This window comes from Musca autumnalis, unplaced genomic scaffold (genome assembly GCF_047663935.1).
Source record: "Musca autumnalis isolate F117 unplaced genomic scaffold, ASM4766393v1 scaffold_4, whole genome shotgun sequence".
In the NCBI taxonomy this organism is placed as follows: Eukaryota; Metazoa; Arthropoda; class Insecta; order Diptera; family Muscidae; genus Musca; species Musca autumnalis.
The window spans coordinates 146,816,070-146,872,784 of NW_027411977.1; the positions used below are offsets into that span (position 1 = coordinate 146,816,070).

At 36.2% G+C, this 56,715-nt stretch overlaps 1 protein-coding gene across 1 annotated transcript; it reads right to left on the bottom strand.

Annotated features, from left to right (window-relative positions):
- Positions 1-15,421: 15,421 nt before the first annotated feature.
- Positions 15,422-18,671, bottom strand: Fadd (fas-associated death domain protein). The gene is made up of 2 exons (XM_073981709.1): positions 18,575-18,671; positions 15,422-18,503 (listed from the first exon to the last, which is right to left on the bottom strand). Exon 2 carries the CDS (start codon positions 18,466-18,468, stop codon positions 17,716-17,718), a length of 753 nt encoding a protein of 250 aa, XP_073837810.1. The 5' UTR covers positions 18,469-18,503; positions 18,575-18,671; the 3' UTR covers positions 15,422-17,715.
- Between the last annotated feature and the right edge of the window lie 38,044 nt (positions 18,672-56,715).

Genomic DNA, 56,715 nt, shown 5'->3' on the forward strand with positions numbered 1-56,715 from the left:
ACGGAATTTGAGCATAAATCCTAACAATTAAAATTATGTATAAATACAATTTTGAACCGGGAAAAGAATTAAAAGGACTACTCAATTAAATTCATAAAATAGAAATATTAATTTAAAAGTTATTAATGTACAAAATAGAAAAAAAAAATAAAATAAATAAAACATAGTATAAAAATACACTGACAGAATGGAAGACTACTAAGGAAACTGCAACAGGCAGAATCACAATCATGTAAATAGGGAGATGAATAAGTAATTACATTATAGGTGGGGCTGTTTCAAAATACACACAGAGCTTACGTTTGTATGTACTTGGCAATAAATGAAAGTATCTCAACCCGATAGGCAATGAATTGAACGTTCTTGCAACTCTTACTAGAAAAGACCTCTCAAGCAACGAGTTTAATTTTGGTATTCTTATTTGTCTACCAAAAACAGTGGAGTTTGACATTTCTGGGTCTATCTTGCATTGCCACTTAACTTGAGTTGAGTTGTCAGTTGTCTGCGCGACTGAGATGAAATGTTGTACCATTAATGGCAACTCAACTGGGTGGTCGATAAACATGTTATCGATCAGTGTTTTTTCAAACTTGTGACCTCTATTCGCCAAAAAAAAAAACTATTTAAAAAATAATTTGCGCTTTGGATAACTCTTTTGTGTATTCTGGACAATATTTTGGCTGAGTTTTGAGCAAATTTGGAAAACAACCCAAGATTGGAATATAACCTGGCCATTGAATCTTCGGATCGTCAAGTTTTATTTGCAAAAACTGATAAGTTCGGTGGAATTATTTTTTGATGATGAAGAAAATGTACAGGACATTGCATCTATTAGAAGAAATTTGAGGGACAAGTCGAATCCATTGGAATTGCCATCTGCACTGTAAGTTGATGTCCATGTGGAAAGATCTGTATAATCAGTAAATGATTTCAGGTTTAAGGCGTATGTGGAACCGTTAAAGGACCAACAACAATACCCCCACTTTTAAAAGTGTGCGCTGCGTTGAGATTTTTTGCGGAGGGAAGTTTCCAAAAGTCCCATGACAATGATTACAACAATTGCATTGCTCAATCGATATTGTCGAACGTATTGAAGGAAGTTGTCCACTTGATAGAGAACAAATTGTGCCAAAATTGGATCGTTTCGAAATTGTCAGAGGAGGAAGAAAACAAAACAAAAACCATTTTTATTCAATAACGAAATTCCCTGGTGTTGTCGTCTGTTTAGGTGGAACCCATGTGCACAAAGGATTTGCACTCAATTTATCAATTAATATTTCAAACTGTTGTTTTATTGTTATTTTCACCATATTTTTGATACACAAAATTAATTAATCATGCAAATAATCAACAATTGTTAAAAAAAATGTTTTTTTCCTTTCATTTTTACTTCTTGTTTCTTCGAAAATATTCACTGCAACTGAAAAAAACTGGTTGCTGAAAAATAGCCAGTTCGTCAACTGAGATTCACAACTTCAGTTGAAGGTTGCCATACATAAAGTAATTTTGACAACTGACAACTCCACTCAACGATAATTGCTATCGATGATCGACCCCTTCATTACTTTATAAAAGTGAAGCATACAACGCAAAGATACGAAATCTAAAAACTTGCAACCAATAAAATCACAAATATAGGGCGTTACATGCTGACGAACATTCAAAGCATAAACGAAACGAATCACACGATTAAACACCAACGGAATTTTCCTGAATACACATGCTAATGTTCCTGAATAGACCTCAACACCATACAAAATGACAGGCATGACCAAAGCATGTGCCAACTTCTTCTTAACCTCTAAAGACAGGGAAAGCTCTACATTATAAAGTTTTCTTAAGAGAAAATTTACTTTAGACACAATTGAATTAATATGCTGAGAAAATTTTAAACTTCTATCAACTATAACCCCCAAACACTTAACATGATCAACAAACTCAATGTCTATATTGCTTATCCGAATAGAAACAGGCATATCAGGGCTAAATTTAATCGCTTTGGTCTTAGCTGTGCTAAGGGTCAGATTATTCAATACCATCCAATCATGTAAAACTGAAGTTGAATGAGTAATAACCGATTGGAGAACATCAGGAAAAATCGAACTACATTTGAACAATAGTTGTATATCGTCTGCAAACGCATATGGTTCCCAAGACGGAACCTTGAGGAACACCACTTGTGACAGACAACATACTAGAAGTAACGCCATTTGAAGACACATATTGAAACCTAGAATGCAAATAGGATGCGACAAGACCACAGGCAGAACTAGAGAAACCATAGAAGGAATTGAGCTTTCTTACCAGCAGCGAGTGATTTAGCCGGTCAAAAGCTTTCTCAACATCTAGGGATAGAAGCACACATAAATCACCATTACTAACTGCAGTTCTTATAGAGTCTGTTAGTCCTGCCAACAAAGATGTAGCACTGCGATTTCGTCGAAATCCTGTTTGGCAGTCATGAAGTAAATTAGAAGCAGTAATGTGTTCCATCATCTGAACCTTTAGGAGTCGTTCCACCATTTTTGACAAAATAGGCATTATGGAAATTGGCCTATAACTACCTGTAGCGTCATTTTTTTGTATGGGTATAATTTTCCCAATTTTCCACAGGGCCGGGAAGGCTGAGGTCATAATTATTGTATTAACAAGACGCAAAATATGCACGCCAACAAAGGGAAAGACAAGACGAAGAAATCGCAAAGATAAACCATCAGATCCCACAGCCTTAGATTTTATTGCAGAAAATGCATCAAACATTTCACTCAGCGTGACGGATCGAAAACTGAAACTGCCATAATCCATCCTAGATGAAGTATCAGAAGCTGGGGCTTGATACGACGAAAACATATTATTTAACTCATTAACATCCGCATCAACCACGGTCTTACTCTTGCCTAAGCCATATTCATTTAACACCGTCCATAATTCTTTGCCAGTTTTATCTTTAAACAAGGTAGCATGAGTCTTAGCTTTGATTTTCCTTGGCGCTTGGTTTTGTTTCTATGCCTACAAAAAGTCTTCCAGTTTTCAGGGGATGGCACTTCTAAGTAAGCTCGCCAAGCCAAATCACGCAGAGATAAAGCGTATTTAATCTCTGGCGAACTAAACCAATTATCTTTACGATTTGTCAAAACCTTACGCCTACGTATAGGACATATTCCCTGTATGTCAGCCAAATTGCTGTATATGACTGACAATTGGACATCCACATTATTTGTACTGTACATATTAAAAAATTCACACAATGCGAACGCATATTCCAGTGTTTCGTGATCCAAGACGCTATAGTCAACAAACTCATAATATTGTGGAGCTAATACCTTTTCAACGTTTAATGAAATAAAGATAAAAGAATGGTGCGAAACATTCGGGCACTGAAACTGGCTGGAGAATTGAACTAGTTCAGGGCATGACAGCAAAAAATAATCTATAAGCGAGGTAGATCCGTGACTAATGTCATAATGGGTCGGTAAAGAATTATGGTTTATTGAAAGATTCATATTATAGCAACTGTTTCTAACCGCAACAGACTTTCTAATATCAAATAAATTGTTATTATAATCACCCATTAGAATCACCGTAGGGTACCTAACAACTAAATCAGAAATGGTAAGATTTTGGATACTCCTATAGTAATTTCAACAAAAATAACTTCTACTTCCCCATAAAGAGAATTCACATGAATTAACTTATGTTTGAGACCCATCTTCAAATAAAACGCCACACCTCCACCTCTCCCATCAGGCCGATCATTCCTCAGACAAACATATCCTGGAATATCCACTACATCCAATGCCATATAAGGTTTGAGCCACGTTTCACTAACACCAACGACGTCTAACAACCCCCCCTCTAAAATGTGTCTAATTTCATTCATTTTGGCTGATAACCGATTCACACAAAAACTTTGGCAATTAAAATGCCCAATATTCAAATTTTCCCTATAATTACATAATTGCGATGTTAAGAAACTGTTGTCATTAACAATGGTTGGAATATTGCTCATTATTAAATTTGATCAAAAACAAAACTAGCAGAAAAACTGAAAAATTGCAGTCATACATATAAGTAAATACAGCTAACTACTATCCACATTAGGCATAAACGACGCAGCATTAGACTCATCAAGGAGCTGAACACATTGGTTAATATCTTGAACATCCGATTTTTTTCCATTTTCCGATTTAAAGCCTTTACCTAATTAACTGCGTGTTGTGTGTGCGTTCAAAAATACAAAAACAAAATGCATGTATTTCAAATTGAAAACAAAAACAAATACATGTATTTTGTTTTTTTGAACGCACATGCAACACGCAGTTAATTAGGCAAAGGCTTAAAATTTTGACCGAAAAAATTTTGAATTTCGCATCAAACATCCGAAAGGTTTCCGACTTTCGGACTTAACAAGTGATATTTTTCCGAAAATCATCCTATTTTTTGCCGATTTTTGAATGTTCCCTCAGAGTTTTTTCCGAAATTGTGCAGATAATCGAAAATCCCCTTTTTTCATACGAGTGTTTTTACGAATTCGTTTAGAATTCGGAAAGAAACTCTAAGGGGTCGATTATCGATAGCAATTATCGTTGAGTGGAGTTGTCAGAATTACTTTATCTGGTATGTTCTGTCACACACTTCACCTCTCACTTCACGCCTCAAACATTTTGTTCACCCCATTTACGGTTATTTTTCGAGTATTTTATGGACGTAGTAGGGTGTATTCTTATTTTTAAATACCCTAGTGAATCTTAGCCCTAAGAAATTCGCAAAAACAGGAGTAAATGGTCTCAACAAAATTCGGCTTAAGATGAGTTTAAGCATTAAGCTCGGATCGATACCAAATTTTTTCCACAGATAGGTCTCGTTACCCGGATCACAAATATATATAAAATTTTTTGCGGAAGTCCATACTTCTCGAGATATGGGCCCTCGAAGTTCCGAAAATTCCCTTGTTAAATGTCGGCTACTTAGAGAAAAATTTTAATTTAAAAGAAAATGTTCCTCCCGTTCACTAGATTGGCTCCTGTCCATAGCAGAAAGTCTTAAATCCCCGGCCGAAGGCCGGCTATATAAAAAAAAATTATAATTTTTTCCGAGCTTAATGCTTAAACTCAACTTGCTCCCAAAATTCTTGAGGGGTAAAGTGAGAGGTGAACACTATGTTTACATTTACGAAATCCACTCGATTTCAACTGTCAATTCCATTGCTCAAACGTCAAATGAAATCCAGTCGATTTCATATGAGTTTTCATTTGACGTATAGGAATTGATAGTTGAAATCGAGTGGATTTCGTAAATATAAACATAGTAGAAGTGTGTCTCAGAACATACCCGCGTGTATGGCAACCTTCAACTGAAGTTGCGAATCTCAGTTGACGAACCGGGTATTTTCAGCAACTAGTTATTTTCATATGCAGTGAATATTTTCGAAGACACAAGAAGTAAAATTGAAAAGAAAAAAAAAAACATTTTCTTAACAATTGTTGATTATTTGCATGATTAATTAATTTTGTGTATCAAAAATATGGTGAAAATAACAACAAAACAACAGTTTGAAATATTAATTGATAAATTGAATGCAAATCCAATGTGCACATGGGTTCTATCTATACCATCTATCATGGTAGAACAAATACAAGGTAAAGTTAATACTACAACAAATACAACTCGAACAACAACCACAAAGGAATTTGTTTTTGTTTGTAACGTTACTGCCAGTTGTATTTGTAAACAAAACAAGGAAATGTCTATAAATTATTGGAATTTAAAAACTAATAATTTTTTCACATTTGGTTGAATATTTTGAAAAACATGAATGAAAATTCGTTACATTTTCAATTTGTATGTTTCCACATCATTCCACTAAATGCATAAATTCTCGCAGAAAGTAGAATTCTTGCAGACAAGTTTGGGGTCGCTGGAAATTCATAGAAAAGGGAGAAGCTGTTTCAATGTTTTGTTCTAGAAATCAAAGAAGCACATGTTTATTAGGGCTTTATTTCTTTAAATTTTAACAAAATACCTCACATATTAACAAACGTTGTATCGCCTCTACAAGCGGGGATTTACTGCGCGGCTTATCGTTCGAACTTGGAGGAGGTTACATATCATTGATATGAAGAAGTCTTTCTGGGAAATGGTTTTTTCCGAATGATATATTTTTTTTCTCAAAAAATATATGTCCCAAATGTACATCGAAATAGAAATAAACGTATAAAATGTCATATGAAATTTGACACTAACGTTACAACCCAGTTCAGTCAGCTGTGTATTGCTGCTACCTTTTCTTATTCTACCATGACCATCTATATAGCCGACTACACCAGGGAATTTCGTTTTTGAATAAAAATGATTTTTGTTTTGCCTTTTTTCCTCCTCCGTCAACTTCGAAACGATCCAATATGTCCTCTATCATGTGGACAACTTCTTTCAATACGTTCGACAATGTAGATTGAGTCATGCAATTGTTGTAATCATTGCAATGGGACTTTTGGAAACTACCCTTCTCAAAAAATCTCAACACAGCGCACACTTTTAAAAGTGGGGCTTCTGTTGTTGATCTGTAACTTATTTTAAACTCATCCTTTAACGTTTCCACAATGTAAACTACGGCATCCTTTGGCAATCGAAAATACGCCTTAAACCTAAAATAATTTACTGATTTTACAGATCTTTCCAACATGCGCTTCAACTTAAAATTTCAATGGATTCGACTTGTCCCTCAAATTTCTTCTAATAGATGTCAGGTGCTGTACATTTTCTTAATCATCAAATAATAATTCCCCTGAACTTTTCATTTTAAAATAGTTTTTTTTGGCGAATTGTGCCTTTTTGACTTCATAGAGTTCACAAGTATGAAAAAACACTGATCGATAATACCTTTATCGACAATGCAGTTGGGTTGACACCAATAATACAACATTTCATCTCAGTTGTGCTGACAATTGACAACGCAACTCAAGTTTATTGGCAATGCATAATTGACCCCTAATATTCCTTCCGATTTTTTACGACAAATCTTTCTGAATTCGTGGGCACCTTCACACAATTTTGTTCCGATTTCGGAACGAATTCGGCATCAGAATCGTAAACGGCTGACCTTTTTTAGGACATTTCCCTAGAAGCATAAACAAATTGTGATTATATGTAATCATCAGGTATGTGATGAAAATCAATTTCGAGCTCAAAACGAGTCAAAAACGACTGTAGGTGTGATGCATGTACATTTTCCGACATCGAATTGTTTTCGATATCGGTTTCATATTCCATTTTGTTCTATAGAAAAATTGATCAAAAAGACGTGTGATGCAATCCGATAATCGTTTATTTTTCTAGTTTTGAAAACGGTCATACAGGTATGTGATGAATTTCGAATCGATTTGGTATTAAAACGATTTGTCCAAAACGAGTGAATTGTATTTAGATGTGATGGAAACCGCATCGAATTTCAATTCCACGTTGTTTCAATTTCATTAAATTCCCCCATACAAAAAACGAACTAGTGATCTCCAGCTGAAAGCGACAAAAAAAACTTTTTGGCAAAAGCCGAAATAAAATTTAATGGAAAATAAAATAAATGTGTGTTGTTATTTAAATTGGCCTATATGAGAGCTTAGTGAGGAAAATTTTGTGCTATTACATGATAAGAACTTGGGTGCCACCGTGGTGCAATGGTATGCACGCCCGCCTTGCACGCAGAAGGTCGGGGGTTTGATTCCTCGGCCAAGCAACATCAAACATTTTTCAACGGTGGCAAAATACCCCTCAGTAATGTTGGCGACATTTCCTGAGTATTTCAGCCTTGAAAAACTTCTCCACAAGTGGTGTCTTAAGACACGCCGTTCGGACTCGGCGATAAACAGTAGGTCCCATATCATTGAGCTAAATATGAATCGGGGTGCACTCATTGATATGAGAGAAGTCTCCCTTGTCCCGTATGGGATGTTGTGGAACAAAGTTTTTTTTTTGTTTACATGATAAGAACTACAAACAGCGCATAACAACATATTAAGCGGGTGTCTTCACCAATTTGGAGATTATCAAAATATCAACTATTTTGTTAACAAAATAGTCATAAGACGAGCTGGCCAACTATGCTCGGATCGAAATTTTATCACAGGTAGATCTCGTCACCCTGATCACAAATATATACAACATTTGTTGCGGAAGTCCATACTTTCCGAGATATGGGCCTTTGAAGTTCCAAAAATTCCTTTGTTAAAGGCCAGCTGATAAGAGAAAAATTTTAAATTAAAATAAAAAACTGTTCCCGTGCCCTAGTTTTGCACCTGTCCATAGGAGAAAGTCTTAAATCTACTTAAAAAAAGTACAAGTTTAAAAAAAAAATTTTTTTGAGCATAGTGCGTCAACTCAACTTGTTCCACAAAATATTCCAAAAATAAGGAAAATAAATGTTAGTCCCAATTTACATTAGGCGAGTTTACTTGCGGCAATTGCCAGTTTGTAGGTGAGAGAGGGTGCTGAGAGGCAAAGGGTTACCATATGCCTCACCTCTCTCTCCTACAAAATGACAATTGCCGCAAGTAAACTCGCCCAATGTAAATTGGGACTTAATTTATCTTTTTATTAGAGTTGTACTTTTTAGCTCTTTTAGCTGATCGCTCTTTTTAGTTCAGCTCTTTTCAACGAACTAGGTCGCTCTTTTAGTTCAGTAGTTCAATCGTTCGTCGAAAAGCTCTGTCAGTCAGCTGTCTTTTCGTTCTATAGTTCACCGGCTCTGACTCGTTCGCTTGCAAGTTCGTTCATTTGTATACAAAAACATGTATACATACATATGTATGCCGAAAAGGAATAAACATCAGAAGAATATTTTAAAGAACTCAGCAACGAAAATAGGTTTGGTTGATTAAACAGCAAATTTGGAATTTTTAAAACCTTCAATTTGTAATTATTTAGGTTTAAAAATAATTGAAAATATTAAAATTACAAAAATTACGATGAATAAAGTTGCGTGTTCATATGTGTGTAAAATACAAAATGTAAACAAATCTATTACCTTTACAAAGTCATCAGTTAACTCTGACGACGACGTCACATTATGAAAAACGTGCGGGATCGTTCGTTCTGTAATCGTTCCTTTGTTGATTGTTCTTTTATCTTTCGGTCGGTGCTCAGTGAACTACTGAACTATAATGAACTATATCAACTGATCTAGTTCGTACGCTCTTTTCAATGAATCGTTCGATTGAACTAGTTCGTTCGTGAGCTATACAACTCTACTTTTTATTCCAGTTCTTACATTTCAAACTCTTTCTCATAAAAAATCTAACCAAATGTATTACATCGTTTTTCAATCGACCACAAAAATATGACCGTTTTCAAAACGAGAAAAATAAACGATTATCGGATTGCATCACACGTCTTTTTGATCAATTTTTCCATAGAACGAAATGGAATATGAAACCGATATCGAAAACAATTCGATGTTGGAAAATGTACATGCATCACACCTACAGTCGTTTTTGACTCGTTTTGAGATCGAAATCGATTTCCATCACATACCTGATATTTTTGTGGTCGATTGAAAAACGGTTTTTTATGAGAAAAAGTTTGAAATGTAAGGACGGTGTAAATAAGGATCTATACCGTGGAAAGAACAAGGCGTCTTTCCCAGTTGAATGTTTAATATGCACTGTTTATTAAAAATAAAATTATTCTTAAGAACTAAATAGTAAAATATTACTTAACCTACTTAACTAATGTGTGTAGAAAAGAGAAAGAGAGAGTGTACATATGTATACGAACGCATCTGCCATACAATCTGATGGAGAGGTCGTAAAATACTCTTATCTTACATGCGCATACATGTAGCAAGCAACCACATGGTGATTAGACTGCTCATAGATTGCCTGCACCAATCTATTTCAGACATACCACACGTGGGAATGGAAATTCTTATCTCCTTTCTTCTAACGACCTCCCACGATAAGGAGGTCTGCTTGCCACATGTTTACCCTTCTCAAGTGGACTGTATTTAAACTAGATCCCTATTTAACAAAATGATATCTCTAATCTACACACGCAACCCTCACCAAGACATTAACTATTTTTATTACAAACAAATACATATGTTCACGTGAACATCTTGGGGGCCCAAAAATAGATATGAAATATGAAAATTATTTTAAAATACATCAAAATTAGAAGTATCAACTAAAATTCTACATCCAATCAATATTATTGTAGCAGCAATATAAGTAACAGCACCCAGGAAGCTACTCCATCGCTTCAGCCACTCCTTCTTGCTCGTACCACCTTTGTCTGGCGGCTTCATCTTCCAGGCAGAGTCGTCTTCATCTGGCGGCTTCTTCACTCTAGCAGTAAAAACGTCATCCTTCTGAGGTGGCTTCTTCTTACTGGCTTTAAACATCTTCTTACCACATTGAAGAAAGTCATCCTTCTCTGCCGACATCACCTTTTTGGCCCTAGGTATCTTCTCCTTCCAACGTCGAAGAAAGTCATCCTTCTTTAACGGCGTAACATTTCCGGCCTCGGGCATCTTTTTCTTCTGGCGTTGAAGAAAGTCTTCCTTCGTAGGTTCTCTGAAGGGATAGTACTGCTTTAATTTTTTCTCAACGTAAGAGAACAAGATCTTCTCTTCCTTCTTTGTACAATTGGCTTTGTTGACTCCAGCATACTTAATGCCTTCCATGGCAACCGTATGTTCTGATTGTTCCTTTGGGCTGTCCATCTTTTCCCTCTTCATAGGCTCCACTTTTATTAACAGATTTCCTGTATCTGCCTGGTTTTTGGTCAGTGCCGAGCTGTTGACTGATTCGTCTTCCTGGGAATATGGCCCCATAGCCTCATCCCTTCGGTCTGCAGCATCTTTGCTCAGATTTGAAGCCCCCTCGCCTTTGTTGCTCGCCGTCACCACCATTTTGCATGCCGCAGTCTCCTTCTGACTCAGCACTCCAGAGATCTGCAATTGATTACCCTTTGTAATCGATGCTTCCATTTCTTTTATAGTTTGGAAAAGATTATCAGCCTCCTTAATACTTTCCACCACCAGTTGACAATCAGCATCATTTTTCGCCGATAGTTGTGCCGCCAACTCATCACGTTTGCATTCAGCTGCATGTCGCGCTCTCTCTGCGCTAGCCAATTCTTTATTCAATTTTCTCACTTCTGTCTTTACAGCCGTCACCTCACGATTTCCCTCTTGAATAGCCGCTATTAATTCTTCCTTGGCTACTTCAGCATCACGCAGAGCATCTTCCTTCTCCGATTGGCATGCGGTCATAGCAACTTCCATTGCCATGATCTCCCCTTTCATCATCTTCATAGCCTCTACCGCGGCCCTGCGTTGCATCCGCTCGTTGTCCAATTTTTCCTGCAGGCCACGGACTTCCATTTTGGCCTCTTCATCCCTCATGTGTAGGTCTCTTATCACCTCACACTGAGAGCTCACTCTGGTTTCAAGGCTTGCTTTAGCCTCTTCAGCTTTCTTTAGATCAATTTCAAGAACCCTATTCATGGCTCTCGATTTCGCCGTTTTACGCTCCAATTCCCATATCACCTGGTACATGGTGTCTATTTTCTGTTTTTTCCTTTGTCCTTCTTCCTCCAATGACAGAGGTGTCATGGGAAATTTCAGCCTTTCGACCATCTCTTTTACAGCCTGTCTCATCAGCTCATCCTTCTTGGTAAACAGTTGGAGCATTTTCTCCTTTACCAATTTGTTTTCAACTGCCAGGTTCGATGCTGCAGCCCGTTGAGTTTCGACGTACTCACAAATCTCTTCGTGGTAGTCTTCAGACTGAGTTTCATTGATCTCCTCAATAGCCCAGATGAGGAGACCAAGAAGCCTCTCCACTTCATCCTTTGCCTTCGTTTCCATTTGAAGCAGCATGGTGAATGTCCCTTCCCCTATGGACAATATCCCCAATTGGATATTAAGACTTCACCAACCAGCTGACCCAATTTCCTCCCTGTGAGGCAAATTATCAGCTTCCCAGCTCTTTTTGGAATCGGCCACTGATCCGGCTCGAAGGACCAATGTAAATAAGGATCTATACCGTGGAAAGAACAAGGCGTCTTTCCCAGTTGAATGTTTAATATGCACTGTTTATTAAAAATAAAATTATTCTTAAGAACTAAATAGTAAAATATTACTTAACCTACTTAACTAATGTGTGTAGAAAAGAGAAAGAGAGAGTGTACATATGTATACGAACGCATCTGCCATACAATCTGATGGAGAGGTCGTAAAATACTCTTATCTTACATGCGCATACATGTAGCAAGCAACCACATGGTGATTAGACTGCTCATAGATTGCCTGCACCAATCTATTTCAGACATACCACACGTGGGAATGGAAATTCTTATCTCCTTTCTTCTAACGACCTCCCACGATAAGGAGGTCTGCTTGCCACATGTTTACCCTTCTCAAGTGGACTGTATTTAAACTAGATCCCTATTTAACAAAATGATATCTCTAATCTACACACGCAACCCTCACCAAGACATTAACTATTTTTATTACAAACAAATACATATGTTCACGTGAACATCTTGGGGGCCCAAAAATAGATATGAAATATGAAAATTATTTTAAAATACATCAAAATTAGAAGTATCAACTAAAATTCTACATCCAATCAATATTATTGTAGCAGCAATATAAGTAACAGCACCCAGGAAGCTACTCCATCGCTTCAGCCACTCCTTCTTGCTCGTACCACCTTTGTCTGGCGGCTTCATCTTCCAGGCAGAGTCGTCTTCATCTGGCGGCTTCTTCACTCTAGCAGTAAAAACGTCATCCTTCTGAGGTGGCTTCTTCTTACTGGCTTTAAACATCTTCTTACCACATTGAAGAAAGTCATCCTTCTCTGCCGACATCACCTTTTTGGCCCTAGGTATCTTCTCCTTCCAACGTCGAAGAAAGTCATCCTTCTTTAACGGCGTAACATTTCCGGCCTCGGGCATCTTTTTCTTCTGGCGTTGAAGAAAGTCTTCCTTCGTAGGTTCTCTGAAGGGATAGTACTGCTTTAATTTTTTCTCAACGTAAGAGAACAAGATCTTCTCTTCCTTCTTTGTACAATTGGCTTTGTTGACTCCAGCATACTTAATGCCTTCCATGGCAACCGTATGTTCTGATTGTTCCTTTGGGCTGTCCATCTTTTCCCTCTTCATAGGCTCCACTTTTATTAACAGATTTCCTGTATCTGCCTGGTTTTTGGTCAGTGCCGAGCTGTTGACTGATTCGTCTTCCTGGGAATATGGCCCCATAGCCTCATCCCTTCGGTCTGCAGCATCTTTGCTCAGATTTGAAGCCCCCTCGCCTTTGTTGCTCGCCGTCACCACCATTTTGCATGCCGCAGTCTCCTTCTGACTCAGCACTCCAGAGATCTGCAATTGATTACCCTTTGTAATCGATGCTTCCATTTCTTTTATAGTTTGGAAAAGATTATCAGCCTCCTTAATACTTTCCACCACCAGTTGACAATCAGCATCATTTTTCGCCGATAGTTGTGCCGCCAACTCATCACGTTTGCATTCAGCTGCATGTCGCGCTCTCTCTGCGCTAGCCAATTCTTTATTCAATTTTCTCACTTCTGTCTTTACAGCCGTCACCTCACGATTTCCCTCTTGAATAGCCGCTATTAATTCTTCCTTGGCTACTTCAGCATCACGCAGAGCATCTTCCTTCTCCGATTGGCATGCGGTCATAGCAACTTCCATTGCCATGATCTCCCCTTTCATCATCTTCATAGCCTCTACCGCGGCCCTGCGTTGCATCCGCTCGTTGTCCAATTTTTCCTGCAGGCCACGGACTTCCATTTTGGCCTCTTCATCCCTCATGTGTAGGTCTCTTATCACCTCACACTGAGAGCTCACTCTGGTTTCAAGGCTTGCTTTAGCCTCTTCAGCTTTCTTTAGATCAATTTCAAGAACCCTATTCATGGCTCTCGATTTCGCCGTTTTACGCTCCAATTCCCATATCACCTGGTACATGGTGTCTATTTTCTGTTTTTTCCTTTGTCCTTCTTCCTCCAATGACAGAGGTGTCATGGGAAATTTCAGCCTTTCGACCATCTCTTTTACAGCCTGTCTCATCAGCTCATCCTTCTTGGTAAACAGTTGGAGCATTTTCTCCTTTACCAATTTGTTTTCAACTGCCAGGTTCGATGCTGCAGCCCGTTGAGTTTCGACGTACTCACAAATCTCTTCGTGGTAGTCTTCAGACTGAGTTTCATTGATCTCCTCAATAGCCCAGATGAGGAGACCAAGAAGCCTCTCCACTTCATCCTTTGCCTTCGTTTCCATTTGAAGCAGCATGGTGAATGTCCCTTCCCCTATGGACAATATCCCCAATTGGATATTAAGACTTCACCAACCAGCTGACCCAATTTCCTCCCTGTGAGGCAAATTATCAGCTTCCCAGCTCTTTTTGGAATCGGCCACTGATCCGGCTCGAAGGACCAATGTAAATAAGGATCTATACCGTGGAAAGAACAAGGCGTCTTTCCCAGTTGAATGTTTAATATGCACTGTTTATTAAAAATAAAATTATTCTTAAGAACTAAATAGTAAAATATTACTTAACCTACTTAACTAATGTGTGTAGAAAAGAGAAAGAGAGAGTGTACATATGTATACGAACGCATCTGCCATACAATCTGATGGAGAGGTCGTAAAATACTCTTATCTTACATGCGCATACATGTAGCAAGCAACCACATGGTGATTAGACTGCTCATAGATTGCCTGCACCAATCTATTTCAGACATACCACACGTGGGAATGGAAATTCTTATCTCCTTTCTTCTAACGACCTCCCACGATAAGGAGGTCTGCTTGCCACATGTTTACCCTTCTCAAGTGGACTGTATTTAAACTAGATCCCTATTTAACAAAATGATATCTCTAATCTACACACGCAACCCTCACCAAGACATTAACTATTTTTATTACAAACAAATACATATGTTCACGTGAACAGACGGAAATAAAAAGATAAAATAACATTTATTTTCCTTATTTTTGTCATATTTTGTTAACAAAATATTTGATATTTTGATAAAAAAGCACAGAACAAAAAATCAACTTTTATCATCTGTGTTTTCTCCAAATTGGTGAAGACACCCGCTTAATATGTTGTTATGCGCTGTTTGTAGTTCTCATCATGTAATAACACAAGAGTTTCCTCTCTAAGCTCTCAAGGCATGCGTACATAAGCTGCTTTGCCTGATTGCCTTGCTTACCTGCTTCATTTCTGACGTAATAAAAATAATAGAATAAAGACGAAATTTCGAACTGGGTTGCCATCAGTTGGAAATTGGGTCGGCCTTCTTTGTTCTTTTATTTTTTTATTGAAGCAGCAAAGCAAGGCAGTCAGGCAAAGCAGCTTATGTACACAGGCCTTCATACAGGCCAATTTAAATAAGAACACACATTTATTTTATTTTCCATTAAATTTTATTTCGGATTTTGCCTTCGCCACAACAAAAAGTCTTTTATGTCGCTTTCAGCTGGAGATTCGGGATCACTAGTCCGTTTTTTGTATGTGGGAATTTAATGAAATTGAAATAACGTGGAATTGAAATTCGATGCGGTTCCCATCACATCTAAATACAATTCACTCGTTTTGGACAAATCGGTTCGAAATTCATCACATACCTGCATGTTTCGTTTCCTTTGCGTTTGCTATTTTCTTAGCGCAAGATATTTGCGCTTAACCCACGAGTTTGTCACACGCTTTTTTATTACAGAGTACGGTGATGTTAGATTTGCGAAAGTAGATATGAAAACGAATTAGAGAGTACCAATTACTAAATCTAGTACAATTTTTCTTACGCATCGCCTTCAGTAGCTATACCAACCTGCCAACTTTCCAGACTTCCGGTACAATATGAGGTGACCAACGTAGCTAGCGGCATTTACAATTGAAATTCCGTGTGGGCCCAACAAATCGGGGTTCTTAGATCGAGATCCATACTAAAGTAATTTTAAGAAATTGCAGTTGTGGCGAACTCGATCTAAAAATCCCTAGTTTAATGCACGAATACAAAGCAACTGACGTTTCTGAAGTCAGCAGGGCTCTCATACGGCGTAGCATGCTCCATATGCTCATATGTTCGGATCTATCACTGTTACGCAGTTAAAAGTCATACTTCTTTTACAGTTTTGAAAGTGATTTGGCCCAAAATTTTCTCAATCCAATGTTTCATTCTTCAAGAGTAGATTCCCTAACTTTTGGGTCTCCGAGGTTAGTACGACGAACGTCATCACGATCATTTGTTAGTCCCGTCTCCTATGCTGGCGGTTACAGATTCCCGAGAGCTTCCTCTGGGTCAGAAAAATACGCCGGTCCGAAGTTACGAAGTCAATCTGTGTCTTCGTTGAACGTGCAAAATGTGATGGTATCAAATTTCTCGATTGGTAACTACGTAGGACGCATTGCCAAATCTTATGAGGAGCTGCGAAATCCAATACTAGACGATTGATTATTGCTCTCCAAAAGCGAATTAATGTCAGGCATATATTGTACAGATATTCCTCGGCGATACGTACTTCTACATCTGCAGTCCTATACTTTTGGACTGCCCAGCTATCGTGTAGTACGGATTTTCATCCTGATTACATCTTTAGGGGTAAATCCATATTTCCCGAGATAGTCGAACAATTAGATGTTTAAGTAGTTTCACACGTGAAGTGATTGTTAGGGGAGGAACGAGACTTGATGGAGGTAATCCTCTCACATATCATCACTGCAGTTGAGCTTGGAAGAGTATTGATGCTACATTGTGTCGTTCATGTGAGTGTCGTGCCAGCTAAACGTAAGGGTAGTTCTGTTAATGGTTTGTATTTTTATTGTCGTGGTCCACGCGGGCCCTTTGTGCTGTCCTGAGGACTGTATGCGAATTGTTGTCGTCCTATCTTGCAAGTTGATTTTGCTGTTTGGAGTCCAACTTAATATACCTTCCAGAGGCCTGACTGGAAGCTGTATTCTGGTACCATGTGGAAGCATGGCGGTGGATGTAGTTTATACGCTTTTGGCTCGAATCTGGATTTGCATTATAAACCGTACAACCATACAAATGCAGGAGTGTAAGATGGGCTCCGCTATTAACCAAGAAGACGATCACGGCCAAATACAATACAAATTTAAATTTATCATTGTGAGAACAACCACATAACTGTTGATGTAATGGCCGCTAGTAAAAGATTCCCAAGATTCCCCCAGGTCAATCTGCATTATTACATGCAGTAATAACAATTTCAATATGCCCAATTTAATATTACGCACTTTTCTTATCTTAAAAACAATAATTTCATGTATAAAATTATAATTTTATATTATGCATATTGAGTTAAACATTATTTCTATATGCTAAGTATACGCTTGTTATTGCATATTACCACTTCTATTGATAAGATTTTTTAAACAAATTTCTAATTATACGATTATTCTAAACTAAAAATGATACATTTAAAAGATCACCACATCTTAATATTTAAATACTAAATAAATTTTAAAGCTTCCCAATTCGTTTGTCTTTTTAATCAAATCAATAGCAAAGACAACTTGCAATAACAAGCGCAGCACTTGATTGTGCCGATGAATTGTTTCCGATTCAAATTGTCATTGGTATGTATACAGTATTACATAGATATCACATTGCATTTTACAAATGCCGTGCAGCATGCCAGTAAAAGTTATAAAAATTGACAAAGCAGTCTTTTCGCTTAGTGCGACATTATGTCTTCCACCTTGCGACGTAAATCTTTTCTTCGGCAATTTTCCAAAGCTCTACACAGCAGGAGAACATTTTGCCTAGGATCGTGACATTCATCCTCTTCAAACATCTGTAACAACTTATGGACACGGGAAACAAGATCTCGAGGAAATTCCATTTCTACAGAATCCAATTGACCCTGCGAAAGTTCCAATTCTCTTCCCAAAGCTCTCCAAAACTTTCCAATATCCTGCGCTATTAACTTATGAATCGCTGCACGTTTTCTCTCCGTCAATTCTTGAGGATAAACACTTGGCGGTGGTGGTGGTGGTGGAGGGTTGTTGGGCCGCCTTTGTTCGCCATGAAAGCCAAAATTGCCATTAATTGTCCCTCCAATCGATTGCGACCCACCATTTATGTTCAAGTGACTTCTTACATCATCGGCCAATCTCTGCTCCTTGTATTGATTATAAGGTTCTTTGTATGTCATCGAGTCTGGCAGAAAATAATTGGAAACAGCTTCTTCCAATTCATTGTTTTTGAATTGATCCGCAATTTCACGTAATGGCTCAATATTGTATTCCGACAATGCATCGTGCCTTTCTAAACAATCAATAAGATCTGATATATCCTTTATACGGGACATTTTTCTAGCCGATCCAATATCATCTTGCAGAATAGATTTTAAATCTTCCAAATTCTCTTGGGCATCTTTGTCATTGATGGCAATATGCTTGAGTATATCATACGTCCAGTGAGTCATATTTATAGTTTTTCAGCTTGGAAATTTGTATCGAGCTACAAAATATAATATATGTTTTTAATTTCAGTTTTTATTACTCGGTATATAATTGTAAAAAATCACTCACTGATAAATGTGGGCCCCCAATTGAAAGAGAGACAAAAAACACTCACCAAAAACGGTGTTTAAATATTAGGGCAAAACCTATAACTTTGCGTGTTGCGTGTGCGTTTTGAAAAACAAAATACATGTATTTCAATTTGAAATACATGTTTGTTTTTTTGTACGCACACGCAACAGGAAAGTTAAGGCCTGGCTACATAAGCGGCTTCGCCTGGTTGCCTTGCTTTCCTGCTTCATTTCTGACATAATAAAAATAAAAGAATAAAGAAGGCCGAGCAAATTTCGAACTGGGTTGCCCTTTTCTTTTTTATTCTTTTATCAGAAGTAAGCAAGGTAAGCAGGCAAGGCAGCTTACACTTCCGTTACACATGCCAGTAAATTGGTGCCAATTGAGTACATGTATTATACTCGAAAATGCCGAAAAAGTGTTCGACTGGCATGCAGTTTTCTTGTGTGTTTACACATGCCAGTGCAAGTTCAATTTCAAAATTATTTTAAGTCGCATTAACACACAAAAGTGCATTATATTTCAGATTTAAAACACAATTCACAACATATTTTATTACTTTTTATTTTATTTCGTTTTAAAAAGATTGTTTTCAATCATAAACATAATGAATCTGGTATTGCCGCCTTTTCAATATTGTATAATCCCAGAGGGAAATTATTTGTCAACATATATTTTCATGAAAAACATCAAAATTATGTCTTTATTTACCACTAATATATTGCAGCTACCGAGATGTATTATTTGTGTTTCCTAATCTTTTTGAAAATATGCATTAAATCTTTGCATTCTTAAAAGAAACAAAAATGTACATGGATTTGAAAATAGTCTCGGCAACTCTTTTTTCATTTTCGACATATCATTGGCAGCCAACTCAAAATTTTGCTGGCATGAAAAATCTAGTGCCAGTGGAGTCAACAATTCAAAAAAAGTAATTGTGGTAGTAAAATATTGTGTATGTATTGAATTTTTCGAACTGTCACTGGCATGTGTAAAGGTTGGGTTATGTACGCAGCCCTATAAGCTGCCTCGCCTGCTTACCTTGCTTGCTTCTGATAAAAGAATAAAAAAGAAAATGGTAACGCAGTTGGAAATTTGCTAGGGCTTCTTTATTCTTTTATTTTTAATATGTCAGAAATGAAGCAGAAAGGCAAGGCAACCAGGCAAGGCAGCTTATGTACGCAGACCTTTATAGCTGAGCTGTGTTCCTTTACTTAACTGAGGTTACCGTCCTTGAAAAACAAGGAAAAAAATTGTTGTCACGGCGTTTTAGTGTTCAGAGCCATAACACATAACTTTCAAAGACTACGCTAAGCACATGGTAGAATGATAAAAGGTAGTCTCATCTGTCAAATTTAGAAAAATACAACCCTGTACGTCTGTACGGCAGCGTGTCAAATACAGGATAACAATAATACGGCATGACATTTCATAACAAAAACAAAACAGGTTTGTTTATTTCTTGAAGTGAATACATATACATATGTACATTTTTTCTGAAAATTAAAAAAAGCAATACTAATATAATTTAATAATGCTCTCGATATTTTATTTATATAACTTCCTGATCATACACCTCGCGTGCGCAACGTGTAGAAATTCTTTACTAACAACAACGAATGATGCTGTATCATTATTTTTCGAAAAATTAAACAGGAATCAATAGAATTATGAAAATATATTGACAATTTGCAACGAATTATAGACCTCCACAGCGTAGCAACAATTGCCGGTGAACAATACGCAGCAGAAGTAGCAACAAATACATTCAGAGCCATTCGCACATCTGGCTGGTCCCAAGTTCGTTATTTCACCATCAGGTATCCCACTTCTCCATTGACACAAACAGTCCTACTGTTTTTTTTTTGTTAATCTAACTACGCTATTGTATCTACAGGGGAACAGAATGAATGCAGACAAGAACATCACCATCACAACAGCTAGATGAACAAAATCCTGTTTTCATCAGTTCAAATCTTGACATCCAAAATATCTAACAACCATTGATATCCGAACAAATGATTAAATACGGCCCAATGGATACCGCTGAACAACACGTCAATCCTGGACTGCTGATAACGAATCATTTATGGTCCATGTATATTGAACTTGTTTATTCCTATGGCGGAATAATTTCATCCAACGAAAGCCATATCGAAATGAACTGTTATTTTTAGAATACACTGAATTGAAAAATGCAATTCCCATGCCGCCTTAAAGATGAAAAAGGTCTTAATTTTTATGTTTTTTTATAACTTTTATTAATAAATGCTTCTTGAGACATTAAAAATGTTACTCTTTTAAATCTATTATACTTATTTATGTTTTGGTTACGTTTGTTGTTGCAAATATGTATTGTTACGGAATTAGATTTAACTAATGTCCGTGTAGACGTTGTTTTATTCCCCGATACGATTTGTACCAAATAAAACAGGGTTCGTTTTAGATTACGTTTCTACAATGCTTTATTTACTTTATTACACTTATTCAGAACCGACTTTAATTACAAAGCATACAGCAAGTCTCTAGTTAGCACGCAGCTCTTATTTAACCGATCTGTTCAGTTTAACGCTTAAAACACAACTCAACTCAATGTTGCCATTCGTAACTCTATTTATACCCAAAATCTCCTTGGTCTAGAAATATCTAGAAATATGGCAACAACTCGAATCTGTGCAGTGAACACACAGACTCACATTCGCACTAAGCGAACATCCATACTCACATACATACAAGCACAGTAATGACGTAACTACAACAACAAACAACTACACGAAATACAAGAAGTAGGAACTAAACGATAATTACATTATTGTTGCAAAACAAAACAAACAAAAGAACATTAACAAAAGGTAATGTAACGACTAGAATGATGAAGAGAGTTCTACATGGTAGTTGTTGTTGCTTAAATAAAGTAACTGCGTAATAAAAACTTTACGTTACAATTCAAATTTTTAAATTAACGGAAATTAAACTAAACTAACTTAAACCTATCAGTTACATTCGTAACATTGCCTCCCGCTTAAGCCTGTTCGTCCCGAATAGGCACAGTTCCCTCTCGGTGGTATGGGCATTGGTAACACTGCCTCCCGCTTAAGCCTGTTCCTCTTGACTAGATGCAGTTCTCGTTCTGTAGTGGTGGCAACTGATTTAGATGTACCCTCTACTGCGTCAGCTTTGGACTCTTGCTCTTCTGGACGACGTTGCTTTCTCTCCAGGAATCTTGACGTTATACCTTCTTTCTTTGTGGTCACCTTCCTAAGTGCCACCTGGTCTTCATCGGACTTATCCTTCCTTGTTGTACGGCCGCTTTTCGATGGACCTTTCCTCGACGTACATCTTCGCTTTTTCCTCCTCGTTGCGAGATTTTTCCGCTTTCGTACTGGCCATTTTTCGGCGGCTTCCACCTTCAGCGTACGGACATCTACAGCGATTTCGTCAGATTCTGCGCTAGGGCGACACATGCTTTTCTTCTCTTTGTAGCCCACATTAATCGGTATTTCCACATTGGACCAAGTCATCACACGGTGCTTTATGTCCAGGTTTATATCGAAGGCAATCGTGAAGTCTACACCAAGTATAACTTCGTCCATAATATCGGCCACTACAAAATCGAAATTTACAGATTTTCTACCCATGCTCAGCCTTTGGTAGGCCTTTCCATGCACCGTTGTAGTCTCGCCTGTGGCCGTCCGCAATTTGACTCCATTTAACGGCAATACATTCCCTTCTACCAAATCCGGTCTAATAATGGACTTTGTTGCACCGGTGTCCAATGTCAAGGTACGCAATACACCATTGACGAAGCCTTTCACCGTTAAGTTGTGGTTCTTCTGCTGGACTATGGCTATAGAAATTGTGGGACCATCGTTTTCATCCTCTGCCAGCGGCGCCTCGTGATCGACGGAATTCATTTTATTTGATTCACCTGATATGTCTCTTTCCAGATTCTTGGCCACCGGTTGGTCGTCGCTTTTTGAAGGCGGTGAGGTGGATCTGGGCCTTGGTCGTTCCAATATGCATTCTCGTGCAATGTGTCCAGCTTTACGACAGTTATAACAAGTCTTTTTCGTTCTAGCAGCCCCTCGTTTCACACGCATCAGTGCATCTTTCAGCAGGTCGACAACGGTCTGGGAATTGTTGTCCTCAACTTGCAGCCTCCGCACGTTGTAAGCTTTAGGTTTCACCAGCATCTTCGCGGTTTCTTGGGCCAGGGCAAATGACACGGTTTCTGCAAATGTTCCTATCGGTGCCGCATACGTCGCAAATTTTATCTCTGGATCGCGAATACCACTTGCAAATGTCTCAATCTTTATGCGGTCCACCAATGGATGTGTCTCTCCTGGATATGCCAACTGCGCCAACCGCTCTATATCAGCCGCAAAGTCTTGTAAAGTCTCATTTGGCTTCTGGACTCTTCCCCTCAGTTCCATTCGGTAGATCTCTTGCTTGTGTTCACTACCGTACCTACGTTCAAGAGCAGCCATTATATCTCCATAGTTGTTCCTAGAAGCGGCGGGAATACTCTGTAATACGTCAGCAGCATCACCCTTCAATGACATCAGGAGTGATACCGCTTTGTCGTTGTCGTTCCAAGAATCTCTAGCAGCCATTGTCTCGAACTGTAATTTGAACACATTGAAAGATGTAGAGCCGTCGAACACTGGAGGCTTAATTTTTAACGCGTTATGGATAACTCTCACTGGACCGCCTTTAATTTCCAGTTCCGACATTTTCTTTTCTATGCCCAGAATCTTCTCATCTTGAGCCAGAAATTTCTCGTCAACAGACAAAATCTTTTTATCCAACTCTTTCATTTGTACCTCCACGTTTTCTACTCTCTTTTCAATCACTATCGTGATATTCTCGAGTTTCTCGTTAATTTTTCTAGAATTCTCTTCCAACTCCTCTTTTAAGTTTCTTGAATTTTCTTCAAACATCCTAGAATTCTCTGCCATTAAGTTTTCGGTGATTTTTCTAGAGTTCTCTTCTAACTTTTCCTCCAATTTTCTGGAATATTCTTCACTCTTTCTGGAATTTTCTGCTTTCATTTCGTCCATTTTAGCATCTAATTTCTGTTGTAATACAAGTTACAATCAACAATGATGTGTACATAATCGAAGTAAGCATATGCACATCGAAGCAAGCCATTAGATATGTATATATAATTTAGTATTTGAAAAACATGTCATTCTGAAAAAAAACATACTTCGAATAAAACCTATTTTTCCTTTGCCTAAAAATATTTCCTTCATAAATCCGTGTGTGTTTTCAATTACAAGAGGTTATGGGCGATACAAAGGAAACACATGGAATTCCTCAATTTAACTAGACGTTTACACCAGACAGTTTGTCTTCAAATACAACTCTGATTTACTAACACATGCATACATTTGTCGTTTGTCTCTCAGCTGTCCATCAGTTTTTCACAGACAGCCGGGTTGACAAATTTTTGACATTTTTGTGAAAAAGAAGTGAGATGATAATTCAAATGTGCTGAAAACAAAAGAATATGTACAAAACAAAATATGTAAACGGAAAACAAAAAGAAATCGGTGATTTTCATTCATAATTTTACAACTGTTTTCGCAGTTGTCTGGACGCCTACGTCACACAGGCAAGTTGTGCGATTTTGACAATCAATACATGAGTCAACTGTCCTGTCATTTGTAAACGCAGGGTAAAGGAGAGGGTTTTGACGACTGGCAGTTCCGGGTGAAAATACATCTGGACTCGTTGAATTTAATGGACGTTCTAACCGGCGATCCACCATCTGAAGCGTCTGCCAGAGCGGAATTTATGAAAAAGGATAAGAGAGCTAAGGAAAGGATTGTAAGTTTTGTTCATTCCGACTGCTTAAATTATATTCGAGAAAAGGAAACCGCAAAGGATATGTGGAGCAGTTTACAGAATACATTTGCCAAGAAATCGGTTGTGAATCAGTTGCTCTTGAGGAAAAAATTAGCCAAGCTGCGAATGAATGATAGTGAAAGCATTGTGGCTCATGTTCTAACATTTGAGAATTTGGTAAGGCAATTAAAACTGGCTGGGGCTACAATGGAAGACTCCGATGTTTTGGCCCAACTGTTTCTAACACTTCCAGAGAAATACGATCCGCTTGTAACGGCATTGCAAAATATGGAAGGCGGGAAACTGGATATGAATTTGGTCAAAGAACGTCTAATAGCAGAAGAGACCAAGTTAATGGATCGGAGCGATGGAGTTGTGGACGATAAGACGGCTTTTTCAACTAGGAAATTTGTTAAAAGGAAGAAGTTCAAGGGAAAGTGTTTCAAGTGCCTTAAATTTGGTCATTTGGCTAAAGATTGTCGCAGTTCTGAAGCTTGCTCTGCAAAAACAAAAGCTGTATCATTCATGGTAAAAACAAAACAGGTCGAAAGTGCCAGAAATTCTGGTGAAATTGTTTTTAAATTAGATTCTGGAGCAAGTGACCACATGGTTAAGGATAAATCGTATTTCACTTCGATGAAGTTATTGCCGAACAGCGTAGAAATCAATGTTGCCAAAGATAACGAATCAATACTTACAAATCAAATTGGATATATAAATGCCACTACAAATAAAGGAGTTGATGTTTATATCAAAGATGTTTTATATACTCCAGAAATTAGAGACAATTTGATGTCAGTGCGTAAACTCGCGGAATCAGGATTGGCTGTGAAATTTGACGGAAATGTTGCATCGATTGTAAAGGGTACTCAACGAATTGCTACTGCCTTCCTTCATGGCAATTTGTATGAACTAAAATTAAGGAAAAAGAATCTTTCGGCTTTGTCAGCTAATACAAATGAAACTGCATTGTGGCACAAACGGCTAGGGCACATTGGTAATTCGAGACTCGAAACTCTGAAACGATTGGGTAAGATAAGAGGCAACATACGGCCCGAAAAACAAAGTTTCTGTGATGTCTGTGCGGAAGCGAAGCAATCAAGGGATCCTTTTATTGGCACTAGACCACGAGCAACAAGAATCCTTGAAAGGATACATTCAGATGTGTGTGGACCGATATCCCCTGGTTCGTGGGATGGATGCAAGTATTTTGTATCATTTATTGATGATTATACCCATTTTGCAGTTATATACTGTATTAAGACGAAATCTCAGGTCTTTAACAAATTTAAGTAAGTTCAAAGCCAGGCTCGTAGTAAAGGGATACCTTCAAGAGTATGGTGTCGATTACTTGGATACTTATGCGCCAGTAGCCAAGTTGTCAACCTTACGAATGGTTTTGGCGGTAGGTGTACATCATGGGTACTTGTTTTATCAAATGGATGTGAAGACGGCTTTTCTGTATGGTGATTTGAACGAAGATATTTTTATGGAGCTTCCTGAAGGCGTAAAAAGGAATGATGGTATGTGTTGCAAATTATCAAAATCTTTATACGGCCTTAAGCAAGCACCAAAATGTTGGAACGATAAGTTTAATCAGTTCATAATTTCGCTTGGGTTCATACGATCAAAACACGATTATTGTCTTTACGTCAAAGTAGACAAAACTGCTGATATTGTGATATACCTAGTCTTATACGTAGATGACTTACTTGTTGTTGGGAACAATTTGGATAGCATTAATGACTTAAAATTAAGTCTTGCAAAGAACTTTGAGATGTCCGATTGTGGTCCCCTGAAATACTTTCTGGGAATGAAGCTAGTTCTTGAAAACCAAAACCTAATACTGTCTCAGGAGAGTAGCATTAAGAAATTACTTGAGAAGTTTGGGTTAGGTGAATGCAACCCAGTCAAAACGCCCATGGAGAAAGGTTTGCAACTTCAAGTGTGTGAAGAAAATCTAAAACTAAATCTGCCATATCGTGAGCTGTTGGGTAGTCTGATGTACATAATGTTATGTACAAGGCCTGACATCTGCTATCAAGTTGGCTATCTTGGCAGATTCCAACAAAATCCATCAGAAAATCATTGGCAGCACTTGAAGAGAATTGCAAGATATCTCAAAGGAACAATGCCAATGAAATTACAATTCAAGAAAGAAGACTCTGAACCTATAGTTGGGTATGCGGATGCTGACTGGGCCTCCGATTTGTCTGATAGGAAGTCAGTTAGTGGATATATCTTTAAAGTTTATGGAAGCACAATCTCTTGGTGCAGCAAACCGTGGCAACATCTTCTTCCGAAGCGGAGTACGTTGCACTAAGTTTAGCTACTACGGAAGCAATCTGGATTAGAGGAATCATGCAAGACTTACATGAAGTAGATGATTCATATGGGGTTACAATTTTTGAAGATAACAGAGGATGCATAGGAATAGCTAATAACTTAGAAAGCAAACGCGTGAAGCACATTGACATTAAACACCACTTCGTTAGAGATAATGTCATGAAAGGAGTTATAAAAGTCGAATCAATTAAAACAGATTCACAACTTGCGGACATTTTTACAAAATCAAGTGATGCAACCCACTTCATCAAGATACACAAGAATTTAGGATTGATTGATTGAGAGGGGGTGTTGTAATACAAGTTACAATCAACAATGATGTGTACATAATCGAAGTAAGCATATGCACATCGAAGCAAGCCATTAGATATGTATATATAATTTAGTATTTGAAAAACATGTCATTCTGAAAAAAACATACTTCGAATAAAACCTATTTTTCCTTTGCCTAAAAATATTTCCTTCATAAATCCGTGTGTGTTTTCAATTACAAGAATTTCTCCATCATTTTGGAATTTTCTTCACTTTTCTTATTCATTTCCAGCATTATCATAGCCAGCATTGATTTCAAATCGTCACCCCTGGCAGCTACCGATGAAACTTCCTCAACAGTGGATTCGCCCTTTGCCGGTAACTCGACTTCCTCCTTATCGTCGAACTCATATTCATCGATGTTCATTCCACGGCGCTCGAACTCTTCCAACAAGCGTTTTTGTAGTTCGGCCTTGTTGCCAGTAGAACACAACTCCAACTTACTTAGCTCCTTCTTCAAGTCTTCCACTCGTAGATTCTTAAACTTCATTGTAGAATGATCGCAATCCCACTTCTGACACCAATTGTTACGGAATTAGATTTAACTAATGTCCGTGTAGACGTTGTTTTATTCCCCGATACGATTTGTACCAAATAAAACAGGGTTCGTTTTAGATTACGTTTCTACAATGCTTTATTTACTTTATTACACTTATTCAGAACCGACTTTAATTACAAAGCACACAGCAAGTCTCTAGTTAGCACGCAGCTCTTATTTAACCGATCTGTTCAGTTTAACGCTTAAAACACAACTCAACTCAATGTTGCCATTCGTAACTCTATTTATACCCAAAATCTCCTTGGTCTAGAAATATCTAGAAATATGGCAACAACTCGAATCTGTGCAGTGAACACACAGACTCACATTCGCACTAAGCGAACATCCATACTCACATACATACAAGCACAGTAATGACGTAACTACAACAACAAACAACTACACGAAACACAAGAAGTAGGAACTAAACGATAATTACATTATTGTTGCAAAACAAAACAAACAAAAGAACATTAACAAAAGGTAATGTAACGACTAGAATGATGAAGAGAGTTCTACATGGTAGTTGTTGTTGCTTAAATAAAGTAACTGCGTAATAAAAACTTTACGTTACAATTCAAATTTTTAAATTAACGGAAATTAAACTAAACTAACTTAAACCTATCAGTTACCCAATGATTACACATGCAAGTAACTTACAGATAGTTGTGTATACATATTATAGTCGAAACTTCAATTTTTTCGAACTGACACTTGCATGTGTAGACGTTCGGAAAAAAATTGAAGTTACTTTCAAAGCACTTACATTGATTACTGACAAGAAAATTTTGTCGGCAGTGAGGTTGTTAGTTGGTGTGGCAATGAATATGTGTGAGTGTATTTGTGTTTTTCGAACTGCCACTTGCATGTGTAAACGGGGGGTTACATTCGTAACAGTATGTTCGTACATTTCTGTTATCTGGTTCTGCAAACTGCTCTGGAGCGTCCATAAAGAATCAGGAGATAGGTCAGTTGATTTACCGGGGCAATTAAACAAATGCAAATTGAGTGTGGGCCCAATTATCATAAAGGACATATGATGGTTATTGTGCCATCAATTTTAAATCGTCTGTCTTAGAGGTAGTTTACACTATCTATCAATGTCATATGACACGAAATAAAAACATTCCATATCTACCCACGGAGGCATTGTGGAGACGTAATTTTATAATATTTTTGTTGGGGTGGACGCACAGAATAAATGGCATAAGGAAAATCTCCAATATTCCACATATTAGTGAATATTTAACGATGGAAAATTTTATGTCATATACATTTACATATAGTGTAAACTACCCCTTAACTGGGCTAAAACCACTGTACCTCTGTACTGCCTGTGCAACTGCATCAATGTGTCCACTATATTGTTACGAATGTAACTGATAGGTTTAAGTTAGTTTAGTTTAAATTCCGTTAATTTAAAAATTTGAATTGTAACGTAAAGTTTTTATTACGCAGTTACTTTATTTAAGCAACAACAACTACCATGTAGAACTCTCTTCATTATTCTAGATGTAAGTCCCAATTTACATTAGGCGAGTTTACTTGCGGCAATTGTCAAGTTGTAGGTGAGAAAGGGTGATGAGAGGCAAAGGGTTACCATATGTCTCACCTCTCTCTCCTACAAAATGACAATTGCCGCAAGTAAACTCGCCCAATGTAAATTGGGACTTACTTTACCTTTGATTAATGTGCTTTTGTTTGTAATTATCGTTAGTTGTCATTTCTTATTTCTTGCATTTGTTTGTTGTTGTAATTACGTCATTACTGTGCTTGTCGTCCGCTTGTATTCCCCCATGTATGTATGTGAGTATGGTTGTTCGCTTAGTGCGAATGTGCGTCTGTGTGTTCGCTGCATAGATTCGAGGTGTTGCCATATGTGTTCTAGAGGGCTCTAGAACAGGGAGACTTTGGGGTATAAATACAGGGGAACTGGCAATGACGAGTTGAGTTGTGTTTTAAGCGTTGAACTGAACAGAACGGTTAAAGAAGATCTGCGTGCTAACTAGAGACTTGCTGTGTGCTTTGTAATTAAAGTCGGTTCTGAATAAGTGTAATAAAGTAAATAAAGTATTGTAGAAACGTAATCTAAAACGAACCCTGTTTTATTTGGTACAAATCGTACTGGGGAATAAAACAACGTCTACACGGAGATTAGTTAAATCTAATTCCGTAACAATATGTTGGCAACACCCAAACAAGTACTTCAGTCTATCGACATATTGTTGCGATTCTTCTTCGTCTCCTCGTGAATATGGTTCATTGGTGTCATGAGGAGCCACAATGGCAAGTTGGGAAGTTCTTCCACTGTTCAGCGCGTATATTTATATAGCATACCACAGACCGGCCTATAGCTTTATAAAATGTTCGTTCATCAACACCCTAAAAGCTGCGGGCAGCGACTTGAAGACCTTGCTGCTACTTCCGAGTCACCATTGTTGTTGTAGCAGCATAGGCACCTGCTGGCCGAAACGCTTTTGGTTTCGGGTCAATTCGGTACAATGAATCCGCTGCCGTATTATTGGTGATGGTTATGCCAGATGTGTTTTTGATTAAAACAAAAGTAGCACAACGTTATCGAAATAGCACCAATATCATGGAGCTTACCTCCCTGTCGATTTTGCGCAGCATAGACCTTGTTCGAATCATCACAGCAATAAGGAATCTTTTAACATATAGATGTAGAAAGAAAGCTAATTTTTAAACCGTGTCTAATTTAGTAAAAAAAAAATCAAATGAAAGTTTAATAAATACTGACATGTACACACATACATACATATGTATGTACATAAATATTTTCTGTCAAATTCAATTTGACAATGAATGTACTTCAAATTCAAAATTTGAAAAAACAAATTTAATCATACGGTAGCATGAAATTACCTTTCTTGTTGTACCATGGCTAAGCGTTTGTCATGAAAGCCATACCATGGTAGAATAAAGTGAAGGAAATGCTAAGTTTACATTTACGAAATCCACTCGATTTCAACTGTCAATTCCATAGCTCAAACGTCAAATGAAATCACATCAGGATTTCATTCCGTAACAATTGGTGTCAGCAGTGAGATTACGATCATCCTACAATGAAGTTTAAGGATCTACTAGTGGAAGACTTGGAGAAGGAGCTAAGTAAGTTGGAGTTGTGTTCTACTGGCAACAAGGCCGAACTACAAAAACGCTTGTTGGAAGAGTTCGAGCGCCGTGGAATGAACATCGATGAATATGAGTTCGACGGTAGGGAGGAAGTCGAGTTCCCGGCAAAGGGAGAATCCAGAGTTGAGGAAGTTTCGTCGGTAGCTGCCAGGGGAGACGATTTGAAATCAATGCTGGCTATGATGATGCTGGAAGTGAATAAGAAAAATGAAGAAACTTCCAGACTTATGGCGGAAATGAAATCTGACAACTGTAAGATGTTAGAAGAGATGTCTAGAAAGAGCGAAGAAACTTCCAGACTTGTGATGGAAATGAAAATTGTAGAATGGTTGAAGAAAATTCCAGTAAAATGATGGAGAAATTAGATGCTAAAATGGAAGAAAATTCCAGAAAGAGTGAAGAATATTCCATGAAATTAGAGGAGAAATTAGAGGTAAATTCTAGAACAATTAACGAGAAACTCGAGAACATCACGATGGTGATTGAAAAGAGAGTAGAAAACGTGGAGGTACAAATTAAAGAGTTGGATAAAAAGATTTTGTCTGTTGACGAGAAATTTCTGGCTCAAGATGAGAAGATTCTGGGCATAGAAAAGAAAATGTCGGAACTGGAAATTAAAGGCGGTCCAGTGAGAGCTATCCAAAACGCGTTAAAAATTAAGCCTCCAGTGTTCGACGGCTCTACCTCTTTCAATGTGTTCAAATTACAGTTCGAGACAGTGGCTGCTAGAGATTCTTGGAACGACAACGAAAAGGCGGTATCACTCCTTATGGCATTGAAGGGTGATGCTGCTGACGTTTTACAGAGTATTCCCGCCGCTTCTAGGAACAACTATGGAGATATAATGGCTGCTCTTGAACGTAAGTACGGTAGTGGACACAAGCAAGAGATCTACCGAATGGAACTGAGGGGAAGAGTCCAGAAGCCAAATGAGACCTTACAAGACTTTGCGGCTGATATAGAGCGGTTGGCGCAGTTGGCATATCCAGGAGAGACACATCCATTGGTGGACCGCATAAAGATTGAGACATTTGCAAGCGGTATTCGTGATCCAGAGATAAAATTTGCGACGTATGCGGCACCGATAGCAACATTTGCAGAAACCGTGTCATTTGCCCTGGCGCAAGAAACCGCGAGGATGCTGGTGAAACCTAAAGCTTACAATGTGCGGAGGCTGGAAGTCGAGAACAACAATTCCCAGACCGTTGTCGAACTGCTGAGAGATGCACTAGTGCGTGTGAAACGAGGTGCTGGCAGAACGAAAAAGACTTGTTATAACTGTCGGAAAACTGGACACATGGCCCGAGAATGCAGATTGCGGGAAGCAAGGTCCAGATTCACCTCCCCGCCTTCAAAAAGCGACGACCAACCGGTGGCCAAGAATCTGGAAAGAGAGACATCAGGTGAATCAAATAAAGTGAATTCCGTCAATCACGAGGCGCCGCTGGCAGAGGATGAAAATGATGGTCCCACAATCTCTATAGCCATAGTCCAGCAGAAGAATCACAACTTAACGGTTAAAGGCTTCGTCAATGGTGTATTGCGTACCTTGACATTGGACACCAGTGCAACAAAGTCCATTATTAGACCGGATTTGGTAAAAGGGAAGGTATTGCCATTAAATGGAGTCAAGTTGCGGACGGCCACAGGCGAGACTACAACGGTGCATGGAAAGTCCTACCAAAGGCTGAGTATGGGTAGGAAATCGGTAAATTTCGATTTTATAGTGGCCGATATTGTGGACGAAGTTATACTTGGTGTAGACTTCATGATTGCCTTCGATATCAACCTGGACATAAAGCACCGTGTGATGACTTGGTCCAATGTGGAAATACCGATAAGTGTGGGCTACAACGAGAAAAGCAAACATCGCCCAAAGGCAGAATCCGGCGAGATCGCTGTCGATGTCCGTACGCTGAAGGTGGAAGCCGCCGACAATTGGCCCGTAGGAAAGCGGAAAAATCCAGCAACGAGAACGAAAAAGCGAAGATGTACGTCGAGGAAAGGTCCATCGAAAAGCGGCCGTACAACAAGGAAGGACAAGTTCGATGAAGACCAGGTGGTACTTAGGAAGGTGACCACAAAAAAAGAAGGTATAACGTCAAGATTCCTGTAGAGAAAGCAACGTCGTCCAGAAGAGCAAAAGTCCAAAGCTGACGCAGTAGAGGGTACATCTAAATTGGTTGCCACCACTACAGAACGAGAACTGCGTCTAGTCAAGAGGAACAGGCTTAAGCGGGAGGCAATGTTACCAATGCCCATACCACAGAGAGGGAACTGTGCCTATTCGGGACGAACAGGCTTAAGCGGGAGGCAATGTTACGAATGTAACTGATAGGTTTAAGTTAGTTTAGTTTAAATTCCGTTAATTTAAAAATTTGAATTGTAACGTAAAGTTTTTATTACGCAGTTACTTTATTTAAGCAACAACAACTACCATGTAGAACTCTCTTCATTATTCTAGATGTTACTTTACCTTTGATTAATGTGCTTTTGTTTGTAATTATCGTTAGTTGTCATTTCTTATTTCTTGCATTTGTTTGTTGTTGTAATTACGTCATTACTGTGCTTGTCGTCCGCTTGTATTCCCCCATGTATGTATGTGAGTATGGTTGTTCGCTTAGTGCGAATGTGCGTCTGTGTGTTCGCTGCACAGATTCGAGGTGTTGCCATATGTGTTCTAGAGGGCTCTAGAACAGGGAGACTTTGGGGTATAAATACAGGGGAACTGGCAATGACGAGTTGAGTTGTGTTTTAAGCGTTGAACTGAACAGAACGGTTAAAGAAGATCTGCGTGCTAACTAGAGACTTGCTTTGTGCTTTGTAATTAAAGTCGGTTCTGAATAAGTGTAATAAAGTAAATAAAGCATTGTAGAAACGTAATCTAAAACGAACCCTGTTTTATTTGGTACAAATCGTACTGGGGAATAAAACAACGTCTACACGGAGATTAGTTAAATCTAATTCCGTAACAATATGTTGGCAACACCCAAACAAGTACTTCAGTCTATCGACATATTGTTGCGATTCTTCTTCGTCTCCTCGTGAATATGGTTCATTGGTGTCATGAGGAGCCACAATGGCAAGTTGGGAAGTTCTTCCACTGTTCAGCGCGTATATTCATATAGCATTCCACAGACCGGCCTATAGCTTTATAAAATGTTCGTTCATCAACACCCTAAAAGCTGCGGGCAGCGACTTGAAGACCTTGCTGCTACTTCCGAGTCACCATTGTTGTTGTAGCAGCATAGGCACCTGCTGGCCGAAACGCTTTTGGTTTCGGGTCAATTCGGTACAATGAATCCGCTGCCGTATTATTGGTGATGGTTAAGCCAGATGTGTTTTTGATTAAAACAAAAGTAGCACAACGTTATCGAAATAGCACCAATATCACGGAGCTTACCTCTCTGTCGATTTTGCGCAGCATAGAGCTTGTTCGAATCATCACAGCAATAAGGAATCTTTTAACATATAGATGTAGAAAGAAAGCTAATTTTTAAACCGTGTCTAATTTAATAAAAAAAAATCAAATGAAAGTTTAATAAATACTGACATTTGACAACATGTACACACATACATACATATGTATGTACATAAATATTTTCTGTCAAATTCAATTTGACAATGAATGTACTTCAAATTCAAAATTTGAAAAAAACAAATTTAATCATACGGTAGCATGAAATTACCTTTCTTGTTGTACCATGGCTAACGGGTACTTTACACGATATGTATTTTACATATGGGTTGTCACTTTTTATATACAAAATGTATACGCAAAGTGACAACCCATATGTAAAATACATATCGTGTAAAGTACCCATAAGCGTTTGTCATGAAAGCCATACCATGGTAGAATAAAGTGAAGGAAATGCTAAGTTTACATTTACGAAATCCACTCGATTTCAACTGTCAATTCCATAGCTCAAACGTCAAATGAAATCACATCAGGATTTCATTTGACGTTTAACCTATGGATTTGACAGTTGAAATCGAGTGGATTTCGTAAATGTAAACCAAGCATAAGCCACAGCTAACAGCTGATTACAATTTTTTCCTTTTATGGCCTAATCATGGCCCAATTATAAAGGTCCTCTCTCAAAAAACAGCTGATTTCGATTTGAGCTGTCAAAATTCATATTTGTCATTTTAATTCGCCGTGAACAATGTAACAGATAGAGAAATGCATGGTACAATTAGAAAGGTAGATGCCTCAGCCCAGCTGATCGAATCTAAAACGTCAAAAAACTAGGAATTCGCCGTGAAAAATCAAAACAAAAAACCTTATGATTCGGTAAGTAAGAGATAGCATGTCTACACTTTATAGGCAAACACAAGCGATAAAAAGAGACAACAAGAGACCATTTGGCGAAAATGTTGACAGTTTACATTACAAAAAAAGTTGCTTTGTTGTAGCAATTCGCCGATGCATCTACCTTTCTTATTGTACCATGCATGGTACAATAATAATGGTAGATGTACCTGCATATCTATCCCATATTACAAAAACATCTGGAACTTAGAGCTTCACATGATGAAATTATAAGGTGGCGTAAAATGGCCAGCTGATTGGTTTCAATCTGTCAAATATTTTGCTATTGTGAATAAATTGTATGAAAACGTAAACAAACATTTTGACATATTGAAGAATTTTCAGCCAAAATAGAGTTGTTGCTGTGCTACTTACGTGACCTGTTAAATAGATCTTGGAGCTTCACTTTTTATATGTTAAAAGTGCCATATAGTGTAAAAACATTTCTTTAGCTAGGCTCCAGAATATTCTTGTTGGAAAAGTGTTCCAAAAATAGCAAAAGTTCTTCCCAAACTTATGACAGTGAAAAATGTCATTCACTTATTTTCTACTTGACAAGTTTGGCTAAGGGGTAGTTTACACTATATGTAAATGTCATATGACATGACATTTTCCATCGTTATATATTCGCTAATATGTGTAATACTGGAGATTTTCCTTACGTCATTTACTCTGTGCGTCCACACCAGCAAAAATGTAAAAAAAACTACGTCTCCACATTGCCACCGTGGGTATATATGGAATGCTTTTATTTCGTGTCATATGACATTGATAGATAGTGTAAACTAACTCTAATCTGACATCGTGATTGCTGGCATCCGATTTGCAGATAAATGTCAGCAGAATTTTTACAAAAATTGTAATTTTTACATTCCCGTACTTTTGGAACAAATTTAAATTTATATCAATATTTGATAAATCGTTCATTCGTAAGTTTTGCTAAAAAAATCAACAATTTTATTTTGCCACGCGAATACACATTTTTTGTCCTTGTTTTCAATTTTAAGATATAGTGTTACAGCAGAAGTTTTTTGTTTGAACAATTCAGAGATACATCTACCTTTATGATTGCATAATGTCAAAAACAGTACAAAATGTCAACCCTGCTTTTGACAGATTAGAAAAGGAAAAGCGGCGACTGGAACCCACACACCCACCACTATGTGACATGACATGTTTCGCCTTCGGTAATGAAGACTCCTCAGACATATCGGATGTGGGACGGCTTTGGTTCAATTATTAGAAAGTTGGGCAGGTTCATGAAATTATAAAAAAACAACTCTGATGCCGCTTTGCTTATAACTTCAAATGAATAATAACAAATGCAACAGGTTGTGTTTATTTGAAATATTGTCAAATATTTAAATTGAAATATTTTATATATGTATGTATGTCCACGTTATGGTTTAACCCCCATATAACGGTACCTTCGGCCCAATGGACACTGAGCTCACCTGAGTCACCTTTGGAGCTTCCTTTAACATTCGTTAAGGGTAGTGAGTTAGCATGTTTAAACATAAGAACGATTGGGCTAACAACCCTACAAAACATCGTACTATGTAAAACAAAGAAACAGAAAACAACCCTCACATAAGTTACGACCTCGCAAAAGTTTTATAGGTTATAAACATTGAATGTTCGGACCCTTTATAGAAAGTGCAGTTTACGCTTTGGCAGATGCATTTGAAAAATACAAGACCGATATAACTGCCATACAGGAAACACGATGGATTGGGAAAGGTGACACAACAAGACCTAACGGTGACGCAGCTTTTGAAAGACTTGCTACTATTCGTATAGAGGCAACATCAGTTTTATTTGTGCTCCTGCATCCACAGAAGACAAGTACGAACAGTTAACAAATTTATTTTGTGATCGTTTATAAGAAACTCATGGTTGTTGTGCTGCCCATGACATTACAGTTATTCTATGCGATTCTAATGGCGAAATTGGAGGGGGAAAATAACTTTGGTCCCACAGTCCGAGAATTCAGTCTCCCCAGTGAAACTTCTGACAAAGGAATCAGGTTGATATACCAGATTTAAGCATCTCGACATTCATCGTTCCGACGAGCTAACATGGACACGTATCCGAATAAACGTTGCATATAAAGTTCGAACAGACACAACACGGATAAGCTGCAATCACAACACATATCCACAACATATTCCACTAATCTGGCTCAATTGTTTAATAAAAGCGCCCGTCGGCAATGTTGATGTTATTTGTGTTTTCACAATTTTATGCTAAGTTTACATTTACGAAATACACTCGATTTCAACTGTCAATTCCATAGCTCAAACGTCAAATGAAATCTCATCTGAAATCCATTGGATTTCATTTGACGTTTAACCAATGGATTTGACAGTTGGAATCAAGTGGATTTCGTAAATGTAAACCAAGCATTACATCTCCATATATTTTTTGTATGCATTCAATTTGATTTTATTTTTTTTAATTTATTTTGTCGTTTGTCAACTTTGTCAAAACGGTTTTGACACAATAGGAGGACCACAGAAAAAAATTGTAATCAGATGTTTGCTGTGTCCTACCTTGTAATGATTGTACCATGGTAGAATAAAGTAAAGGTAGGCCACAGCTAACAGCTGATTACAATTTTTTTCTTTTTATGGCCTAATCTGTCAAAAGCAGGGTTGACATTTTGTACCATTTTTGACATTATGCAATCATAAAGGTAGATGCATCGCTGAATTGTTCCAACAAAAAAATTCTGCTGTAACACTATATCTTAAAATTGAAAACAAGGACAAAAAATATGTATTCGCGTTGCAAAATAAAATTGTTGATTTTTTTAGCAAAACTTACGAATGAACGATTTATCAAATATTGATAAAATTAAAATTTGTTCCAAAAGTACGGGAATGTAAAAATTACAATTTTTGTCAAAATTCTGCTGACATTTATCTGCAAATCGGATGCCAGCAATCACGATGTCAGATTAGAGTTAGTTTACACTATCTATCAATGTCATATGACACGAAATAAAAGCATTCCATATATACCCACGGAGGCAATGTGGAGACGTAGTTTTTTTTTACATTTTTGCTGGTGTGGACGCACAGAGTAAATGACGTAAGGAAAATCTCCAGTATTACACATATTAGCGAATATATAACGATGGAAAATTTCATGTCATATGACATTTACATATAGTGTAAATTACCCCTTAGCCAAACTTGTCAAGTAGAAAATAAGTGAATGACATTTTTCACTGTCATAAGTTTGGGAAGAACTTTTGCTATTTTTGGAACACTTTTCCAACAAGAATATTCTGGAGCCTAGCTAAAGAAATGTTTTTACACTATATGCCACTTTTAACAAATAAAAAGTGAAGCTCTAAGTTCCAGATGTTTTTATAATACGGGATAGCTATGCAGGTACATCTACCATTATTATTGTACCATGCATGGTACAATAAGAAAGGTAGATGCATCGGCGAATTGCTACAACCATGGTTTAATAATAAAGGTTAGCCAAAGCTTCCTGTCAATTTAAATTTTTTTTCTTTCGACTGTTCCTAAAACGTCAAAACAATATACACAATCTTTGTATGTGTGTGTGTGATGTTTGAATAATATGCCAACAATTTTAAAAACAATCGAATTCAATGATTTTCAAAATTGTTTTCAAAACATTTGTATGGAAGAAATCCTTCAGCTTATTATTGAAACAAACATTTTATCATATCCACAACTCGATTATGTGGAGAAACCTTGGCCCTTCATTCATTTTTCGCGTTTTTTATAAAATGATCAAAATTGGAATTTTGTAAACAAACCCACTTGTTGCCTTTTTGTTTACTAATTTTGAAGTTTTATGAATTCAGGAAAAACAAGGGTTCTATAGATTTTTTTCATTTAAATCTACCTCTTTACTTATACCATGGCTACAACAAAGCAACTTTTTTGTAATGTAAACTGTCAAAATTTTCGCCAAATGGTCTCTTGTTGTCTCTTTTTATCGCTTGTGTTTGTCTATAAAGTGTAGACATGCTATCTCTCACTTACCGAATCATATGGTTTTTTGTTTTGATTTTTCATGGCGAATTCATAGTTTTTTGGACGTTTTAGATTCGATCAGCTGGGCTGAGGCATCTACCTTTCTAATTTGACGTTTTAAGCCATGGCTGCAGGGTGGCATTTCCCAGTGATTTTCATACCTGTCCTACCTCTACTTTATTGTACCATGGCCATACCAAGGTACCATGGTACAAATACACAGGTAGCCGCATCGGCAATTGTTGGCAACATAAGATGTCAAAATTTGACATCAATTCAATGCAATTGACACATTATGTTACCACCAGCTGGCATGATAATGCTACCTGTATTATTGTACCATGCAAGGTACATTTATAGTACGTTTATATATAACCGGATTTAACAAACCCACTGGGTTTCAAATGTCAATTCCATTGCTTATATTTCAAATAAATCATCATAAAGAAGGTTAACCCTGCAAAAGGCTGTAATATAAACATGGCCTTAGTCCCAATTTAGTCCATATTTACATTAGGCAATTTTCCTTGCGGCAATTGTCAGTTTGTAGATGAGAGAGGGTGTTGAGAGGCAAAGGGTTACCATATGCCTCACCTCTCTCTCCATCAAACTGACAATTGCCGCAAGAAAAATTGCCTAATGTAAATATGCATGGTAGAATAAGAAAAGGTAGCAGCAATACACAGCTGACTGAACTGGGTTGTAATGTTAGTGTCAAATTTCATATGACATTTTATACATTTATTTCTATTTCGATGTACATTAGGGACATATATTTTTGAAAAAAAAAAAATATATATATATATATATATATATATATATATATATATATATATATGGTAACATCTGGCGCCTTCGCCACTGGGGCGGGTACGCCATCGCCGATTTTCTCGCAAAATACAAGTGCTAGAAAAATCCGTTAAAGGCAAAATTGTGAGTTTAATTAAGATCTATCATCTAACAAAAGTTGGCAGTTGTGTCATAAGTATGATAGCGGACGCACGCGGTTTTGTGTTTTGAGGGTATTGCGAAAAATAACTATGGCAGATGTTTTTTGTGATATCTTCTTTACCTTTTGTGATATCAAAAACATATTTTATACCGTAAGAAGACAACTACTGAAGAATAGAAATCCCAATAATTTGCACGAAAAAAATAATAACAAATGTCAATATATTCATATTATGAGATATGTTGGGGGTGGGGCGCCTACGCCATGATATGGGTGTGGTGGGTTAATGTCAGAAATTGCTCATGTCATGGTTTAATAAGAAAGGTTAGCCAAAGCTTTATGTCAATTTAAATTTTTTCATTCGAGTATCCCTAAAGCTTCAAAACAATATAAACAAACTGTGTATGTGTGTGTGTGGTGTTTGAATAATATGCCAAACAATTTTAAAAACAATCGAATTCAATTATTTTTAAAATTGTTTTTAGACCATTTGTATGGAAGAAATTGGTGAGAGTTGCATGGAAACAATCAGTTTATCATATTCACAACTCGATTATGTGCAGAAAACTTAACTCTTCATTCATTTTTCGCGTTTTTTATAAAATGCCCATAAAATGCATTGTAAACAAAGCCACTTGTTGCTATTATTTTGAAGTTTTAGGAATTCAAGAAAAACAAGGGTTCTATAGATTTTTTTCATTTAAATCTACCTCTTTACTTATACCATGGCTCATGTTTAACTTCAATTCTTTATGCCATAGATATACCACACTATAATGTGAAGTTCAAATCAAATAGTATCATAAACGTATCTTGTTTTGGTTATATTGTGACTTTTGTACCTAAATTCAAGGAACATATTTCAATTAACCGCTAGAATCGGTTACTATTTGTGAATTTTAGAATCAGTTTTGATTATTCAATAGAAAACATGTTCCTTTTTTGCATAATGTTGATATTTAAGGAAAAAGTATTGTAAATTACAGTTTTAGAGTCCGTTGGAAAATGTTCAATATCGATGGCGAAGCTGCCCCAGGGCTGGGGAGGCTTCGCCACTTTTTAGACATTTTGTAAATTCTCAAAAATAATATTTTAAAAACAAAATTATAACCACTTATATATCAAAACTTATAGTCAAGATACGGTAATATTTGTACCAAAAATAATATTTCAAAAAACTTTAACGGTGTCGGTATGAGAACATTTTGAACAAAAACGTGGCGAAGGCGCCCCATGTTACCATATATATATATAAATATAAATATATATATATATATATATATATATATATATATATATATATATATATATATATCATTCGGAAAAAACCATTTCCCAGAAAGACTTCTTCATATCAATGATATGTAACCTCCTCCAAGTTCGAACGATAAGCCGTGCAGTAAATCCCCGCTTGTAGAGGCGATAAAACGTTTGTTAATATGTTAAAATTTAAAAAAATAAAGCCCTAATAAACATGTGCTTCTTTGATTTCTAAAACAAAACATTGAAACAGCTTCTCCTTTTTCTATGAATTTCCAGCGACCCCAAACTTTTCTGCAAGAATTCTACTTTCTGCGAGAATTTATGCATTAAGTGGAATGATGTGGAAACATAAAAATTGAAAGTGTAACGAATTTTCATTCATGTTTTCCAAAATATTCAACCAAATGTGAAAAATTATTAGTTTTTTTAATTCCAATAATTTATAGACATTTCATTGTTTTTTTTTTTACAAGTACAACTGGCAGTAACGTTACAAACAAAAACAAATTCCTTTGTGGTTGTTGTTCGAGTTGTATTTGTTGTAGTATTAACTTATATTTGTTCTACCATACTTTTTTTGTAAATTTAGTTTTCAAAATGTAATAGGGTCTACTCATAAAATTTGAAACTTCGAAATTTGCCTATACCCAGCAAAAAGTTTGCATCCGCGGATGCAGTTAAATCACTAGAATAATTGCCGCTGGAGTACATCTTTTCCTATGAATTTTACAAGAGAGCGCGCAGCTAGGATGCACTCCATTTTGTTTCCACGGCACACAGCTAGGATGCACTCCATTTTCGATCCAAATTACAGCCTTTGATGTAGTGTTTTGGATTGAATTTAAATGCAGTCTAAAAATGCTATAAAATGCAAGCCATTGCAAATATTCCAAAATAAATAAAATACATTTCTTATTTGTGTAAAACAAGAATATTAACTTTATTACATTAATACAAATTATAAAAATGCTTCAGTAAATTTAATCGTAACTGAGTTTACTCCTCTGCTCTGCATTTTATGACACCGCAACTGATTTTGCTTCATCATCCAAAAGTTTTTCATTTTTCCTCCTGCTGCTCCAGTTCAGATTTCCAAAAAAACTCCAACTCCACTTCAAAAATAATTTGCGTCTCGTGAATTACATCAAAGTTCGTAACTTTAGTTTATATTTCTTTATTTTTTTAAACAAATTCTTATAATTTTAGACACTCTTTCTTGTGTTCAGAAAAAAAGACTGCGACATTTTTAGGGATCAAAAAATTGGCTTGCTTGGCTAGGTATCTTTAAGCGAGAGCTTCAAAAATGTATCGAGCTGAGTGCATTTTTCATAATTCCGTGTGGACTGCATCGAAAGATGTATTGAAATCATAACTCTGATTTGCACTACTTCCACACTTTTTTGCTGGGTATAAAATACTGTTTTTCTTCCTAAACTTGTAGTAGAAATGACCTACGACAGTTCTGAATGTTTTATATTTACATTATCATTCAAATTTGTTCTATTTTGGAGGATTTTCAAAATGTATTTATGTTTTTCCTGACAAAATTTTTGGTACGACCCTATTATTCAATATTTTCTTTGACAATTTATTTTCAATACCAACAAAGTTGTTTTTGTAAATTTGTAAGTTGTTGTAATTCATGCACATACAGTGCTGCTCAAAACATTTGCAACTGGAATGACTAGTTCATATTTTATGTAATTCTGAGGTAGTTTGTGGATTTGAAATGCTGATATTTTTGTAGATTGATTGTTTATTGAATCCTTTTTAAAGATTTAAAAATTAATTTGCAAAAATTTCACTTATTTTAGAAAAAATATACAAAACAAAGCTCGAACTCACTTTTGGTTCTGCTCAAAACATTTGCAACTGAGAAAATTTTATTCAAAATCTGAAGAAATTATTTTTGTTTTGATAATTTATTGTGAATTAAACATTTTATTTATTATCTGGAGACATCGTAAAGGAAACCAGTTAACTAAATAAATTAATATATCCTTTGGAATCCTGTGCTCTAAGGATAATTGTTAAATACCAAGGTTTTATTCGATATTTAATAGTCTAGAGTCCAGATTAAGTCCCGGAACCTCCTATATGAATTTAGATTATTATAGATGATTGCGTTCGATAAGAACATAAGCATATTTTCAAAAAATTACTAGTTTTACGTGGTTATATATAGGTTTAGAAGCGGTATTATGCCAAAACATTCTGTTATACGACAATTCTGGAGTGTACATGGTGAGATTTTGACATGCTACCTGTCCTGTTAGTTCTTGGATCTGATAAATATCTCGACCTCATATATCCTGTACCATTTCTGTCCATAAAAATATCTCCAGGACAATATAAAACACCTTCTACATTTTGGTTCAACTTTTTCGTATAAGGGGACTAATTCTATTATCTTTCGTTCTGGTGATCAATCAAATTTTTTCAAGTCATATAACTTAAATATTGATTTATATCGATGAGAAGTACTCGGTTTCACTACTCCAAGAATACAACCACACATTTTTTGAATAATTTCTATGAAAAATTCAATTTTTCCTGGAAATTACTGTTTTCCCAAAATTTGCCTATTTTGGTATACCGGTGTCTTTGGTATGTATCGGAGGAGTTTGTATAGATTTATTGGTGTCAAGTCTTTTTTTTAACATCTGTTGATGACCTCTGAGCGATCTGCTTAATAATTCGTATAATTTTTTGATCATCCCCTGCAGTAGATGTTGTTGTCCTTGCATCTCCTTCCCATCTTATGGCGATTTTAGTTCTTTTTACGCGGTATCCAGCTCTGTTTTAGATATTGTGATGTTCCTATATTTATTTTTGGGCCTCGTTGGATCCACAATTTTCAAAAAATACCGTTTTAGCAAAGCGTTGATAAAAATTTCTGGTCATAATTTAAGTTTTTCTTAAAAAATTGGGCATGTCTTGTTTTCGGCATACTTGTCTATCAAAAGTAAACATATGTGGGATAAAATGTACTCCTCATGAAAGCTTTTGGCCCCTTTTTCTGATTAAATTCAATTTGATGCAAATCAATATAAAAAACTCGTCAAAATTAACTAATAGATATTCGTACCACGAAGTTGCAAATGTTTTGAGCAGGCTAAAACATGTGTTCCTCCGATATTTCAGACATTTTTTAAACATAAGTGTTCATAACTGAATAATGCTTTTTAAATCTTGAAAAAATGGTCAATTAAAAATCAAATAACAAAAACAAACATATTTCAAAACTCAAAATGTCCCTAAAAATAGACTGACTGTGATATAGGCATCTGAGTTGCAAATGTTTTGAGCAGCACTGTACCTTCTATAAATTTACCTTGGGCCATACAATGACTGAAAAAAAACATTCAGCACTGTACAAAACAAATTGCTTTGCTATCATCTAACTTTTATGCTTGGTTTACATTACGAAATCCACTCGATTTCAACTGTCAATTCCTTTGCTTAAACGTCAAATGAAATCCAGTCGATTTCAGACGAGTTTTCATTTGACGTATACGCAAAGGAATTGACAGTTGAAATCGAGTGGATTTCGTAATGTAAACCAAGCATAAAAGTTAGATGATAGCAAAGCCCATGGTACAATCCATGGTACAATGAAGTAGAGGTAGGCCAGGTATGAACATCACTGAGAAATGCCATCCTGCATCCATGGCTTAAAACGTCAAATGACATGGTAAAATAATAATGGTAGATGTACCTGCATAGCTATCCCGTATTACAAAAACATATGGAACTAAGAGCTTCACTTTTTATATGTTAAAAGTGCCATATAGTGTAAAAACATTTCTTTAGCTAGGCTCCAGAATATTCTTGTTGGAAAAGTGTTCCAAAAATAGCAAAAGTCCTTCCCAAACTTATGACAGTGAAAAAATGTCATTCACTTATTTTCTACTTGACAAGTTTGGCTAATCTGACATCGTGATTGCTGGTATCCGATTTGCAGATAAATGTCAGCAGAATTTTTAGAAAAATTGTAATTTTTACATTCCCATACTTTTGGAACAAATTTAAATTAATATCAATATTTGATAAATCGTTCATTCGTAAGTTTTGCTAAAAAAAATCAACAATTTTATTTTGCAACGCGAATACATATTTTTTGTCCTTGTTTTCAATTTTAAGATATAGTGTTACAGCAGAATTTTTTGTTGGAACAATTCAGCGATGCATCTACCTTTATGATTGCATAATGTCAAAAATGGTACAAAATGTCAACCCTGCTTTTGACAGATTAGGCCATAAAAAGAACAAAATTGTAATCAGCTGTTAGCTGTGGCCTACCTTTACTTTATTCTACCATGGTACAATCATTACAAGGTAGGACACAGCAAACATCTGATTACAATTTTTTCTGTGGTCCTCCTATTGTGTCAAAACCGTTTTGACAAAGTTGACAAACGACAAAATAAATTAAAAAAAATAAAATCAAATTGAATGCATACAAAAAATATATGGAGATGTAATGCTTGGTTTACATTTACGAAATCCACTTGATTTCAACTGTCAAATCCATTGGTTAAACGTCAAATGAAATCCAATGGATTTCAGATGAGATTTCATTTGACGTTTGAGCTATGGAATTGACAGTTGAAATCGAGTGGATTTCGTAAATGTAAACTTAGCATAAAATTGTGAAAACACAAATAACATCAACATTGCCGACGGGCGCTTTTATTAAACAATTGAGCCAGATTAGTGGAATATGTTGTGGATATGTGTTGTGATTGCAGCTTATCCGTGTTGTGTCTGTTCGAACTTTATATGCAACGTTTATTTATTTATTTATTTATTTCAGTCTTTAGAACATACATTCCTTACAGACTATGACTTAAATGTAAGAATAAATATAACTATTATTCAATTAAATTTAGTTAAAAAATACAATTTAAAGGCATCTTTTGAGTTGCAAAACTCTATATTTTGTTTTAATAGCTTTTGATAATTTAAGCTGGTTTCATTAATATAACAAAAAGCTCGCGTTAACGGACTGTGGCAAGCATAGTTTGCTCGATGCATAGGAACATTAAAAACATTAATGTATCTCATTTGCCTAGGAGGAACATATAGCGGTACCAATGATAATAAGTCTGGTGAATTAACTTGATTATTCAATAAATCAAAAACAAAAAGAGCCGACTGTATTTTACGTCGGAGCTCAAGGGTTTGCATCCCCAACAATAAACATTTGGTTTCATACGTAGAAGATTCAAAACCGGGAAATGGTCTAAAAGCATATTTTATAAAAACACGCTGAACTCTCTCAATACGAGAGATATGGTTTTTACAAAATGGATTCCATATAATTGCGGCATATTCAATTTTAGATCTCACATACGCTGTGAAAATTACTTTAAGGGTATGAGGGTCGGAAAAGTCTTCACAATTTCTTTTTATGAATGCCAACATCTTATACGTTTTAGGGAGGATATAGTCTATGTGTGGCAAAAATGACATAGCTGAATCATAGATAACCCCAAGATCTCTAATGGAAGTAACTGTTTTAACTGTATATTCCCCTAATTTAAAAGAACACTGAATTGGATGACGTATTTTATAATACGATACATGGAAACATTTTGATATATTAAGCGGTAGTTGGTTTATCCGACACCATTCATAAAGATTGTTCATATCTGCTTGCAAGAGTAAAACATCTTGTAAAGAGTCTACCTTAGAAAATACTTTAAGATCGTCCGCATACAAAAGAAAATTCGATCTCCGAAAACATGTTGAAATATCATTTATAAATAGAATAAAAAACAAAGGGCCCAAAACACTACCTTGAGGAACTCCTGATGTTTGAATGTATGGATGCGATTCATAACCACCAACATTAACTCTGCAAATTCTGTTCGACAAATAGGATTCAATCCACTGCAAAAAACAGAATGAAAACCTAAGCGTTTAAGCTTAAATAACAAAACCGCGTGTGAAACCTTATCAAAAGCTTTAGAGAAGTCAGTATATATTGTTTCCAATTGGCTACCATTTTCTAGCTCTAGTGCCTTGTGCTCCTTGTGCTCTAGGCTGCGTAAACGACACCTAACAGTACAATTATTTACTGTTAGCAAGTAGGAAATTTAGTTGGCTTTCCAAAATGGGAAAAACCAACGAAATCGGTTGAAAAATGAATGCGTTATGGCATTTTTTGTGTTTCAACTTTTTAGTTTTTTTTTTTCATATTTTCCTTTATAAAACGTTGATGCCTTGTGCGTAATTGTTAAGCAGGATAATCACAATTAGAATCATACATGCTAAGATACCCATCTTTTATACAGGAAAATATGAAAAAAACCAAAAAGTTGAAACACAAAAAAAGCCACAACGCATTCATTTTTCAACCGATTTCGTTGGTTTTTCCCATGTTGGAAAGCCAACTAAATTTCCTACTTGCTAACAGTAAATAATTGTACTGTTAGGTGTCGTTTACGCAGCCTAGAGCACAAGGAAAAACATTTTACTGTTTTTTAATGCGTTTTTGTCACACTTAAACCACTATTACTTAGCCATTTGTTAACCGATTTTAAAAATCTATGGCTTGTTCGAAAGGCATTACTCTCCCCTTTATAGTGAAAAACAGTGTGTGTGTGGAAAAAACAAGTAATGTCCGTTTAAATTTGAAAATCCAAGAAAGCCCATTTTTCACTACATTTACCGTTTTAAAATTAAAACCCGAAGTGACCCAAAGAAACCAAAGGTATTTTCGTCTTCTATGGACTCCCACAAAACCGAATTCGTGCATCAGAAATCCTGCAAACATTTTTTGTCCACTTTTGTATCACAGTGTAATTGAACCAAAGCCGTCCCACATCCGATATGTCTGAGGAGTCTTCATTACCGAAGGCGAAACATGTCATGTCACATAGTGGTGGGTGTGTGGGTTCGAGTCGCCGCCTTTCCTTTTCTAATCTGTCAAAAGCAGGGTTGACATTTTGTACTGTTTTTGACATTATGCAATCATAAAGGTAGATGTATCTCTGAATTGTTCAAACAAAAAACTTCTGCTGTAACACTATATCTTAAAATTGAAAACAAGGACAAAAAATGTGTATTCGCGTGGCAAAATAAAATTGTTGATTTTTTTAGCAAAACTTACGAATGAACGATTTATCAAATATTGATATAAATTTAAATTTGTTCCAAAAGTACGGGAATGTAAAAATTACAATTTTTGTAAAAATTCTGCTGACATTTATCTGCAAATCGGATGCCAGCAATCACGATGTCAGATTAGAGTTAGTTTACACTATCTATCAATGTCATATGACACGAAATAAAAGCATTCCATATATACCCACGGAGGCAATGTGGAGACGTAGTTTTTTTTACATTTTTGCTGGTGTGGACGCACAGAGTAAATGACGTAAGGAAAATCTCCAGTATTACACATATTAGCGAATATATAACGATGGAAAATGTCATGTCATATGACATTTACATATAGTGTAAACTACCCCTTAGCCAAACTTGTCAAGTAGAAAATAAGTGAATGACATTTTTCACTGTCATAAGTTTGGGAAGAACTTTTGCTATTTTTGGAACACTTTTCCAACAAGAATATTCTGGTGCCTAGCTAAAGAAATGTTTTTACACTATATGGCACTTTTAACATATAAAAAGTGAAGCTCTAAGTTCCAGATGTTTTTGTAATACGGGATAGCTATGCAGGTACATCTACCATTATTATTGTACCATGCATGGTACAATAAGAAAGGTAGATGCATCGGCGAATTGCTACAACAAAGCAACTTTTTTTGTAATGTAAACTGTCAACATTTTCGCCAAATGGTCTCTTGTTGTCTCTTTTTATCGCTTGTGTTTGCCTATAAAGTGTAGACATGCTATCTCTTACTTACCGAATCATATGGTTTTTATACCCTCAGCCTTTAGGCTATGAAGGGTATATACACTTTCATACGGGCAAAATGTGCCTCATCGAAATAATGGTTTTAGACCCCAAATATATTTGGACGAAATGTGTTTCCGTCTGTCTGTCTGTCTGGCTGGCTGGAGCGCACGATAACTCTCGAACGGATGAACCGATTCGGTTCAAATTTTGGCTTTCGTAATATTTTGCCCAAACTTAGTTTAAGTTCGAAGATGAGCTATATCGGTCCACTCCTTCCGGTACCTCCCCCACAAAAGTTCGAAAATGTTCGGAAAATTTGTGCGCACGATAACTCTTGAAGGGAGTAACCGATATGGTCCATACTTTGCCCATCGTGGAGCGTGTACCAGACTTAGATCAGGTTTTAATATGGACTCAATTGGTCCACTCCGTCGGGTACCACCCGCACAAAAATTTGAAAAAGTTCAGTTTAGGACCATCTCTCGAATCGCTTTGATTTTTGCTTTAGCAACTTGTACTCACTGCCCTCCATACCACGGTATAAGTCTCATCAGGGGCAAGTCCATACTTCCTGAGAAAATAGCCTGAAAGTTGCAAAAAAAACCCCTATGACACCGTGTGAGGAGGTTGGAGGGCAAAATAACTCTCGAACAGGTCTGCCGATTCGGTCCAAAGTTTGGTCTTAGTAATATTTTGTCCAAACATAGTTTAAGTTCGAAGATAAGCCATATAGGTCCACTCCTTCAGGTACCTCACCCACAAAAGTTCAAAAATGTTCGGTAAAATTGTGCGTACGATAACTCTTGAAGAGAGTGGCCGAATTGGACCATACTTTACACATCTTAATATATCTACCAGATATAGATCAGGTTCAAATATGGACAATATTTGTCCACTCCATCCGGTACCTCCCACACAAAATTTCGGATACATGTTCACTTTAAGACCTGGGGCTCAATTCTTGTTCTATGAAAATTTGAAATGAAAAGTTTTATAAAGGAAATAAATGTCAAATGAAAAATTTTATAAGGCAAATATTTTTTATTTAAAATTTTCATAGAACAAGAATCCAGCCCCTGCTTTCGAATCACTTTGATTTTTGTTGAAGCAACTTGCATTCGCTGCCTCAATTGCGATGGTAAAAGTTGTTTCAGGGGCAAGTCCATACTTCTTGAGCAAACATCCTTGAAGTTGTAAAAAACCCCTATGGTACCATATGTATTGGCTGGAGATCCATTCTTTTTAGTATCTCCTCCGCAAAACTTTTGATCTCTAATCCCATGATTTAATAAGAAAGGTTAGCCAAAGGTTTATGTCAATTTAATTTTTTTCATTCGAGTATGCCTAAAACTTCAAAACAATATAAACAAACTGTGTATGTGTGTGTGGTGTTTGAATAATATGCCAAACAATTTTCAAAACAATCGAATTCAATGATTTTTAAAATTGTTTTTAGACCATTTGTATGCAAGAAATTGGTGAGATTTGCATTGAAATAATTAGTTTATCATATTCACAACTCGATTATGTGGAGAAAACTTAACTCTTCATTCATTTTTCGCGTTTTTTATAAAATTCTCAAAAAATACATTGTAAACAAACCCACTTGTTGCTTTTATTTTGAAGTTTTAGGAATTCAAGAAAAACAAGGGTTCTATAGATTTTTTTCATTTAAATCTACCACTTTACTTGTACCATGTCTAATCCTAATCAACATTTTTGTCAGTTCAAACGCCCAAAATTCCCTAAATTCATGCGTTTTTTTTGGAAAAAAATTGTTTCAATATACACAGGCTGAGGGTATATCTCTGTCGGCCAAGCCGACTGATACTTTTTTACTTGTTTGTTTTGATTTTTCACGGCGAATTCCTAGTTTTTTGACGTTTTAGATTCGATCAGCTGGGCTGAGGCATCTACCTTTCTAATTGTACCATGGTCTGTTCCTTTACTTTTGAAAATGGTAAAACCGGCAAAAGTAGTAGAAGTTGTAAACTGCTCCCATATGAATAGTATGGTGTCCGAAGTAAAGGAACGCTTTTCGAGTAAAAAGTGGCAAAACTTGAAGATTCTTGCACGTAAAGGAACAGAGCTTATTGTGGCGAATTACTTTACTGTCAATTAATGTAGATGCGTACATAAAATTTTCCGCGAAAAAGTTGTAAACGCAGTTATTTTTTATTGGCCTAAGTCCCTGTTTACACAGGGAAAGTTGATGGGAAAGAAAATTGAGTTTATGGGCGAGGGAGTAGAGAGGAATAAGAGGGGGTACACACACCTCTGTACTGGCAAATTCTGTTTTGTTTCTTTGTTCTTCGTATACAACCTGAAGTTGGCTGCAGATTCGTTTTTGCATTTTCTTTAATTTTATTTTCTCTGTCGAGAAACAAACAACAGCGGAGGCAATTGAAAAAAACAATTTGGAGGAAAAACTATTTTTTTAAGCAAAAACAATTCGAAATAAGTGGAAATATCAAAATTAAAATGCAATTCAAGGGTTCCTTTAGTAATTAATTGTTTATCACACACGTCCATTTTTACTTTTCATTACAAATTTGCCTTGGCTTTGTTTTTGAACGGCGCAATGAGAAAATGAGTGTGAAGAAGAATAAGAAAAATTATAAAATTGACACAAACATGATTTCCGTGTCTAAACAACAAGGAAATTTTAAAAGAAATTGAGAAGAAAAATTTTCTTTCCAGTTTGAATGTCTAAACACGGTCTAACAGAAAATGCAAACAGATCGACCTTGAACTTAGAGCTGGCAAACTATCGATATCCGCAACATTTGATAGTTTCGATATTTTCATTTCAAACTATCGATAGCATCGATACTATCGCCCTTCCGTTTCAACACACAGTGGAAAGAGGTGAAAAAAATATTTGTAGATCTTAACTTTCCAGTATTGTTTCCTGGCGAAGAAAACCCATTAAAACCGCAAAAGTCAACATTGTAGGTCCGATTTTGGTTATAGTTCCCATATAAAGGTTCCGCATGCTATAGGGTATTTTGAACTGTTTAGATATATTTGCACTTTCTAAAAATATGTCTGTTCCAAAACTTCAAGAATATAATAATTTTTACTATTTTTCGAATTATAAAGAACAAAAATTTTATCGTAGTAAAAATTACTCACTGTCTGCTCTACTATTTAAAAAAAATCGGGATCTCAAAATACTGATATCCATTCTGATGTTGTATTACAGCATGTTTATATTATAGTTTTTTACCGGGTTAACCTTCTTTATGAAAATTTGAAACCCAGTGGGTTTATTAAATCCGGTTACGTGTAAACGTACTATTAGAAAACAATTGAATACTAACTTTTTGGTTTACATCATGGATACTCCATGAATTCTAAATATGTAAATACCATGGCGGAATGATAAATACCCAAAAATACATTGGAAATTTAGCCAATTCCGTTTTGTCCGATAATATCGATTGAAAAAACTATCAATCGATAGTGACCTTCAAAATAAAGTATCGATATTATCGATAGTGCCATCGATTGTTTGCCAGCTCTACTTGAACTGACAAATAAGTTGTTGTAAGTAGAATTATCATACAAAAACACAACAAATTTTGAAACTTTAAGTGTACAACAGAACGTTTTTTGTTTATATTTTCGCGATGCATCTACCTGCTTCTCTACAGTTTGACATTTCTCTATCTGTCACATTGTTCACGGCGAATTAAAATGACAAATATGAATTTTGACAGCTCAAATCGAAATGTTTTTTGAGAGAGGACCTTTATAATTGGGCCATGATTAGGCCATAAAAGGAAAAAATTGTAATCAGCTGTTAGCTGTGGCTTATGCTTGGTTTACATTTACGAAATCCACTCGATTTCAACTGTCAAATCCATAGATTAAACGTCAAATGAAATCCTGATGTGATTTCATTTGACGTTTGAGCTATGGAATTGACAGTTGAAATCGAGTGGATTTCGTAAATGTAAACTTAGCATTTCCTTCACTTTATTCTACCATGGTATGGCTTTCATGACAAACGCTTAGCCATGGTACAACAAGAAAGGTAATTTCATGCTACCGTATGATTAAATTTGTTTTTTTTTTCAAATTTGAAGTACATTCATTGTCAAATTGAATTTGACAGAAAATATTTATGTACATACATATGTATGTATGTGTGTACATGTTTTCAAATGTCAGTATTTATTAAACTTTCATTTGATTTTTTTTTATTAAATTAGACACGGTTTAAAAATTAGCTTTCTTTCTACATCTATATGTTAAAAGATTCCTTATTGCTGTGATGATTCGAACAAGGTCTATGCTGCGCAAAATCGACAGGGAGGTAAGCTCCGTGATATTGGTGCTATTTGTGGGTATCATACATAAATAAGCAAAGAACAAATTTTTAAGGGGGGGAAAACAATCTTATTTTCAATACAATAGGTCTGTACGATAACTCAAAAGTTTGTACAAATTTATACAAACTTTTACAAAATGTTGTTCGATAACAAACTTGTTCTGTAAAGCTGGGTACACATTGTCAGTTTTGAATGACAGCTTTGTTGTTGCTTGCTAGTGTGGCCGCTCATTTTTGTCATTCATCATGCAACCACAAAATATTTGGTCTGTTCCAGTACTGCAAGAATCTACTAATTTTTACTATTTTTTCCGATAACATAAAGGGAAAATTGTTATCGTAGTAAAAAATAGTAGCTTCTTGCAGGTTCTGGAACAGGCCAATTTTGTGGTTGCTGGACGGTTTGGAAGTTATCGATAACTGCGAAATATCGACATTCAAAACTGACAATGTATACCCAGCTTAAAACGTCAAAACAATATACACAATCTGTGTATGTGTGTGTGCTGTTTGAATATTATAGCTTTGTTCCTTTACTTTTTTAATGGTAAGGGTGGTAAAAGAGAAAAGTGTCAAAATTGCTCAAAATTACTCTCTCATGAACATTTTTACCAGAAAAGTAAAGGAACGGAAAAATGGTAGGTCTGGCAGCAATGCCAAAAAGAAACATAAAAAAAATCAATTTTCGTCTTTTATTTCACAGTTTTTAATTTAGTTTTGTCAGCGTTTGATGTTGAAACAAACATTTTATCATATCCAGGGGCTCAATTCTGTTTCTATGAAAATGTAAAATGAACACTTTTATAAAGGAGAAAACTGTCAAATGAAAAATATTATAAAGGAAATATTTTTCATTTCAAATTTTCATAGAACAAGAATCCAGCCCCAGAACCCGATTATGTGGAGAAACCTTGACACTTCATTAATTTTTCGCGTTTTTTTTATAAAATGGTCAAAAATGGTATTGTAAACAAACCCACTTGTTGCTTTTGTGTTTACTAATTTTGATGGTTTAGGAATTCAGGAAAGACGAGGGTTCTATAGATTGTTTTCATTTAAATCTACCTCTTTACTTATACCATGCACTTAAGTTATGTCCAATTTACATTTGCAACTTTTTCGTCATTTAGAGCTGTTTCGTCATTTATTTGCTAAAACAAGCAAAATTTTGCGTCATTTACGATACAAAATTAAATGACGATTGCTGCGTCATTTATTCTAAACAACGCACGAAAACACCATACTATTATACGCAACCCTGCTTTTTCGTCATAAACTACCAAAAAATGCAACTGTTTTATGATGTCTTTGTTTGTTTGTGTGTGTTGTAAAAAAACAAAAATACTCAAACGATGACAAAAGTGTAAATCAATGTTAAAAAAAACTTGCAAAAATTAAAAGGGACAGTACTCTCCATGGTACAATAAGAAAGGTAGATGCATCGGCGAATTGCTACAACAAAGCAACTTTTTTTGTAATGTAAACTGTCAAAATTTTCGCCAAATGGTCTCTTGTTGTCTCTTTTTATCGCGTGTGTTTGTCTATAAAGTGTAGACATGCTATCTCTTACTTACCGAATCATATGGGTTTTTGAACGTTTTCACACGATAAGGTTTGCCTGCTCAAAAATGCGTTGTCCGTTTTGGTTCTCATTCGTAAATTGTGTCAGTGTTGAAACAAAATGTGGAAGTAAGTGAACGAAAACGTACATAAAGTACCATACATACAACACTAGCATGTAAGATATTATCTACCTGTTTCATCATATTTTTTACAAATAAAGGTGTTCTTCAAAACATGACTTCTATGTACCTGTTAATAACAAAGGTATTTCCCTATTTCATAAAAATCTTTCTTGAAAAATTTACGCTGGTAACGCAGGTATCATCTTACCTTCAGGTGGTAAGAATTATTACATTATTTTTTACATGGCATGCGCGCATGAGGCAACAATTTTAACAACGTATACATTTTACCCAATTTTATGGGATTCACAAGAATTACTTTTTTAATTTTCAAATACAATACACACATAAACCTTTTTGGTACATTTATGTAAAACCGTACTTCTTTTTGTTCAAAAAGTACGCTTGTATAAAATTACTTCAAAAACGCAACACTAGATGTGAAAATTACGAATGAGAGTCAAAACGGAAACCACGTTTTTGAGCAGTCAAACCTTATCGTCTGAAAACGTTCTTTGTTTTGATTTTTCATGGCGAATTCATAGTTTTTTGACGTTTTAGATTTAATCAGCTGGGCTGAGGCCATGGTACAATTAAAAAGGTAGAAACAACGGCGAATTGCTACAACAAAGCAACGTTTTTTGTAATGTAAAATATCAAAATTTTCGCCAAATGATCTCTTGTTGTCTCTTTTTATCGCTTGTGTTTGTCTATAAAGTGAACACATGCTATCTCTTACTTACCGAATCATATGGTTTTTTGTTTTGATTTTTCATGGCGAATTACTAGTTTTTTGACGTTTTAGATTCGATCAGCTGGGCTGAGGCATCTACCTTTTTAATTGTATCATGGCTGAGGCATCTACCTTTCTTATTGTACCATGGTACTCTCCCAACAATTCTCTCTCATTTATTTTGGACAGCAATGAAAACATGGCACAATTACCAGGTAGATGCATCAGCCAACAACTACAACAAAAACCAGTTCAGTACTGTGAAATGTCAAAAATGATTTCTAAAAATAAAGCGATTCACACAATTTTTTCAACAAAATTTTGTTAGGCACTTATTAATAAACACAATTGGTGTGTCTTTTTACTTACTTAATGTTGCTGAAACAATTTTTTCGGCAACTTTTCCTATATACAACTGTCAATTTTAGAAATAATATTACAAATTTTAGAAATAATATTATTAATTATTACAAATTATCGAGTACGCAGACAGGCATATTATTACAAAAATCGGAACTCCTTTCCTTTACCGACCCACCGCAGAAAATTCTGAAAAAGTTACCACAGATAGTGTTTTTTATCCCGATTCCAACCATGTATTGCTTTTGTTGCGGAAATGTATACTTCCCGAGATATGGGCCTCCAAAGCTCCACAATGACCCTAGTCTAAAATTTTGGCAAATTAGATATTTTTCTCTAAATAGCCGGCCTTCGGCCGGAATTTAAGACTTTCTCCTATGGACAGGTGCAAATCTCGGGAACGGGAACA

Excerpts from the sequence above, each read along its gene's own strand:
- Fadd (XM_073981709.1), bottom strand. The coding sequence starts at position 18,468 with ATGACTCACTGGACGTATGATATACTCAAGCATATTGCCATCAATGAC.